Source organism: Spea bombifrons, chromosome 10 (assembly GCF_027358695.1).
Source record: "Spea bombifrons isolate aSpeBom1 chromosome 10, aSpeBom1.2.pri, whole genome shotgun sequence".
Lineage (NCBI taxonomy): Eukaryota > Metazoa > Chordata > Amphibia > Anura > Pelobatidae > Spea > Spea bombifrons.
The window spans coordinates 33,496,857-33,547,381 of NC_071096.1; the positions used below are offsets into that span (position 1 = coordinate 33,496,857).

The 50,525-nt window shown below is 43.9% G+C and overlaps 3 long non-coding RNA genes across 3 annotated transcripts; 1 reads left to right on the forward strand and 2 right to left on the reverse strand.

Moving 5' to 3' along the window:
* Positions 1-20,454: 20,454 nt before the first annotated feature.
* On the reverse strand, positions 20,455-21,743 carry LOC128467527 (uncharacterized). The gene is made up of 3 exons (XR_008345734.1): positions 21,719-21,743; positions 21,023-21,185; positions 20,455-20,591 (listed from the first exon to the last, which is right to left on the reverse strand). It is a non-coding gene; the product is annotated as an uncharacterized LOC128467527 (long non-coding RNA).
* Positions 20,590-22,694, forward strand: LOC128467526 (uncharacterized). The gene is made up of 4 exons (XR_008345733.1): positions 20,590-20,826; positions 21,511-21,683; positions 21,980-22,138; positions 22,529-22,694. It is a non-coding gene; the product is annotated as an uncharacterized LOC128467526 (long non-coding RNA).
* On the reverse strand, positions 22,102-23,756 carry LOC128467528 (uncharacterized). The gene is made up of 4 exons (XR_008345735.1): positions 23,670-23,756; positions 23,366-23,565; positions 22,511-22,638; positions 22,102-22,213 (listed from the first exon to the last, which is right to left on the reverse strand). It is a non-coding gene; the product is annotated as an uncharacterized LOC128467528 (long non-coding RNA).
* Positions 23,757-50,525: the final 26,769 nt, after the last annotated feature.

Genomic DNA, 50,525 nt, shown 5'->3' on the forward strand with positions numbered 1-50,525 from the left:
CCTCATACAGCAGACACATATTCTCTCCCACTCATACACGTCTTCTCTCACCCTCATACACCAGACACGTCTTCTCTCTACCTCATACAGCAGACATGCCTTCTCCCTCTCTTATACAATAGGCACGTAATGTCGCACCCTCATACACCAGACGTGTCTTCTCACTCCCTCATACACCAGACATGTCTTCTCTCTCTCTCATCCAGCAGACACATCTGCTTGCTACCTCCTACGCCAGCTTTGTCTTCTCCCTTTCTTATACAACAGACATGTCATCTTGCTCCCTCATACACCAGACATGTCTTCTCGCTCCCTCATAAACCAGACACGTCTTCTCGCTCCCTCATACAACAGACACGTCTGCTCTCTCCCTCATACACCAGACATGTCTTCTCTCTCCTTTATACACCAGACACTTCAGATCACTCCCTCATACACCAGACACGTCTTCTCTCTCCCTCATATACCAGACACGTCTTCTCTCTCCTTCATTCACCAGACACGTCTTCTCTCTCCCTCTTATACCAGACACGTCTTTTCTCTCCCTCTTATACCAGACACGTCTTTTCTCTCCCTCATACACCAGACACGTCTTGTCATTCCCTCATACACCAGTTACATCCTCTTCTCTCCCTCATCCACCAGACTTGTCTTCTCTCTCCCTCATACACAAGACACGTCTTCTCACTCATACACCAGACATGTCTTCTCTCACCCTCATTCACGAGACACGTCATCTCGCTCCCTCATACACGAGACACGTCATCTCGCTCCCTCATACACGAGACACGTCATCTCGCTCCCTCATACACGAGACAAGTCATTTCGCTCCCTCATACACGAGACACGTCATTTCGCTCCCTCATACACGAGACACGTCATCTCGCTCCCTCATACACGAGACACGTCATCTCTCTCCCTCATACACGAGACACGTCTTCTCTCTTCCTCATACACTAGACACGTCTTCCCTCTCCCTCATACAGCAGACACATATTCTCTCCCCCTCAAACACCAGACACATCTTCTCTCCCCCTCATACACGTCTTCTCTCACCCTCATACACCAGACACGTCTTCTCTCTACCTCATACAGCAGACATGCCTTCTCCCTCTCTTATACAATAGGCACGTAATGTCGCACCCTCATACACCAGGCACGTAATGTCACACCCTCCTACACCAGACGTGTCTTCTCAATCCCTCATACACCAGACATGTCTTCTCTCTCTTTCTCATCCACCAGACACATCTGCTTGCTACCTCATACGCCAGCTATGTCCTCTACCTTTCTTATACAACAGACATGTCTTCTCGCTCCCTCATAAACCAGACACGTCTTCTCTTTCGCTCATACACCAGATACTTCAGCTCACTCCTTCATACATCAGACATGTCTTCTTGCTCCATCATACATCAGACATGTCTGGTGTATGAGGGAGCAAGAAGACATGTCTGGTGTATGAGGGTGAGGTAAGACGTGTCTTTTGTATGATAAAGAGAGAAGATGTGTCTGGTGTATGAGAGAAGATGTGTCTGGTGTATGAGGGAACAAACAGACGTGTCTGGTGTATGAGGGAGAGAGACGACATGTCAGGTGTATGAGGGAGTGAGCAGACGTGTCTCTTCTATAAGAGAGGGAGAATACATGTCTGATATATGAGGGAGCAAGAAGACATGTCTGATATACGAGGGAGAGAGTTGAAGTGTCTGGTGTATGAGGGAGAGAGAAGACGTATCTGGTGTATGAGGGAGAGAGACGAAGTGTCTGTTGTATGAGGAAGAGAGAAGACGTGTCTGGTGTATGAGGGAGTGGGATGACGTGTTGTATAAGAGAGGGAGAAGGGATGTCTGGTGTATGAGGATGCGAGATTACGAGTCTATTGTATAAGGGAGGGAGAAGACATGTCTACTGTATGAGGGAGAGAGAAGATGTGTCTGGTCTATGAGGGGGAGAGAAGAATTGTCTGGTGTTTGAGGGGGACAGGAGACGTGTCTGGTGTATGAAGGACTGAGAAGCCATGTCTGGTGTATGAGGGAGAGGGAAGATGTGTCTGGTGTATGAGGGAGAGGGAAGATGTGTCTGGTGTATGAGGGAGCGAGAAGACATGTCTGGTGTATGAAGGAGCGAGAAGAAGTGTGTCTGGTGTATCAGGCAGAGAGAAGACATGTCTGGTGTATGAGGGAGAGAGAAGATGTGTATGAGGGAGAGAGAAGATGTGTCTGGTGTATGAGGGAGAGAGAAAACGTGTCTGGTGTATGAGGAAGAGAGAAGACGTGTCTGGTGTATGTGGGAGTTAGAAGGCGTGTCTGAGGAAGATAACATTGCATTGCCAGTTTGTTTTCTGTAGGTATTTTTGGTTGAACCAAAACAACGGGACAATCCTAATGTCCGAGAGACCTCCGCAGGGAACGTACGACCTCAATATTACGGTTTCTGACGGTGTGTGGCCAGATACCTTCTCTACTATCAAAATTTATGTACTAGAGATTGGAAGTGACGCCTTTCACAGCTCGGTGTCTCTGAGACTCACAAGTAAGTAATAAGTCGTGCGGAGGGGTCTCAGGTAGATTCTTGTTGGACTCCGCTGGGACATTTGATGGGAAGACTGCCTGGTTTGACCATCATAGAGTTTGCACTAGATAAAGAAGTGATGTACAGGTCACCATAGCTACATATATATGTAACCATTTCCCTGGACTCCTGTACATTGTACCATAAAGACATTAAAATTATGTAGTATCCCTGCATAGGGATAGAAGGAAATGGTGGGACAGGAACTTGGCATTAAGTGACCCTTGTACTACTCAGTGCGTAACCCCAATTCCCTTCCCCGCTCCTATCTGGGTAAATACGTTACTATCTCTGCTTCTCAGTCACAACTTTTTAACCCGCATTTTAGGCATTACAGCAGAGGAATTCATAGAGAAGGATGAGTTTGGAGTCAGCAGACGTGACCAGCTCCAGGCCGGCCTGGCAGACATGGCAGCTGCCCATCCCAGCCATATCAACATCTTCAGTGTGGTGAATGCAGAGGATAACGCGACCGACGTGACATTTTCAGTATGTGGAGCCGCCTCCTGCCACAAACCCGAGATCTTACGGAGCTTATTGACAGCCCAGAGAGAGAAGGTATGGACAGAGTGTTTATGGCGTTATTACTGTGTAAGAATAACCTTGGCTGTCTCTTAAAATTAATGATATTACAAAACGCAGAATATTTATCAGTCTCGTGATATCTAGATGTATTCTGTTTGTCTTTCAGAGTTTTGTGGAAATAATTCTCTTGATTTTGAATCTCTGAGGGTACAGCCGGGGGTTTATTACTTTATAACAAAAGTAAACATCTAAGAGAGGTGCGCTTCAATCATCTTTATCTGCATTTGTTGTGGGAGGGAGCTGTTCCTGGGGTGCTTAAGGGCAACAGAACTGGGATGGTGTCTAGATAAGTTTTTGGTGCCGTCTTAACTGAGTTTTTTTGTATTCTTCTCAATGGCAGATCCGATCAGTGCTGAAGGAAAGGAATTCCCAAGTATCCATTGATTTCTGTTCACGGATGGGCTGTTTGCAGGATGACGGGTGCACAATCCATGGCGCAGTCAGCAGATCCCCGCCACTTGTGGATGGAGGTAGCGCATCTATAGTCTCAATTCCCCAAATCAGAAACGTGTCCGGTACAGAAACAATTTTACCAGAACTGTTATTCTCTGCCCCCAAAGCCCTTGCACGTCGACTCTCACCGGTTCTAGGTAGGCAAATTCTCTGTACCATGTTCCTGTGTGACTTATCCCTTACATCACCAACTTCACACAGCCTACCATTGAAGCTAAAATATTTCCATTTGTCTTTCTAGGTGCCACTGTTTGACTTCGTTCCTGGGGCCACGCTGCCAGCAGACTCAGAACATTTCACGTTAACTGCTATGCATGGATTCATCCTATTGGCCGCTGCTCGGGCAGCTATCTATCACTGGAGTTCGTAAGCGACAGCACAGATGGATTATGACACAGTGAAGCGGCAAGAGACAGTAAGAAGTTTATTGCAATTGGTGAGTATCAGGAAAGGGCGTAGTGAGGAGGAGCCGCATCAACTTAAGAGTAGAGGCAGAGCACTTTTTCTCCCTTATGATATTTATAGGTATTATATACCTCCTATGTTTCTTTTTGAGTTTCTTTAGAAGATAATCTTGAATGTTTCTTACTGTGCTTTAATTGATTCAAACTGAGAAGAAATAGAAAACTAAACCACTTTTATTGAATGTCTACACAGTACAATACAGAGTCGAGTCAAATCACAAGTACAATGCAAAGAGTAACAAGTAAATCACAAGTCATAGAGTAACAAATACAGTGCAATGAGTTACAAATCACAAAGCAAAGAATCACAAATACAATGCAAAGAGTAACAAGTACCATGCAATGAGTAACAAATCACAAAGCAGAGATACAAATCACAATGCAAAGAATCACAATTACAGTGCAATGAGTTACAGATCACAAGGCATAGAGTTACAAATACAATTATGAAGTCATGAGTAACATGAAGTGAAAGTAATAGTAAATCTACATTTACAATAATCACAGTTGAATTACATTCTTAGTCTGCTCCGGGTCCAGCCGCACTGCTGTTAATGTGGTTTTGTTTCCATTCCCAAAGAGATTACGAGGGGCCGGCTCCTTCTCATCTTCAGACAAGACCTGACCACGCTGAGGCTTGGCTTTCCAGAGCAGGTGAACGTTACAGACGGAGAATGGCATCGGATAGACCTGCGCATAAAAGATAAAGTAAGTTAATTATCACATCGTGAGCCAAACATGTAATTAATGCAGCCACAGGAAAGCTTAAATATTCTCCTTTCCTCACAGAAGTAGAATGAAGGAGAATCTTTGAGAGCAGACACAGAGCTACATTATACTCAACTAACTGACCCTCAGCTAACTCTACATGGAACATATAACCAAGACAAGTCACGCCAAATACACAACGATTCGCATCGCACGCAGTCACATTTACTTGAAATGTCAACATCGGGCAGTCAGGGAAGATGTATTACTGACTTCATTTACTTCAGTGCAGGGAGTCAGCCTGACTCTGGATCGCTGCCGCACGGCTTTGATAAATGAGAGAGGGGATCGGAGGAAAGCTACTTACAGAGGATCGAACGTGTTGTGAAGTCCACAGAATCATCATGCAGGACAGAAGGTATGGAGCACACGGATGGCTTGGGCTGGAGATCAGGGCTGACTTTACTGCAGTCACAGACGATAAACCGGGATTAATGCCTAGCGGCTGCTCCCCTGGGTTTGTAATCTGCATGGATTAAGAGAAAGGAAGTGTTGAAGAGTCATGACAATTTTTATGCAGGTTGAATATTATCTGCAGTAGTAAAGCCCCACACCACGTGTTACTGTGACCCGTGTCTGATATGCATGCCATTCTCTGCTGGTTTTGGGAGCTGGATACCGTTCTGCAGCTCGGAGGCGTTAAGCAGTCATCTACTCGTTCCCACAATCTCCTTCTGCACAAACCCTTTAAAGGCTGTCTCCGCAACGTCGTTCTTAAGCAGGTAATGACTTTCTAGTACGCAGAGTATCGCTTACCTCTTACTGCACACGGCTGCTCTATAGTGGACATGGGATCCGTGGATGCATCCGGTAAATCAGCTTCGGTACTTTGGGGGTCTGAGCAGAGGGATGTGGTATGACCAGGTGGGTTAGCAGGATAGTCCCAGCTGGTATCACATAGGACAGAGGTTGGTAATGATTCCTATAAGACAAATAAATTAGAATGTTCTTTGATTAGCAACGTGTATTAACATTCAGCAGCAGACGGGGGGCTCCTTCTGGTTGGACGCGGTAGAAATTGACAACTTGAATTCAACAAGCATCTCGACAAATGCGATGAAGAGCAATAAAACACAACTCGCAGATATGCAGCCAGAGTGTGTGAGGAGCCAGCTCAATAGACATTCTAAGGGTAACAAAGGTTAACTGAACCGTAAGAACGTAACAGGTAGGTCCGTATCAAAGCTTTCCGCCGAGTTATCTGAGCTACTTTGTGATGACCTGCAGAATGATATCTAATAATTTTCTTTATGGGGTGTGTTTCCTTTATAAACACAGGTGTATGATCTAGCAGCCCCACTGGAAGCTGTTAATAGCGCCCCAGGCTGCGCGAGGAAGGGTACAGCTTGCTCATCACCTGCACCCTGCGACTCTCCTTGCGCCAGTGACCCCTGGACCCCCAGCTGTGATTGCCCACCCACTCACCAGGACTGCGGAAAAGGTACAGTCTTGGCTTACAGCGATGCGCTCACGGGTTATAACTCTACAAGAACATTAAAAGGAGAGACAAACCTGAATTAATGGTTCCACCACCTCACTGATCAGAATGTCTCCCAATATACAAATGTGTTTTATATTAAGCCATTTAGATGAAGTACTATTTTTCATGCCAATATTTATGTTATATTAAAGACTCACCTGAACTGGGACATCTTTGTGAATGCCCAGAGTATAGTGTAGATTATTGGAAAATGGGGAGTCGCGGTGCAATCATCAAGGAATCCATTCGAATGTTTGTGCCCAAAGCTCTGCCAGAAAGGACTCTTCATACATCACATCTGAATGCTCTGCCACCGCCGGGTGCTCTGCTGGGCGATCATTTCTGTATCATAGTGAATAGGGTAATCTGCATTATATACTCATCCTTTTGCAGATGTCCACGAACACTTCTTCCATCCTGGAGGCCACATCCGGTACCTGCTCCCTCATTCTCTCCATCCGCAGCGGACACATTTTCAGGCAACGTTAAGAACACGCAACGCCGACAGCATCATCCTGCGTTTGTCTTCTAAGGACCAGAACGAATCCATCCACCTGCAGGTACCAAACACAGCATGAAGTCCATACCTTGACACGCGTCATGCTGCATGTTGGGTAGAGTCACGTCCACATCTGAAGCTCCCGATTCAGAGCAGCCGGTAGATGGGACAGCTTTAGGGTCATTGTATTTCAGCGTTCGCTGCGAGAGCCCAGAGTGCTCCACTGTTAGGTGGTCTGGGTCCGCAGCAATGGTGAGCAGCCTGTAGATCATAGCGGAGCTTCAGCACCCGATGGTTCAGCATGACCCCGGGATCTAACGGCACCATTTGTTTTGTCGAGGTGAGGCATGGGCTTCTAACGGTCTCCTACAATCTCAGAGAGTAGAACAAAGTTGGCTTGGAAAGGATGCAGAATGAGTTCACGCTTCGCTTTAATGGAGGAGGGGAGCACAGACAGCAGCTCACGGGACCTACAAAGAAATTAAAGTCGTTCCGAGATGCAAGACTCTGGGAAGTCTCAACCAATCGGGTTATCAAGGTAAAAATCAAAATTGTTAGATAGTAAGAGTTTACGCTTTCACAACAATGGGCTTTAACAAAACTGTAAAAGCATTCTAGTGAATGTAAGATTAGAAGCAGTCTGTAAATCCATGGGGTATAAAGACTCCCTGCCCATCATTACCTGGAATACACCATACGATGCTGAATTCCCATCATGCGCTGATCTCCAATTCCTTCTGTGTAATCAGGATGCATAAAGAACGAGAGACTGAACGGCTACCGATGCCCACGGAGTATACGACGGCCTCGCCGGTGTCCGTTATAAGCCGGGAAGGAGTGCCCGAAGGCTGCGTCTCCAACGTCTGTAGCAGCGGCCCCTGCAGCCGTGGCTTTGTCTGCGTTGATCTATGGATGAGCCACGAGTGCAGGTATCACCCAACGCGTGCTGGGGTCACAAGACTTCAGAAGAGATTAGAGCTTTGGGAAATTACCTTGTGCTTTCTAAGCATTCCCAGTTAAGCTGCACTCCATACACTGCATTCACTCCACTCGATTGTTAAACCACCACTCCCATGTGTCGAGGGATAATGAGAATCGTTGTCCTGTATGAAAGAGGAAGAAACATTTTGAAACTTTACATGATTTAGTTTTACTGGCTTAAAATGTATCTGATCTTCCACTGTTATGGTAGATTTAACCCCTTCTCTCCCTGTAACTCCACAGGTGCCCCCCAGGATACCTGCTTACAGAGAACAGCACAGAAGCTCACTGTCTACACGGTATGTGCCAGCCACCCCTGCAAACACGGCACGTGCATGCCATGCTCGCCAGCCGAGTCCACCTGCCTCTGCGCAGAGGGGTACGTCAGGAGCGGATGTCACGTCTACAGCCCCGGACTCTGGTTCAGCAATCCTTATATCATCTTGATTTGCCTCCTGACGATCATAGGTAAACTTTTACACATTGTCTCCCTCAGTAGCTCCCATGTAACCCGGGAGGGGGGGCTCAGCAGATCGGTCATTCATTAACCCATGGGCGTTGGTTTATACAGCGCTGGAATTCCTACCAAGGGTGGCTCCGGACAAGTTAAGATTGGTAGCAACCTTGTTATTCATGATGGATCAAGAAAGCATTAAAATATAAAAAATATTCAGTACCTTGCATGCTTCAAGAGGATAATTCTTGTGTCTCCATTCACAGCGCTGATTCCCGGAATTCTGTTGTTGTCTCGCTGCAAGACGAGGAAGACCATAAACCAAGGAGTTTCACGTATCTGGGCATAGCCAGGACCTTGAGGACATCAGAAAAAACATCTTCCATTACAACGAAGAAGGCGGCAGCAACGAAGACCACGTGAGTAAAGCATTTGTGGGATACAATGTTACATTTTTTATATGTAGTTTGTAGCAAGTTTAAGACTTTGGTCCACTCACCAACTAATACCAACCATGGACAATTGCAGGCCGATAACAGGTGGGAGCTGCTGCTGATCCTGGAATTCTGATACAATCCGTACTCCATACGCCTTAAGCCACTTCATACACAGCTGAAAAGTTAAAGGGATAAAGGCCTTGTGTAACAAGATGGAATGTTTTAATTACCTAATCACACTCAAAATACATTTATGGGGGGGGGATATGCAGGCAAGCACAGATTTGGTGCAGGACGGGTTAAATTGGCTGAATGCTCGTTTGGCAACTTGCTGAGACGAACGAACCAATCCGTTCGTTCGCACCCCTATCAAAGCTTTAACGACTCCATTTAACGAGCTCCACCCCGGACTGTGATTCGATTTCCTAACGAGGGCCCAATAAGGATACAGGATTTTTCATTTTAACATTACGGGGCTCGCTCGGCCCACCCACGTGACCCCCCCCTGTTCATGCCTTACCGCCGGCATGCATTCACCTGTGCCAAAGCCCCAGCTCCCTCTTCTGTTTTCACCCTTTAAAGTTTGAAATAAACTCAGTAAAACGATTATTTGGCTCTTTGTCCTCAATTTGTAGTAAAACATTGTTTGGGGCCAGCGATTAAAACAAACCATGGAATCAATTGGAGACCAGCTCAAAACTTCATGAGGCCATTTTTGCTGCACGTGGTAAGTTCCAGCCCCAATATTTGTTTTATATAGCGCCATCATATTTAGTAGCGCTGTACAATGGCTAGACAGGGTATAAGTAGTATGTAACATAATTTGACTTAAAACACAGGTGAGGAGGGCCCGCTTGTGTTCATAGGGGGCAAACCCTGCATTTTCAAAGTATATTTGACAAACACATTATTTCAAATAAAAAATACATATATAGAAAACCACTTCTAACAGGATTATGGCCCTTGAGAGCTCCTGTATACTGCGAAAGAGCATCTAAAAGCATGAAGTTAACCATTTAAGTGTAACCAAACTACTGAAAAACTTATGTAAAACAAAGAAATTACTTTCACGGTATTAACAAACACGCAAATAAACTTCTACAAAAAAACTATGCATACCCCGACCATGCGAGACACTCTGTGACTGAAAGAAACGATCTCTGCTTCTGGGGGGTAGATCTAGAGGGCTGCATTCATTTCAAAATCACAGAATTCACAAACCTTTGCCGGTCCTTCTCCAAGCTCAAGACCAGAGAATCAGCTCCACAGGACCAACACGCAGCACCAAGAAACACAAAGTTCTGGTTAGAAGACTGGAGAAACGCCCGGGTTAAATAGACTTTTGATTGATTGAGGAAATGAGGTGCAGGTGTGAGTCAGGAGCAGGCAGCCATCTTATGTCCATGGAGAGGTAAATAGTACAAAATATAGCAAAATACATGTAGATATAGCTTGTTTCATGGCAAAATAGCAAAAAGTCTAGTTGTCTTGTGGCGTAATGGTGATTCTATTCCTGGTAAATATATATTATTATAGCGGCTGCGCGTATATCTAAGTCTTCAGAGTAGGTGAATTTGAGTTTATCTATTATGGACGAATGCACTTGGGATGTAGAAATAGTGAGGCAAACTATAGCATTGGGAATGCCGTTCTGCCAGTGACAGCAGACGAGACGGATTTAGAGTAATAATTACTGATGACTTAAAGGTAAGCAGACAATGCAGTAAAGTGTTGGAAAAAGCAAGCAGGGTGCTGGGTTGTATAACAAGAGGCGTTGGTAGCAGGGAGAGTTTCTGCCTTATATTGTAAATTATAAATCATCCAAAATGTTATACAAGGAAACATGCTTCTCTACGTATATATTTTGTGCTGTTTCAATAGCATGAGCATCCTGCCATCGTGTACTATTCACCATACATCAATGGGCCCATCAGGAAATACTACTTTACCGAAAGGGTAGTGAATAAATGGAATCACCTTACAGCAGAAGTGGTAGATGTTAATACAGTGAAGACATTTAAGCAAGCATGGGATAGGCATAAGGCTAAGCTAGACATAGGATGAGGCAAGATACTAAAGAAAGGATTCAGAGGTTGGGCAGACTGGATGGGCCGAATGAGCTCGTCCCTAAAAAATACTTATACTCAAACTCACAAAACATAACATACACCGAGACAGATGCTCTAATGAGATTAGAACCTGTAACTTTCCGCACGGTGAGTAACGCAACTTACCTGCGCGCCACACTTGCAATGAATGGATCTGCTCGTCCGTAATACAAATACTCAAATTCGCCCAATCTGAAAACATAATTTTACGCACAGGGCTCAACGGGATTAGAACCAGGACCAACCTGCATGGGATGTAACAAACACTGCCGCTGCGCCACCCTTGCAACAGACAAAACAGCTCGTCTGTAATACAAATACTCAAATTCGCCCCCCCCCAAACCATAATTCTACACACTAAGCAGTTAGACGCACTAAGCAATAGGTAGTGCACCTTTTAGATTGTGTGCATTATGTTAGATGGTATAAGTATTGGTGCATCACACGCAGGCGTCATATGTTCATGGCGACGAAGAGCCTTCAATCATCTGATGGCGTAATGGTTAGGTTCCCTGCCTGCCATATGTTGCGGTCCTGGTTCGATTCCCTGTAGGTCTGTGGGGAGCATCCAGCCATGCGGTGGTTTGAAGGTTCGGTGTGTTGCGTACTCGATGCTGCGGTCCCAGTCTGGTTTCGCTTGAAGGTTTGGTGTGTTGCCTACGAGATGATGCGCTGATAGCTAGCTTCTGTGTGGCTCGGTACAGCTACTGACAATGTATCTGTGTGTACAGCGTTCTTACCCTGAAAAAAAAAACGTGCGCTCCCATATTATTATTATTTTTTTTAGCATTTATAGAAAAAAGCGTAAAAAGTGTTGTGTACTACCGACTGGCTCTAACCCCCAATCATCCTGACCCGCACATACCCACAGCACTTTCACACACCACCGAACATACTCATACGTCTTACACACCGCACCGAACATACCCATACGTCTTACACACCGCACCGACCATACCGCACCGCAACCACTCGCCAGGCCTCACGGGGATTAGAACTAGAAACCAAACCGCTTGGTAAGTAAGTACACTTGACACCTGCGCCACCCTTGTGGCAGACTGAATTTGCTCGTCCGTAATACTTATACTCAAATTCACAGAGTCTAAAAACATAACTTAACGTCTCTAGTCGCAGAACTTCCCGGGACTCGAACCCGGAACTCACGGCACAGTGCGTGACACACGCATCACACGCGCCACCTTCGAGATGGAGAAGAGCTGCTCATCCCTAATACAAATACACAAATTCACCCACTGGAAAAACATAATGTTACAAATATCTACCCTTACACGCAGGCCGCACAGGGATTAGAACCAGGAGCCTCACGCATGGTGAGCGATACACCTAACACACGTGCCACACACACGGCTGGATAGCCACCCTCGTCCCATCCACATATACTCAAATTTACCTACTCCAAAAAACATAAAATCATACGTTACACAGGAATCACAGAGATTAGAACAAGGGGCCAGGAACACGGTGACGAACACAGCTAAGACATGCGCCACCAGTACCATGGGGCAAAAGTGCCTTGTCTGTTATACAAATACTCAGATTCACCGACTCTGAAAACATAACATTAGTTTATATACAAGATACATGGAGAATAGAACCTGCATCCACTTGTATGGAGGGGGGGGGGTGGGTAACGCACCAAACACCTAGACCACCATCTCCACTGGGTCAGGAGGTTTGCCAGTTCCACAAATACTCTGATGTACCCGCTCTAAAAGATTAAGAATAAGATCATACAGCAGACCGGCGGGTGAGAACCAGCAGCCAACCACACGTTAGGCAATCCACTTAACCATCACGCCATTCCACCACACGAGATGGGCGCCCACCGGCTCCACATATACTAATATCTCCCGACTCTAAAAACATTAGAAATAAATCGGCCATGAAGCAAAGTGGGTTAGAATCACTATATAGTTACCTACGGGAGCGAAGCGGGTTTGAACCATAAACCAGTCGCACTGCAGGCGATACACCTAACCGTTACGCCACACCACGACAAGGCGTCGGCTGCCCACCTGTTCTACATTTACTCATACGGACCCCCTCTAAAAACATAAGAAGAACATGCAGACGCGCTACACACGTAGATCCAGCTTTCATGGAGATTAGAACCAAAATACTTTTATATGGTTAGTAATGCATACGATGTCTGCCTGCTCCACATATAATCATATGCACCAAGTATAAAATGATACAAATACACAGATCCACTATAACAATCAACACAACCGCACCACACATTCACAGGGACTAAAATTATCATTCACAACATGAATAACGCACCCAACCTTTACGCCACCGCATGAACGGGAGCTCGCCGGCTGCCTGATACACATACATGCACCAAATATAAAATAAGTCACACACGCACGCACTATAACACTCACTATAACACAGCCACACTATACACAGCGAGTTCACCTGTTGTATTACAGGTAATACACGCAGCCACTACACCACACCATGGCATGATAAACATATACTTAGATTCACACGCTCTAAAAACATTTTAAAAAAACACATTCACCAGACGTTTGTTTACTGAGATCACGGGGTTGGAGCCAACAAAGCGCTGCATGGTAGATAATGCACCAAACACCTAACCTACCACTGCGGCTGGTTATGACTTGACTGATTGTCCCCCAAATACTCTTATGTACCCCACTCTAAACACTTAAGAAAAAAAACATTCAAGCCAACATCAAGTTACTGACAGGAGTTAAGGGGGTTAGAACCAACAACAAGAGAAACAGTGGGTGACGCACCTAACCGTTACACCACGCTGCAGCATGCCTCCTGATCTTCCCCTGCCCCACATATACTCATATATACCCCTCTAAACACATTAAAAGAAAACACACGGACATGCTGCACACATCAACACGGGTTTCACGGAGGTTAGGTAGGTATAGCTGGGTAGGGTAGCACTACAACATTAAATAAATATAATAAAGTAAACAATAAATATAACTTTAAAATAAAATTAAATAATTCATTTGTTGATGCCAGACCAGCCCCCTTCCGGCGACCAATAGAGTCGCACACACGTACCTTCACGGGGCGAACGCATCTGCTGCTGCGGCTCCGATGTGTTCTTAACCCCGTATTAACCCCTGCTACGCAGCCGGGAGAAAACGAAGATGAAACAAGCACGAAGAATGTCCGCGAATATTCGCCCGTTCCTGTCTTCTTTTCGGGCGAATATTCGTGGACATTCTTCGTGCTCGTTTCATCTTCGTTTTCTCCCGGCTGCGTAGCAGGGGTTACGAAGATTCCCCCCCCCCGAAGACGAACACGAAGAGCTCCCTGGTGCCCAAGTCTAATCGTTATAGTGGATCTGTGTATTTGTATCATTTTATACTTGGTGCATATGATTATATGTGGAGCAGGCAGACATCGTATGCATTACTAACCATATAAAAGTATTTTGGTTCTAATCTCCATGAAAGCTGGATCTACGTGTGTAGCGCGTCTGCATGTTCTTCTTATGTTTTTAGAGGGGGTCCGTATGAGTAAATGTAGAACAGGTGGGCGGCCAACGCCCTGTCGTGGTGTGGCGTGACGGTTAGGTGTATCCCCTGCAGTGCGACTGGTTTATGGTTCAAACCCGCTTTGCTCCCGTAGGTAACTGTATAGTGCTTCTAACCCCCTTTGCTTCATGGCCGATTTATTTCTAATGTTTTTAGAGTCGGGAGATATTAGTATATGTGGAGCCGGTGGGTGCCCATCTCATGTGGTGGAATGGCGTGATGGTTAAGTGGATTGCCTAACGTGTGGTTGGCTGCTGGTTCTCACCCGCCGGTCTGCTGTATGATCTTATTCTTAATCTTTTAGAGCGGGTACATCAGAGTATTTGTGGAACTGGCAAACCTCCTGACCCAGTTGAGATGGTGGTCTAGGTGTTTGGTGCGTTACCCACCCCCCCCTCCATACAAGTGGATGCAGGTTCTATTCTCCATGTATCCTGTATATAAACTAATGTTATGTTTTCAGAGTCGGTGAATCTGAGTATTTGTATAACAGACAAGGCCCATTTGCCCCATGGTACTGGTGGCGCATGTCTTAGCTGTGTTCGTCACCGTGCTCCTGGCCCCTGGTTCTAATCTCTGTGATTCCTGTATAACGTATGATTTTATGTATTTTGGAGTAGGTAAATTTGAGTATATGTGGATGGGACGAGGGTTGCCATCCCGCCGTGTGTGTGGCACGTGTGTTAGGTGTATCGCTCACCATGCGTGAGGCTCCTGGTTCTAATCCCTGTGCGGCCTGCGTGTAAGGGTAGATATTTGTAACATTATGTTTTTCCAGTGGGTGAATTTGTGTATTTGTATTAGGGATGAGCAGCTCTTCTCCATCTCGAAGGTGGCGCGTGTGATGCGTGTGTCACACACTGTGCCGTGAGTTCTGGGTTCGAGTCCCAGGAAGCCCTGCGACTAGAGACATTAAGTTATGTTTTTAGACTCTGTGAATTTGAGTATAAGTATTACGGACGAGCAAATTCAGTCTGCCACAAGGGTGGCGCAGGTGTCAAGTGTACTTACTTACCAAGCGGTTTGGTTTCTAGTTCTAATCCCCGTGAGGCCTGGCGAGTGGTTGCGGTGCGGTGCGGTATGGTCGGTGCGGTGTGTAAGACGTATGAGTATGTTCGGTGCGGTGTGTAAGACGTATGAGTATGTTCGGTGGTGTGTGAAAGTGCTGTGCGTATGTGCGGGTCAGGATGATTGGGGGTTAGAGCCAGTCGGTAGTACACAACACCTTTTACGCTTTTTTCTATAAATGCTTAAAAAAAAATAATAATAATACGGGAGCACACGTTTTTTTTTCAGGGTAAGACCGCTGTACGCACAGATACATTGTCAGTAGCTGTACCGAGCCACACAGAAGCGAGCTATCAGCACATAGGCAACACACCAAACCTTCAAGCGAAACCAGACTGGGACCGCAGCATCGAGTACGCAACACACCGAACCTTCAAACCACCACATGGCTGGATGCTCCCCACGGAGCTACAGGGAATCGAACCGGGACCGCAACATATGGCAGGCAGGGAACCTAACCATTACACCATCGGACGATTGAAGACTTTTCGTCGCCATGAACATATGACGCCTGTGTGTGATGCACCAATACTTATACCATCTAACATAATGCACACAATCTAAAAGGTGCACTACCTATTGCTTAGTGTGTCTAACTGCTTAGTGTGTACAATTATGGTTTCGGGGGGGGGGGCGAATTTGAGTATTTGTATTACGGACGAGCAGCTTTGTCTGTTGCAAGGTTGGCGCAGCGGCAGTGTTTGTTACATCCCATGCAGGTTGGTCCTGGTTCTAATCCTGTTGAGCCCTGTGCGTAAAATTATGTTTTCTGATTGGGTGAATTTGAGTATTTGTATTACGGACGAGCAGATCCACTCATTGCAAGTGTGGCGCGCAGGTAAGTTGCGTTACTCGCCGTGCGCAAAGTTACAGGTTCTAATCTCATTAGAGCATCTGTCTCGGTGTATGTTATGTTTGAGTATAAGTATTTTTTAGGGACGAGCTCATTCGGCCCATCCAGTCTGCCCAACCTCTGAATCCTTTCTTTAGTATCTTGCCTCATCCTATATCTAGCTTAGCCTTATGCCTATCCCATGCTTGCTTGTCTTCACTGTATTAACATCTACCACTTCTGCTGTAAGGTGATTCCATTTATTCACTACCCTTTCGGTAAAGTAGTATTTCCTGATGGGCCCATTGACGTATGGTGAATAGTACACGATGGCAGGATGCTCATGCTATTGAAACAGCACAAAATATATACGTAGAGAAGCATGTTTCCTTGTATAACATTTTGGATGATTTATAATTTACAATACAAGGCAGAAACTCTTCCTGCTACCAACGCCTCTTGTTATACAACCCAGCACCCTGCTTGCTTTTTCCAACGCTTTACTGCATTGTCTGCTTACCTTTAAGTCATCAGTAATTATTACTCTAAATCCGTCTCGTCTGCTGTCACTGGCAGAACGGCATTCCCAATGCTATAGTTTGCCTCACTATTTCTACATCCCAAGTGCATTCGTCCATAATAGATAAACTCAAATTCACCTACTCTGAAGACTTAGATATACGCGCAGCCGCTATAATAATATATATTTACCAGGAATAGAATCACCATTACGCCACAAGACAACTAGACTTTTTGCTGTTTTGCCATGAAACAAGCTATAGCTACATGTATTTTGCTATATTTTGTACTATTTACCTCTCCATGGACATAAGATGGCTGCCTGCTCCTGACTCACACCTGTACCTCATTTCCTCAATCAAAAGTCTATTTAACCCGGGCGTTTCTCCAGTCTTCTAGCCAGAACTTTGTGTTTCTTGGTGCTGTGTGTTGGTCCTGTGGAGCTGATTCTCTGGTCTTGAGCTTGGAGAAGGACTGGCAAAGGTTTGTGAATTCTGTGATTTTGAAATGAATGCAGCCCTCTAGATCTACCCCCCAGAAGCAGAGATCGTTTCTTTCAGTCACAGTGTCTCGCATGGTCGGGGTATGCATAGTTTTTTTGTACAAATTTATTTGCGTGTTTGTTGCCTAATACTGTGAAAGTAATTTCTTTGTGTTACGTAAGTTTTTCAGTAGTTTGGTTACACTTAAATGGTTAACTTCATACTTTTAGATGCTCTTTCGCAGTATACAGGAGCTCTCAAGGGCCATAATTCTGTTAGAAGCTGTTTTCTATATACCGGTATATATTTTTTATTTGAAGTGTTTGTCAAATATACTTTGAAAATGCAGGGTTTGCCCCCTATTAACACAAGCGGGCCCTCCTCACCTGTGTTTTAAGTCAAATTATGTTACATACTACTTATACCCTGTCTAGCCATTGTACAGCGCTACTAAATATGATGGCGCTATATAAAACAAATATTGGGGCTGGAACTTACCACGTGCAGCAAAAATGGCCTCATGAAGTTTTGAGCTGGTCTCCAATTGTTTCCATGGTTTGTTTTAATTGCCGGCCCTTTACAATGTTTACTACAAATTGAGGACAAAGAGCCAAATAATCGTTTTACTGAGTTTATTTCAAACTTTAAAGGGTGAAAACAGAAGAGGGAGCTGGGGCTTTGGCACAGGTGAATGCATGCCGGCGGTAAGGCATGAACAGGGGGGGGTCACGTGGGTGGGCTGAGTGAGCCCCGTAATGTTAAAATGAAACAAATCCTGTATCCTTATTGGGCCCTCGTAAGGAAATAGAATCCCAGTCCCGGGTGGAGCTCGTTAAATGGAGTCGTTAAAGCTTTGATAGGGGTGCGGTGATTAGACGTTAATTGGAGTCACGCGGGGGTATAAAGGGTAACTAGAGAACTAATGCAAGTTTCTTGTCCTGGCTCTAGGTTTGCAGGTCTGTTTGCTGCTGTTCTGGACATCTTCAGACACGCCGTCCCAAGGTGAGCGAGGGGATACCACTGGTTAGACTGTAAGCTCTTTGGTCCGCTTTCTCTATTTCTGCAGCTTAAAAATGCAACTTGCTGAAACAAACGAGCATTCATCCAATTTAACCCGTCCTGCACCATATCTGTGCTTGCCTACTCCCCCCCATAAATGTATTTTGAGTGTGATTTGGGTAATTAAAACATTCCATCTCGTTACACAAGGCCTTTTATCCCTTTCACTTTTCAGCTGTGTATGTGAAGCGGCTTAAGGCGTATGGAGTACGGATTGTATCAGAATTCCAAGATCAGCAGCAGCTCCCACCTGTTATCGGCCTGCAATTGTCCATGGTTGGTATTAGTTGGTGAGTGGACCAAAGTCTTAAACTTGCTACAAACTACATATAAAAAGTAACATTGTATCCCACAAACTCTTTACTCACGTGGTCTTTGTTGCCACCGCCTTCTTCGTTGTAATGGAAGATGTTTTTTCTGGTGTCCTCAAGGTCCTGGCTATGCCCAGATACGTGAAACTCCTTGGTTTATGGTCTTCCTTGTCTTGCAGCGAGACAACAACAGAATTCTGGCGATCAGCGCTGCGAATGGAGACACAAGAATTATCCTCTTGAAGCATGCAAGGTACTGAATATTTTTTATATTTTAATGCTTTTTCTTGATCCATTTTAATAACAGGGTTGTTACCAATCTTAACTTGCCCGGATCCAGCGCTGTATAAACTAACGCCCTTGGGTTAATGAATGACCGATCCCCATAAAGGTGGTGCTGAGCCCCCCTCGGGTTACATGGGAGGTAATGAGGGAGACTGTGTTAAATGTACCTATGATCATCAGGAGGCAAATCAAGATGATATAAGGATTGCTGAACCAGAGTCCGGGGCTGAAGACGTGACATCCGCTCCCGACGTACCTCTCTGCGCAGAGGCAGGTGAATTGGACTGGTGAGCGTGTCACTTGCCTTGTTTGCAGGGGTGGCTGGCACATACCGTGTAGACAGTGAGCTTCTGTGCTGTTCTCTGTAAGCAGGTATCCTGTGGGGCACCTGTGGAGTTACAGTGAGAGAAGGGGTTAAATCTACAATAACTAAATTATGTAAAGTTTCAAAATGTTTCTTCCTCTTTCATACAGGACAAAGATTCTCATTATCCCTTGACACATGGGGGTGGCGGTCTAACAATCGAGTGGAGTGAATGCAGTGTATGGAGTGCAGCTTAATGAAGTTAAGACCCCCAAAGCTCTTTGTGACCCCCCCCCAGCACGCGTTGGGTGATACCTGCATTCTTGGTTCATCCGCAGATCAATGCAGACAAAGCCGCCTTTGGGGACTCCTTCCGGGCTTATAACGGACACAGGCGAGGCCGTCGTGTCTTCCATGGGCAGACTGCAGCCGTTCCGTCTCGCGTTTATGCATCCTGATTACACAGAAGGAATTGGCGATCAGCGCATGATTAAACGGTGAGAATTCAGCATGGAATGGTGGGCAGGGAGAGTCTTTATACCCCATGGATATACAGACGGCTTCTAATCTTACATTATGTAAAAGTGTTTCTAGTGAATGTGCGTTCTGTTTTTATAAAGCCATTGCTTCTAGCAGCCTGCAGAAAGCTCTTATCTCACCATCTGAATCTATTCTATATCTATTTTTTTTTTTTTTTTTTAACCTTGATAACCCGATTGGTTGATGCTTCCCAGAATTGTGCCTCTCGGATCGACTAATTTCTTTGTAGGTCCTGTGAGCTGCTGCCATCTCTCTGTGCTACCCTCCTCCGTTAAAGCGAAGTGTGAATTTATTCTGCATCCTTTCCAAACCAACGTCATTCCACTCCCCAGTGTCTATTTCATGGTCGGGCAGTGTGACCTTGTTGGGACCATCACTGAGATTCTAGGAGACTGTTAGAAGCCCATGCCTCACCTTGACAAACTGTGCCGTTAGATCCCCGGGTCATGCTGAACCATCGGGTGCCGAAGCTCTGCAATGATCTACAGGCTGCTCACCATTGCTGCGGACCCGGACCACCTAACAGTGGAGCACTCTGGGCTCTCGCAGCGAACGCTGAAATACAATGACCCTAAAGCTGTCCAATCTACAGGCTGCTCTGAATCGGGAGCTTCAGATGTGGACGCGACTCTACCCAACGTGCAGCATGACGCGTGTCAAGGTATGGACTTCATGCTGTGTTTGGTACCTGCAGGTGGATGGATTCGCTCCGGTCCTTAGAAGACAAACGCAGGATGCCGCTGTCGGCGTTGCCTGAAAATGTCTGCTGCGGATGGAGAGAATGAGGGAGCAGGTACCGGATGTGGCCTCTAGGATGGATGAAGTGTTTGTGGACATCTGCAAAAGGAAGAGTATATAATGCAGATTACCCTATTCACTATGATACAGAAATGATCGCCCAGCAGAGCACCAGGCGGTGGCAGAGCGTTCAGATGTGATGTATGAAGAGTCCTTTCTGGCAGAGCTTTGGGCACAAACATTCGAATGGATTCCTTGATGATTGCACCGCGACTCCCCATTTTCCAATAATCTACACTATACTCTGGGCATTGACAAAGATGTCCCAGTTCAGGTGAGTCTCTTTAATATAACATAAATATTTGCATGAAAATGTTTTAAAATGGTTTTTATAATAAAACACATTTGTATATTTGGATACATTGTGATATCAGTGAGGTGGTGGAACCATTCATTAAGGTTTGGGTCTCCTTTTAATGTTCTTGTAGAGTTATTACCCGTGAGCATATCGGTGTAAGCCAAGCCTGTACCTTTTCCGCAGTCCTGGTGAGCAGGTGGGCAATCACAGCTGGGGGTCCGGGGATAACTGACGCAAGGAGAGTCGCAGGGTGCGGGTGATGAGCAAGCTGTACCCTTCCTCGCACAGCCTGGGGAGCTATTAATGGCCTTCAGCAGGGTTGCTTGATCATACACCTGTGTTAAGGAAACACACACCCCATAAAGAAAATTAGATATCATTCTGCAGGATCAGCTCAGATAACTCAGTGGAAAGCTTGAATACGGACCCCGCTACCGGTTACGTTCTTACGGTTCAGTTACCCTTAGAATGTCTATTGAGCCGGATGTTGGCGCAGTCTGGCTGCATATCTGCAAGTTGTATTTTATTGCTCTGCTCGTTGAATTAAAATTGCCAAATTCTACCACGTCCCACCAGAAGAAGCCCCACCGGCTGCTACTGAATGCTGGTAATACATGTTACTAATCAAGGAACTTTCTAGTTTATTTTCATGTCTTACAGGAATCATTACCAACCTCTGTCCTATGTGATACCGGCTGGGACTATCCTGCTAACCCACCTGGTTATACCGCATCCCTCTGCTCAGAGACCCCCAAAGTACCGAAGCTGATCCAGTTTACCGGATGCAGCCGCAGCTCCCACGTCCACTACAGAGCGGCCGTCTGCACTAAGAGGTAAGCAATGCTCTGTGTGATAGAAAGTCTATTACCTGCTTATTAAGGACAACATGGCGGGGACAGCCTTTAAAGGGTTTGTGTGGAAGGAGATTGTGGGAACGAGTAGATGACTGCTTAACGCCTCTGAGCTGCAGAACGGTATCCGGCTCTCTAAACCTGCAGAGAATGGCATGCATATCAGACACGGGTCACAGTAACACATGGTGTGGGGCTTTACTACTGCAGATAATTTTTATGCATGTTTAATATTATGTCATAGCTCTTCAACACTTTCTTTCTCTTCATCCAAGCAGATTGCAAACCCAGTGGAGCAGCCGCTAGGCATTAATCCCGGTTTATTTTCTGTGACTTCAGTAAAGTCAGCCCTGATCTCCAGCCCAAGATGTCCGTGTGCTCCATACCTTCTGTCCTGCATGATGACTCTGTGGACTTCACAAGTCGTTCAATCCTCTGTAAGTAGCTTTCCTCCGATCCCCTCTCTCATTTATCAAAGCCGTGCGGCAGCGATCCAGAGTCAGGCTGACTCCCTGCACTGAAATAAATGAAGTCAGTGTCTCATCTTCCCTGACTGCCCGACGTTGACCTTTTCCTTTAAGTAAACCTGACTGCGTGCGACTTGAATCGTTGTGTATGTGGTGCGACTTGTCTTGGTCATATGGTCCATGTAGAGTTAGCTGAGGGTCAGTTAGTTGAGTATAATGCAGCTCTGTGTTTGCTCTTAAAGATTTGCCTTCATTCTATTTCTGTGAGTAAAGGAAATTATTTAAGCTTTCCTGTGGCTGCATTAATTACAGGTCTGTCTCACGATGTGATAATTAACTTACTTTATCTTTTATGCGCAGGTCTATCCGATGCCATTCTCCGTCTGTAACATTCACCTGCTCTGGAAAGCCGAGCCTCAGCGTGGTCAGGTCTTGTCTGAAGATGAGAAGGAGCCGGCCGCTCGTAATCTCTTTAGGAATGGAAACAAAACCACATTAACAGCAGTGCGGCTGGACCCGGAGCAGACTGTAATTCAACTGTGATTGTCAATGAAGATTTACTATTACTTTCACTTCATGTTACTCATGGCTTCATAATTGTACTTGTAACTCTATGCCTTGTAATTTGTAACTCATTGCACTGTAATTGTGATTCTTTGCTTTGTGATTTGTAACTCTATGCTTTGTGATTTGTAACTCACTGCATTGTACTTGTTACTCTGAGACTTGTGCTTTACTTGTGCTTTACTTGTGCTTTACTTGTGCTTTACTTGTGCTTTACTTGTGCTTTACTTGTGCTTTACTTGTGCTTTACTTGTGCTTTACTTGTGCTTTACTTGTGCTTTACTTGTGCTTTACTTGTGCTTTACTTGTGCTTTACTTGTGCTTTACTTGTGCTTTACTTGTGCTTTACTTGTTACTCTTTGCATTGTACTTGTGATTTGACTCTGTATTGTACTGTGTAGACATTCAATAAAAGTAGTTTAGTTCTCTATTTCTTCTCAGTTTGAATCAATTAAAGCACAGAAAGAAACATACAACATCATTGCCCTTCTAAAGAAGCTCAAAAGGAAATACAGGGGTATATAATAACTATATAATCATACATAACTACATAATATAAGGAAAAGAAAGTGCTCTGCCTCTGCTCTCTAGTTGATGCTGCTCCTCCTTCCTACACCCTTTCCTGATACTCACCAACTGCGATGAAGTTCTTACTGTCTCTTGACGCTCCGCTGTGTAGTAATAATCTGTCTGTGCTGTAGCTCACGAACTCCAGCGATAGATGGCAGTCCGAGCAGTGGCCGATAGGATGAATCCATGCATAGCCGTTACCGTGAAATGTTCTCTGAGTCTGCTGGGAGCGTGGCCCACGGAACGAAGTCAAACAGTGGCACCTAGAAAGACAAATGGAAATATTTTAGTTTCAAAGGTAGGCTGTCTGAAGTTGGTGATGTAAGGGATAAGTCACACAGGAACATGGTCCAGAGAATCTGCCTACCTGTAACCGGTGAGAGTCGACGTGCAAGTCCCACCATTCAAGCAAGGGTTTTGGGGCAGAGAATAACAGTTGTGGTAAAATTGTTTCTGTACCGGACCTCTGCAGGACACGTTTCCGACATGGGGAATTGAGACTAAAGATGCGCTACCTCCATCCACGAGAGGCGGGGATCTGCTGACTGCGCTATGGATTGTGCACCTGCCATCCTGCAAACAGCCCATCCATGAACAGAAATCAATGGATACTTGGGAATTCCTTTCCTTCAGCACTGATCGGATCTGTCATTGAGAAGAATACAAAAAACTCAGTTAAGACGACACCAAAAACTTATCTAGACACCATCACAGTTCTGTTGCCATTAGGCACCCCAGGACCAGCTCCCTCCCACAACAAATGCAGATAAAGATGATTAAAACGCATCGCTCTTAGATCTTTACTTTTGTTATAAAGTAATAAACCCCCGGCTGTACCCTCAGAGATTCAAAATCAAGGGAATTATTTCCACAAAACTATGAAAGACAAACAGAATACATCTATTATTCTGCGCTTTGTAATATCATTAATTTTAAGAGACAGCCGACGTTATTCTTACTCAGCAATAACGCCATAAACACTCTGTCCATACCTTCTCTCTCTGGGCTGTCAATGAGTTCCGTAAGATCTCGGGTTTGTGGCAGGAGGCAGCTCCGCATACTGAAAATGTCACGTCGGTCGTGTTATCCTCTTCCTTCACCACACTGAAGATGTGGATATGGCTGGGATGGGCAGCTGCCATGTCTGCCAGGACGGCCTGGAGCTGGTCACGTCTGCTGACTCCAAACTCAGCCTTCTCTATGAATTCCTCTGCTGTAATGCCTAAAATGCGGGTTAAAAAGTTGTGACTGAGAAGCAGAGATAGTAACGTATTTACCCAGATAGGAGCTTAATGCCAAGAGCATTCCTGTCCCAAGGGCCACCATTTCCTTCTATCCCTATGCAGGGATACTACATCATTTTAATGTCTTTATGGTACAATGCACAGGAGTCCAGGGAAATGGTTACATATATATGTAGCTCTGGTGATCTGTACATCACTTCTTTATCTAGTGCAAACTCTATGATGGTCAAACCAGGCAGTCTTCCCATCAAATGTCCCAGCGGAGTCCTACAAGAATCTACCTGAGACCCCTCCGCACGACTTATTACTTACTTGTGAGTCTCAGAGACACCGAGCGGCGGAAGGCGTCACTTCCAATCTCTTGTACATAAATTTTGATAGTAGAGAAGGTATCTGACCACACACTGTCAGAAACTGTAATAATTGAGGTCGTACGTTCCCTGCGGAGGTCTCTCGGACATTAGGATTGTCCCGTTGTTTTGGCTCAACCAAAAATACCTACAGAAAACAAACTGTCAATGCAATGTTATCTTCCTCAGACACGCCTTCTAACTCCCACATACACCAGACACGTCTTCTCTCTCCCTCATACAGCAGACACGTCTTCTCTCTCCCTCATACACCAGACACGTCTTCTCTCTCCCTCATAAACCAGACACTTCTTCTCTCTTCCTTATACACCAGACACGTCTGTGACGGGACCGACCTGTACCCCGACTGGGTACTCCCGCCAAACGTTGCTTCCTCCTGCCGGGACACCAACAAGTAACCCCTTCAGCACCAGGCAGAACCAGCGTTGTAGATAGAAGGAGGGACGTCGCTGCACCGAAGCCGCATTGGCACTGTGGCTATCCGAAGCTTAGCTACACAGCGTGGCTACAGCCCACCCCAAACATCAGGCAACACTCATGTTGAGGTGAAAGCAGGACTCATTTATTAAAACCAAAAGACAGAGCTATATATACACAAGTAAGAAAAGGGGCAAGACAAATATCACATGATCTAATTACCATGGCAGGAAGGAAGTAATTAGATCAAATCCTGCAACACAATATCCGGGGGAAGGACAGGATGACACGAGACATAAATAATGACATTAACTGGGGACGTAGACGTGGAATGACGATAGACATATAATTGGCTTAAGACAGACAATGGCCGGGACACAGAGATAACAGGAGCTCACAGGATTAACAGCTACCTGTTATGTAATTGATAATTAGGTATGCAGCAGTGACACCTAGTCATACCTACAGGGGGTCTTAAGACAAGGGCTAACACACAATAACAGGGGAAACACTTCACACCTATACAATCAACAATGCTAAGACAATCAGCCTTCTTCCTACCACAGGATGTCCAGCAGACGTTACAGTTCTGAGACTCTAAAACATGGGGTACATCAGCAGAAACTGAACCCCTGTATCCACACACAGAAGTCTCTACAAGGCCCGGGCACATAGTCGATAGGGAGGAGGCTGGCTCTCAGGCCTCTCCAGGGGTTCTGTCACAATGTCTTCTCTCTCCCTCATACACCAGACACTTCAACTCTCTCCCCTCATACACCAGAAACATCTCCTCACTCCCTCATACAACAGACATTTTATCTCTCTGCCTCATAAACCAGACACTTCTTCTCTCCCCCTAATACACCAGACATGTCTTCTCACTCCCTCATTAACCAGACACGTCTTCTCTCTCCATTACAAACGAGAAACGTTTGCTCGCTCACTCATCCACGTCTTCTCTCTCCCTCATTAACCAGACATGTCTTCTCCTTCTCTTATAATACAGACATATTATCCTGCTCCCTCATGCACCAGACATGTCTTCTCTCTCCCTCATACACCAGTCATGTATTCTCTCTCCCTTATACACCAGACACTTCAACTCTCTCCCTCATACAACAGACATGTGTTCTCCCTCTCTTATACAATAGGCACGCCATCCCGCTCCCTCATACACCAGACACGTTTTCTCTCTCCCTCATACACCAGACACATCTGTTCTGTCCCTCATACACCTGACATGTATTCTCCCTTTATACACCAGACACTTCAGATCACTCAATCATACACGTTCTCTCTCTCCCTCATACACCTGTCACGTCTTCTCTCTCTCTCATACACCAGACACGGCTTATCAGTTCCTCATACACCAGAGACGTCTTCCATCTCACTCATTAACCAGCCACGTCTTCTCTCTACATTACAAAAGAGACACGTTTGCTCGCTCACTCATACACCAGACATCTTCTCTCTCCCTCGTTAACCAGACATGTCTTCTCCTTCTCTTATAATACAGACGTATGATCCCGCTCCCTCATACACCAGACACGTCTTCTCTTTCCCTCATACACCAGTCACGTCTTCTCTTTCCCTCATACACCAGTCACGTCTTCTCTCCCCCTCAAACACCAGACACGTCCTCACTCTCCCTCATACACCAGACATGTCTTCTCTCTCCCTCATACACCAGACATGTCTTCTCACTACCTCATACACCAAACATATCTACTCCCTCTCTTATACAACAGACAAGTCACCTTGATCCCTCATACACCAGACACGTCTTCTCTCACCCTCATACACTAGACACGTCTTCTCTCACCCTCATACACCAGACACGTCTTCTCTCCCGTATACACCAGATACTTCAACTCTCTCCCTCATACAACAGACATGTCTTCTCCCTCTCTTATACAATAGACATGCCATCCTGCTCCCTCATGCACCAGATACATCTTCTCGCTCCCTTATTAACCAGACACATCTTCTCTCTCCCTCATTAACCAGCCTAGTCTTCTCTCTCCATTACAAACGAGAAATGTCTGCTCGCACACTCATACACGTCTTCTCGCTCACTCATACATGTCTTCTCTCTCCCTCATTAACCAGACATGTCTTCTCCTTCTCTTATAATACAGACATATCATCCTGCTCCCTCATACAGCAGACATGTCTTCTCCCTCTCTTATACAATAGACACGCCATCCTGCTCCCTCATGCACCAAATACATCTTCTCACTTCACTCAGACACCAGACATCTCTTCATCCTCTCTTACACAACAAACACTTCATCCCGCTCCCTCATACACCAGATATGTCTTCTCCGTCTCTTATGCAACAAACACGTCACGTCACTCCCTCATTCACGTCTGATCGCTTCCTCATATACCAGACATGTCTCCTTATTCTCTGATACACCAGACACGTCTTCTCTCTCCCTCATACGCCAGACATGGCATCTCAGTCCCTCCTACACCAGACACGTCTTCTGTCTCCCTCATTAACCAGACACGTCTTCTCTCTCCCTTATTAACCAGACACATCTTCTCTCTCCATTACAAACGAGAAACGTCTGCTCGCTCACTCATACACGTCTTCTCTCTCCATCAGACATGTCTTCATTCTCTCTTACACACCAGACACGTCTTCTCTCTCCCTCATTAACCAGACATGTCTTCTCCTTCTCTTATAATACTGACATATTATCCTGCTCCCTCATGCACCAGACATGTCTTCTCTCTCCCTCATACACCAGTCACGTCTTCTCTCTCCCTTATCCACCAGACATGTCTTCTCTCTCCCTTATACACCAGACACTTCAACTCTCTCCCTCATACAGCAGACATGTGTTCTCCCTCTCTTATACAATAGGCCCGCCATCCTGCTCCCTCATACACCAGACACGTCGTCTCTCTCCCTCATACACCAGACACATCTGTTCTCTCCCTCATACACGTGACATGTATTCTCCCTCTCTCATACACCAGACATGTCTTCTCTCTCCTTTATAAACCAGACACTTCAGATCACTCAATCATACACGTCTTCTCTCTCCCTCATACAACTGTCACGTCTTCTCTCCCCCTCAAACACCAAACACATTTTTTCCCCCCTTAAACAACAGGCACGTCTTCTCTCTCTCATACACCAGACACGGCTTATCAGTTCCTCATACACCAGACACGTCTTCTGTCTCCCTCATTAACCAGCCATGTCTTCCATTTTCTCTGCTCGCTCACTCATACACCAGACACGTCTTCTCTCTCCCTCATTAACCAGACATGTCTTCTCCTTCTCTTATAATACAGACATATCATTCTGCTCCCTCATACACCAGACATGTCTTCTCTCTCCCTCATACACCAGACACTTCTTCTCTCTCCCTCATACACCAGTCACGGCTTCTCAGTCCCTCATACACCAGACACGGCTTCTCAGTCCCTCATACACCAGACACGTCTTCTGTCTCCCTCATTTACCAGCCACGTCTTCTCTCTCCATTACAAATGAGACACGTCTGCTCGCTCACTCATACACCAGACACATCTTCTCTCTCCCGTGTTAACCAGACATGTCTTCTCCTTCTCTTATAATACAGACATATAATCCCGCTCCCTCGTACGCCAGACACGTCTTCTCTCTTCCTCATACACCAGTCACGTCTTCACTCTCCCTCATACACCAGACATGTCTTCTCTCTGCCTCATACACCAGACATGTCTTCTCACTACCTCATACACCAAACATATCTACTCCCTCTCTTATACAACAGACAAGTCACCTTGATCCCTCATACACCAGACACGACTTCTCTCAGTCTCATACACTAGACACGTCTTCTCTCACCTTCATACACCAGACACATCTTCTCTCCCCTCATAAACCAGACACGTCTTCTCTCCCCCTCAAACACCAGACACGTCTTCTCTCCCCCTCATACACCAGACACGTCTTCTCTCATCTTCATACACCAGACATGTCTTCTTTCTCCCTCATACACCAGACATGTCTTCTCTCTCCCTCATACACCAGACACGGCTTCTCAGTCCCTCATACACCAGACATGTCTTCTCACTCCCTCATCCACCAGACACGGCTTCTCAGTCCCTCATACACCAGACACGTCATCTTGCTCCCTCTTACACCAGACACGTCTTTTCTCTCCCTCATACACTAGACACGTCTTCTCTCTCCCTAATACACCTGACACTTTAACGCTCTCCCTCATACACCAGATATGTCTTCTCCGTCTCTTATACAACAAACACGTCATGTCACTCCCTCATTCACATCTGATTGCTCCCTTATACACCAGACACGTCTTCTCTCTCTCCCTCATACAGCAGACATGTCTTCTCTCTCCCTCATACAGCAGACCTGTATTCTCCCTCTCTTATACAACAATTGTTGATATATATTTGAATGATCAAAGTCTGACATCTCAAACACTTTTCGTGACAGAGTATTCCAATTTAGCTCTGGATTGATGAATAAATAAGCAAGTGGTCAGCCACCGGCCGACATGGTCAACCTATAATCCATCGCGTGTCAATAATGAAGTGCATTTATGACCATGAAATGCGTGTGTTATTCGAGCCATGGAACTCACCTGGGTATTTGAGAGACGCCAGAATAGTGTTTTGTATCCCATTCATCTTCATCCAGCACAACGACCTTCCCAATGCTGATGGCCACCCGGCTGTTTTAAACAAGAAAAAAGGGTAAGACATTCAGTAAGTACGTCTGCATTAGCGCCCATCTGTATTTTTAATAATTTGTCCCACATTCTGCTGTCAGGAACTGTACAATATACGATCAGCATGCCCTGCCGGAGAATTAACTAGGACTAATTTCCAATACGTCCCTCCTGTTTAGCTCAGTTAAGCGCGGAATGAAAATAACTCTGGCAGCCGTTAACGTTGGCTAAAGATTATTCATTCACTGTTGCTGCTCACTTTCACTTGGCGACGTTTGCCAGGAGGGATTTTTGGATGTTAATTCATTCTACAGATTTATAGCGATCTAATAAATATCAGCTCTTATATTTTACGTGTCATTAGCCTACTTAAAAAATGTAAAAAAAAAATAGGAGTGGGCATGCGCGTCTCTGTCCTTGGCAAGGAGATTAATTATTTTTTCCTTTGTTCCGATCTCTTGTAGGCTTAATTTATTCATTAATTTTATGTACAAATCTAAAATTCATATTTATAAATCTTGTAGCAAAAACTGGCGTGTCTAGAATGACACACATTAAACAAACATTATTGCGTTTTCCCAAACAATAGGTTTGCATGGAGCAGCCAATGCTGGCCCGTTGTTGTTAACATCCAGAAGGTCTATAAAGACAGTTGCACTTCCTACCATGACCAGGTAACTGACCGAAGACATCAGACTCTACGTGAATAACAGAAACAAACTGTCCATTTATTTCGGAGTCGGAGTCAGAAGCTGTGACATGCGTAACAGTAGAGCCCATGGTTATATTTTCCAAGAAAAGGGGCACTTGCAAAACGGATGGAATGAAAACCGGAGCGTGGTCATTGCAGTCCTGTAACTCGATCAGGCAGTGGGAAACTGAAGAAAAATCACAGTCCCGGACCTCGATGGTAAGGTTAAATCTCCGTTCCTCAGGGATCTCATAATCCAGCTTCTTATTAAGTTTAATTATTGCATGTTTATCCTTTTGGTTGCTTTCAATAGTGAATGCGTGGCCTGGGTCTCCTCCAACAATTCTGAATGACAGTAAATCATTTTCTCCGTCATCTTCATCTACTGCCACCACCTGAAGGACGTTAGAGTTGATTTCACTTGTCTCACAGACGGTATCATGCCACGTATCCTGGGTGAACACCGGAGCGTGATCGTTGATATCTAGAACATGAATAGTTGCCGTATCGGTGGAACTCATTCCTCCGCCGTCTTCTACTTCTATAAGAAGAATGTAAGTATCTGTCTCTTCACGGTCTAGGTTCCCGAGGGCTGTAGAAATACCACCGGTGGTGGAGTCTATGCTGAAGATGCTTCAGTTAAGCAAATCCAGGGGATTATTAACGATGCAGTAAATCAGAATAGCATTGGAACCCTTGGTTTTCTCATCTTGATCAACTGCACTCATCTCCATGCCGGACGCGTTGGCAAGAGCGTTTTCCAGCACATCTCCACTGCAGGTGTTTCTCTCGCAGATGAAGGCACATGGTCATTCACATCATCTACATAAATGATCACATCAGTAAACCCTGTGAGGCCATCTCCTCCTTCATCTGTGGGAAGAACCACAGACCTCCAAAGAGCGTGTTTCTCGGGACCAGAGGCTTTTGGGCAAATATTCCTCCTGTCCTTTCATCTATGGTAAAAACATTATCGGCTCCGCTTCCATGCAGAGAATACTTCATGGTTCCTTGTTCTCAGTCATCTTGTTCTACAGCAGAAGCCTTGACATACGTCAAAGAGTAAACACAGTAGTATTGTTATTAGTGGCCACGAACATTGGATGAATACCCCGAATCCCCTTGTTATAATGAAGATGAGGTCAAACAAATTCTGGAAACATGTTCAAAGTACAAGAGAGGCCATTATGTGACCTTGGTACTCATTCTGAGAGAAAACCGGAGCCTCGTCATTTTTGTTCAACACATTGATCATGACCATGGTATAATGTTCCTACTTCCCATCCGGCGTCAGCACAGTGAGTTCATAGACAGCACTGGTTTCTGGGTCCACATCCAGGGCTCCCCCGTTATTCCCAGCTGTGATCCCATAGCGGATCTTCACATTCATTCCTGTTATATAAACAAACATCCTGAGAGATTGTTCCAAAACAAACAGCTTCCCTTTAAACGGAAACCACTTGTATGTCAAGTCAAATGAATGACCTGCATTATGATAATACGGTTATTAAAGTACTGATCAGCACAGGTATGAGATATTACTAGTTAAGGATATTTCCTTTTCTCACCAAATTTCCCTTACATGGACTTTATGTAGATTAGCAATTTCTTCTCGGTACAAAAATTCAGATTGTTACCATTCTCTTCACTCCTTTGAGAACTAGGGGTGGACACGCCTGGTCCAGGGGTACCAGTTGAACTATCCTTGGTCACATTCTGAGACCCAATTGAACTATCCTTGGTCACATTCCTAGACGCAGTTGACCTATCCTTGGTCACATTCCTAGACGCAGTTGAACTATCCGTGGTCACATTCCTAGACACAGCTGAACTATCCTTGGTCTCATTCCTAGAAGCAGTTGAACTATCCTTGGACACATTCCTAGACGCAGTTGAACTATCCTTGGTCACATTCCTAGACGCATCTGAACTATCCTTGGTCACATTCCTAGACCCAGCTGAACTATCCTTGGTCACATTCCTAGAAGCAGTTGAACTATCCTTGGTCACATTCCTAGACGCAGTTGAACTATCCTTGGTCACATTCCTAGACGCATCTGAACTATCCTTGGTCACATTCCTAGACCCAGCTGAACTATCCTTGGTCACATTCCTAGAAGCAGTTGAACTATCCTTGGTCACATTCCTAGAAGCAGTTGAACTATCCTTGGTCAGATTCCTAGACCCAGTTGAACTATCCTTGGTCACATTTCTAGACCCAGTTGAACTATCCTTGGTCTCATTCCTAGACCCAGTTGAACTATCCATGGTCCTACATGAATAACTCTTTGGGTGCAGAGCTCTATACCTCTCCTCTGCCACTCAGTCACACTTATTTCACCTTCGTCTGGATCAGTGGCAACAATGGATCCCACGTCCGGGTCTTCCTGCACGTCAACAAGGTAAGCTCGCTGAGCGAAGGCCAGCTGGTTATCATTAACATCACTGATGAAAACGCGCATGTACTCAGAGTCTGCAGAGATGAGAGGCAGGAGATTAAAATACTTCACAGAGGCACTTCTGGCAGCCGCAATTCCTTAAACTGTCCGCCCGCACGTTAAATGAAAACTAATATGCAGACAATCCGCAGACAGACCCTGCGGCTCGGAATCAATTTATACAGCCGCGTTATTCCAAAGCTCTTGAAGATGAGATGAATGTGGACCGTAGTCATGCTGGTGAGGCTGTGAGGACCCCCCGAAGCGTTGTCATCTGTGGCGGTCACATACAGAACATACTCGGCTCCATGATGCTTTGGAAGCAGGGTAGAACCCAGACGGATTATTCCTGTTAAATGGTTTGAGGATAAATCAGTCCCATTGTTACAAATCCTTAACCCAGGGTAAGTGATACCTCCTACTCAACTACTTAGGAACTTCAAGTTACAGTTACTGCGACGGATTCCTGATGAGGAACTCGATTTTATCTGAATTTTCTTAAGGTAGCAGAACATGCAAGAAATCGTCAGGTATCTGTAAAAAGCATCGGTGGTATTTTACAAAAGAAAGCTCCACGTACCTTTCTCGGAGTCAATAATAACGTTTCCTTCTCTATTTCCTTCCAAAATGTTGTAAGTCACATGATCTCCATCTGGATCAAAGGCATGAACCTAATTCTCGTGCTAAACAGTGCTCGTATAAAGTAAGTGAAAAAACTATAATAATGATAAGTAAATTACACTTCCCAAACGACCGCAGCAGCCCAAAGAACACTCTTCCTCAGGGTGTAGAGATATAGATAAACCAATATATGGGGCGCAGGTACATGTGGGAAGAAATATTACAATATAGTGCAGGGTGTATAACCAAATTTTAGTGTAAGCGAATATAGCCGGTAAAAATGCACTTACAGTTAGTAATTGCATAATGTGCATATAAAAGTGTGTGTAAAAAGTCCACCAAAGGTATGATTGTAGAGATGTCCAATGTGATCCTTCTGAAAAGTTTCGCCAAATCGGCTTCTATGAGATCGACCAAGAGCTGCAGTATAAATGAAACGGGTTAAACAGGATTGCATTAACTAACTGTAAGTGCATTTTTACCGGCTATATTCGCTTGCATCTAAGATATTGCACTATTTCAGTTTGTCTTTATAGATTCCACATGAAGATACATTAATTCTTGAATGAAGATACTTTTTCACCTTACTTTGAATCATCTATACAGTTTTGTGAGTGCAATCACAACATCACTTACACTAAAATTTGGTTATACACCCTGCACTATATTGTAATATTTTTTCCCACATGTACCTGCGCTCCATACATTGGTTTATCAAAGGCATGTACGGTAGCAACCAGGGTGTTGGGAGCAGCTTCCTCCGATAGAAACATTCTGTATCTGGAAAACAGTTCCCGGAGTCCATAATCAAGTCCCTCCGCAGAGAAACGCTGCCAAGAGAACCATTCAGTGCTACCTCCTACCCCGAGGCTCGTCCAACACCAAACCTATAGGTGTTCTGAGCCAAAAACTCATCCCAGCCTGACTGGCTCCGGCAAACCACTTATGGGAAGTTATAGAATAAAGTCTATCCAGTCGCCTTTCATTTATGGATCGTATTGGGACAAACTCTCGAGCCTTCGTTGGGAGAGACCTAATGAACCGCTTCAAAGATTACAATGTACTAGGTTATGGGAGTGAAGCCGATATGCTGGCTACAATATTTTTTACGCCATTAAAAAAGAGACCAAACCGTGACCTTCTCCCCGGCAGAGACGCACACATTTCCGTAACAGACGTTCTATGCCCCCGGTGCCGGCTTTAAAATGTATCACGCTCTCGTTTCCAAAGAATCACGGGAATTACAGACATGTCATCGATGATAATAGGTTGAAAAAGAAAGAAATAAGTTGCATGACTTTATGATAAATGAATTTTTGCAAGCGGAAGAAATATGAAATGAGAAAACCCTGATGAGTTAGCCTGCTTACCAACGGCCATTACGCAGAGACGTCTGCTCTGTCCGGATCACACGGCTGCTCATTGAAGGAGACTGGAGAGGAGATTATTTGTGAATCTCTCGTTTAACGCACCAAGCTGGAGGGACGCTGACAACAAATTATAGCCCAAGGCCCCCCGCCTTTGCCTCGGGTCTAACGAGCAAATTGATTTTAGCTTTCACAGTTTTAAAGCTATAAAGTGAGGAGGGGAAGAAAGGTGGGAGTTTGGAACACTTCACGGGAAGGTCTCGCAAGACCAAGGAGGCTTTAAAGAATAAAAGTAGGGCAACAATGTGTCGGTCACAGAATGTCTACGTTGGTGACGGGGGAGAAGAAGGGAGACAAGAAGGGATTCCAGCAATACACCGAGATACGTTAATGGACAAAACCAAAAGAAACTGCGTTACCCTAAGAAGAGTCTCGTGAGCTGCACCTACATGGTTTGAGAGAACTCCGGAGAGCTTCATCGTTCACGTTGGAGACACGGATGCGGACGGTGGCGGTCCCGGTTTTTGGGTCTTCTCTGTGGTCTATCGCCAGAACCACAAACTCGTAAAGATGGTTGGGCCTCTAATAATCCAACTCCCGGACGAGGCTCATCGTGCCCTCCTCGGAGATGCCAAAATTGCGGCTTAAAGTATAACAGGAAACCTCGCCATTCAAACCGGAGTCGCAGTCGGTGGCTGTCACTGGTTAGGGGAAAACATAACAACAATAAGCATGCGCGGCGCTCTGATACACCATATCATTACACATGAATACAGTTGGCAGCTGAAACAGCCCTATAGTAGGACAATCGTACGGTTTTGTTGGTTACGGCTGTAATTGAGTCTGCTGCTGATCGCTCGACAAGTCACTTTCTTTGTTCTCAAATACCACTGGGTGAAAATTATTTTAAAAATATACATTACATTCAACCCAATATATTTATACACACGCACATACACACACACACGCATACACACGCACACACATACTCACACACACTGTTAGGGATATTAATGAGACAAAATAGGCGAAACCAATATTCTATCACATACACAAAATGTTGACTCACATCCACAATATTAATATAAAGAGATACCCTATATTTTATCTCTGATCCTAAATCCTTTCAGATCACCGAAAATTATAATTCAAGTTATATATTATATCACCAGGATAGTCAATCAAAATCGGAAAAATTATCTTTTAAACATGTCAAAATAAATCAAGTTCAAAACACAGTGTATTATGGATTATGAAAAAGCACATGGTATCAACATTTTAGCTTCATCCAATTATATCACCTTATATAAACAGCATTTATTATCAAACCAATTAATTTCCACTCCACTCAGCAAAAAAAAAATAATAATCCGAGTGGTAACAAAAAACCCCCACTATATCTCTGTATTAGTCTAACTAATACGACGATTAAAAAATAATTGAATGTCTAAAGAGTACCAGCGAAATAGATGCAAATAATACCTTTCACATCATTGTCATTATCACGGGTTATAAGCTGCAGTCTCACAAACCATCATATACTATAATGTCATATACAATAACGTCATATACAATAACACCATATGCAATAATGTCATATACAATAACATCATATACTATATCGTCGTATCCAATAACGTCGTATCCAATAATGTCATAGCTAATAATGTCATATTCTATTTCCCAGAAGAAGGGAATTCTATATTGAAGTAGACAAAATTCACCTCTATTCAGCATAATAAAACCATTATATTTACCACCACTCTTTGCTGTGGTCCAACTGGTCCTTGTAGATATCAATCCAGTTCAGTGGGAAAATTAAGTGGAAAGAAGAACAACTTTTTTAACCCCTTAGTGACCTTTGACGGTTCGGGGCCGTCACGGAAAAACGGTCACTTAACGACCTTTGACGGTCCTGATCATCGATCACTTTCTTCGCTTAAACGGCGTTGCTGTAATGCCTCGATGTTTATTATTTTGAGCAAGTGCTAAAATTTGCGCTTTATCTCAAAAAGCTCGACATAGAATTAAAAGCATTTCAAATACCCAAGGGCTTGATGGGGTAAATTGGAGTGGCCGGGCGCAAAGATAGGGCATAGGCACAGCCTGACCAAAATGGAGGGAAAAGAGCACTTCCCAAATGTGGCATTTAAATCCCAAACAACCCGACAAACCCATGTGGGGTATCACTGGGGAGATGTTGCTGAACACACATTGGGGTCTTGTTTGATAATGACGGATACCAGGAGCTATGAATTAATTCCTGAAGTACAATTTGTGTGGGGAAAAAAAAAACACCACAAATTTTGGCAAAGGCAGGTGGTAGAATATCATGCACGAAAAGGGTTAAAATACCAGCATTTGAAATACCTTGGGGTGTCTAGTTTTCAAAAATATATGGTTTGATGGGGATTAATTGAGTTAACCGGCTTCAAAGATGTTCCAAAGAGGAGATGGAGGCAGAATGACCAGATTTGGAAAAAAAGGTTTGGAAATCATAAAACGCTACTTGTACTTATTGCCCAATAACTTCCAAAAAAACAGCAAAAAAAACATAAAAACATTGGGTATTTCTAAACTCAGGACAAATGGTAGAATCTATTTAGCAGTTTTTTCACTTCCTTTTGTAGGTGTTTTTCAAATAAAAGTCATAAAAGGTGTTTTTTTTCTTATTTCTTTTTTATAGTAAATAAAACGATATGATCGAAATAACGGTGTCTGAAGAAAGCCCATCTTGTCCTGAAAAAACAGTGGGTTTTACCCATTATAATTAGGACTTCTTAACATATTTGCACCGTTGTATTTTCTTTGTTTACCTCTAAGAGACGCTCTGGTCTAAGAAATAACTTTAAGAAAATTACACATAAGTTTGGAATTTATCCTTCGGGGTCACTCTTATCTCTAGATGTTACCTCCTAGGTAGTAAATCAGGTTTCGGGGGTCTCCCATATCTCTAGACGTTACCTCCTAGGTATTAAATCAGTTTTGGGGGGTCACCCATATCTCTAGACGTTACCTCCTAGGTAGTAAATCAGTTTCGGGGGTCTCCCATATCTCTAGACGTTACCTCCTAGGTATTAAATCAGTTTTGGGGGGTCACCCATATCTCTAGACGTTACCTCCTAGGTAGTAAATCAGTTTCGGGGGTCTCCCCTATCTCTAGATGTTACCTCCTAGGTAGCAAATCAGTTTCGGGGGTCACCCATATCTCTAGACGTTACCTCCTAGGTAGCAAATCAGTTTCGGGGGTCTCCCATATCTCTAGACGCTATCTCCTAGGTAGTAAATCAGTTTCGGGGGTCACCCATATCTCTAGATGTTACCTCCTAGGTAGCAAATCGGTTTCGGGGGTCACCCATATCTCTAGACGTTACCTCCTAGGTAGTAAATCGGTTTCGGGGGTCACCCATATCTCTAGACGTTACCTCCTAGGTAGTAAATCGGTTTCAGGGGTCACCCATATCTCTAGACGTTACCTCCTAGGTAGTAAATCGGTTTCGGGGGGTCACCTATATCTCTAGACGTTACCTCCTAGGAAGTAAATCCGTTTCGGGGGTCACCTGTCACGGATCTGGCTAGTCCGACCGACTACCTCCGCTGACTTGTGCTCCCTTAGCCTGGGACAACACACTTTCCCCGGTTCCCCAGTCACTAGCCGAGGCTCAGTGTAGGGTAAAACCAAACGAAGACTCATTTATTTCTCACACACAGAGCTGGATATATCCAGCAAAACACACATTTACATAAAACAAGATATTGGGACACAAACCGCCCCCTTAATCTGCCTCCCAGAGACAACAGGGGCAGTAACGAGATTAACAATACAATAAGGGGGAGACTGATTTATACAACATTAAACTTGACTCGGGCACTATATATGTTAACATACAGCGAAAAGACATGAAATAAAAACACAAGAGACATGAGGTCGTTGGAAAAAGTGTAAGGCCACAGTGATTTATTAACTGTGACAAGTGCAAGAAAATATATTAATACATTAATAAAACAAGAGATAGGTTATGCATTAATAACATGTAAAAACCATAACCAAACAACATCTTGTAGGGATATCCCGCCGAATTCCAAACGGAGACCGTTGGGTCGGAACACCCTACCCTTCGAAAGTTCCCCCAGGGACTGAACCCGTGGAGAAAAACCAATTGAACATGAACGTTGGCATAACAACCAATTGTAAATTCAGCATACCTATCTCAAAATTCTGGCGTACACTACATACAGTTACAACAGATTAAAATTGGGGGGGGGGGGGCAGGAAATTCTTTGGTTTGTCACTCTGATTAACAGATTCCTGATCAGTGGCGGGAAAACGGTCCCCTAAATAGCCACCAAAACCCCACCCATACGAGGATGTGGGACCCCATAGGATGTCCCTTAAATGACCCTTTAAAACCTGGCCAGCACGCTTCTAGTTAAATATAGGCCCAGTCATGCAGCCCTTCCTCTTAGTATCCAGGGCTTGTCTGAAACAATGGTGGTCACTCCCTGGTGACAGATCCTGGCTGTCTGCTGGAGATAATCCCCTCAGCCAGTGATGAGATGATACTGCTGGGAGTGGCCACAGAAGCCTTTACAAACCCTTTACATCACCCATATCTCTAGACGTTACCTCCTAGGTAGTAAATCAGTTTCGGGGGTCTCCCATATCTCTAGACGTTACCTCCTAGGTAGTAAATCATGTTTCGGGGATCTCCCATATCTCTAGACGTTACCTCCTAGGTAGTAAATCAGTTTCGGGGGTCTCCCATATCTCTAGACGTTACCTCCTAGGTAGTAAATCAGTTTCGGGGGTCTTCCATATCTCTAGACGTTACCTCCTAGGTAGTAAATCAGTTTCGGGGGTCTCCCATATCTCTAGACGCTATCTCCTAGGTAGTAAATCAGTTTCGGGGGTCACCCATATCTCTAGATGTTACCTCCTAGGTAGCAAATCGGTTTCGGGGGTCACCCATATCTCTAGACGTTACCTCCTAGGTAGTAAATCGGTTTCGGGGGTCACCCATATCTCTAGACGTTACCTCCTAGGTAGTAAATCGGTTTCAGGGGTCACCCATATCTCTAGACGTTACCTCCTAGGTAGTAAATCGGTTTCGGGGGTCACCCATATCTCTAGACGTTACCTCCTAGGAAGTAAATCCGTTTCGGGGGTCACCTGTCACGGATCTGGCTAGTCCGACCGACTACCTCCGCTGACTTGTGCTCCCTTAGCCTGGGACAACACACTTTCCCCGGTTCCCCAGTCACTAGCCGAGGCTCAGTGTAGGGTAAAACCAAACGAAGACTCATTTATTTCTCACACACAGAGCTGGATATATCAATTGATGCTGACAGAAAAAGTGAGAAAATGAAATCCTCATTATTTCTGAAGAAGCACTGGAAGTGTACAATAACTTTGTGTTTCCAGAAGGAGATAATCTAAAATTAATCCCAATAATGGATAAATTTGAAGAATATTGCATACCGAAAAGGAATGTCACATATGAAAGGCACAGATTTTTTACATGCATGCAGAAGCCAGGAGAAATGATTGATCAGTATGTAAATGAGCTGAGAAATCGCAGCAAAACATGTGAGTTTGGAGAATTAACAGATTCTTTAATAAAAGACAGAATTGTTTGTGGGATACCAGATAATGGACTGAGAGAAAGGCTACTAAGAGAGCAAGACCTGAATCTGGACAAGGCCTTAGCATTGTGTAGAGCAGCTGAAACAGTTAAATCACAGGCTAAAGAGTTAGTTACTGAAACATGCACTGTAGATCAACTGAGGAGTGAGCAAAAAAGTAAAATGGAGAATAAAAAGATGCAAAGCAGAAAAGGAAGCAGAGTGAATATAGATATGCAGCAAAAGCTTTGTAATAGATGTGGTACTGAACATGAACAGAGAAAATGTCCCGCATATGGACAGAACTGTAATAAATGTGGTAAATTAAATCATTTTGCACGCTGCTGCAAAAGTGCAGGAAAGCAAGTTCAAAAACACTGAATGAAAATGCTGTAGAGGAATTCTATGTAGACACACTGCTGCAGAATGAGAAACAAACAGAGGACTGGATCCTTACACTGCAAGTACAAAATATAAAGATGCCATTTAAATGAGATACAGGAGCTCAAATTAATGTCATATCAGAGTCTGTGTTTAATCTGATGAAGCCAAGACCAACACTACAGGAGACTAATATCAGAGTTACAGGATACTCTGGTGCAAATATACCCGTGAAAGGCAGATGTTTAGCAAAAGTGACATATAAAACTAAAGTGCACGCTCTATCTTTTATTGTTGTTCCAAAAAATGTTCAAGCAATATTAGGTTTATCATCAGTGAAAGACTGAATCTAGTGAAAAGAGTACTTGTGCTGGAAACTGGAAGTGATCCAGAATATGAAGGCTTATTGGAAGAATACAGTGATTTACTTAATGGGCTTGGTTGTCTGCCAGGTGAACACACCATCAGGATAGACAAAACGGTACCGCCAGTGGTACATCCCTGCAGAAAAGTGCCATTTGCACTTTAAGACCAACTCAAAGCAGAGCTTGATAGAATGGAAAGCATGGGAGTCATTGCAAAAATAGACGAACCAACTGAATGGGTAAATTCCCTAGTAATAGTAGATAAGAAAAATGGAAAATTACGTATTTGCCTGGATCCTCGCGATTTAAATAAAGCCATAAAAAGAGAACATTTTAAGTTACCTACTCGCGAAGAGATCATGTCGCAATTTGCGAATGCTAAATATTTCAGTAAATTAGATGCTTCCTCTGGATTTTGGCAATTGAAGTTGGATGAAGACAAAGTTGTGTACGTTCAACTCACCAAATGCCAGATACAGATTTCTGAGATTACCATTTGGTATTGCATCTGCCCCAGAAGTATATCACAAAACTATTCACATGCTATATGAGCACATTGAAGGTGTGGACACATCCATGGATGATATCATATGGGGAACTACTAAGGAAGAACATGATTCTCGTCTCAGGAAATTTCTAGAAGCTACTCGACAAGCCAACTTGAAGCTAAACAAAGAAAAATGCCAATTAGGACTAAAAGAGCTGAAGTTTGTTGGAGACATCATCAGTGATCAAGGTGTAAGGCCTGATCCCATGAAGATATCGGCAATAAAATACATGAAGAAACCGCGAAACGTAAAAGATGTGCAGAGGTTTCTAGGTATGGTAAACTACATGGGAGTTTATACCCAACCTGTCAGAGAAAATAGCACCGCTGAGATGGTTACTAGAAAAGAAGAATGCATGGAACTGGAATCATGAGCAAGAAACAGCGTGGCAACACTTAAAAGAAGTGCTTACGCATGAACCGGTGTTAAAGTTTTATGATCCTGCTAAAGCCATTAAAATATCGTCTGATGCATCACAAAATGGAATAGGAGCAGTTCTACAAGACCATGATAGTACCTGGCAACCAGTAGCATATGCTTCCCGCTCCATGTCTGGTGCTGAAACTAGATATGCTCAGATAGAGAAAGAACTTCTTAGTATCTTGTTTGCATGTAACAGATTTCATCAATTTATTTCAGGACAATTGGTAAATGTGGAAACTGATCACAAACCGTTGATAGCATTGTTCACAAAGTCTCTCAATGACTGTCCTCTAAGGATTCAAAGAATGATGATCAAACGTTATACCCTAAAGGTGACATACACACCAGGGAAAATGATGTATACGGCTGATGCATTGTCCAGAGCAGTGGATGAAAGAGCTGGTCAAGATGACAAAGTAGCTGAAGAAATTCAAGCTTACGTGGAGATGGTCACCTCAGCTATGCCTATTACAGATGCAAAGATGCAGATAATCCATCAAGAAACAGAGAAAGATTCTACTTTGGATAGAGTTAAACATGCTATTCAAATCGGATGGCCTAATGTCAAACAGAGTTGCATAGTTGGAGTCCAAGAATACTGGAACCGCAGAGCTGAACTGACCGTCGTAAATGGAATCATCTTTAAAGGCAGTAAGATTGTGATTCCTCATAGTCTCCGCAAGCTAATGCTGGAGAAAATCCATGAAGGCCATTTAGGCATTGAAAAATGCAGGAAACAAGCAAGAGAAGTAATGTTCTGGCCACGAATGAACCAAGACATTTCTGATATAGCGTCCTCCTGTGATACATGCTTAAAGTCCCACGTGTGCAATGCAAAAGAACCACTGCAGCCACATCCAGTTCCAGAAAGGCCATATCAAAAGGTTGGTGTTGACTTGTTTACATGTAACAACATAGATTTTGTCATTATCACTGATTACCATTCCTTGTATCCAGAAGTATGTGGATTGAGATCAACTTCGGCTGAGAATGTGATTTGATGCATAAAGTCAGTCTTTGCTAGACATGGAATTCCTCAAGAAGTGTTGGCCCACAATTTGCCAATGCCCGATTCACACAGTTTGCCAAAGAATGGGAATTTGTACATACTACATCAAGCCCATATTTTCCACAGTCCAGTGGACTAATTGAAAAATCTGTTGGAATTGTCAAAAAACTAATGCAGAAATATGAAGAGAGTGGCACCACCACCAGCAGAATTGGGAAAGGCGAATGAGTGGGTAATTGGCGACCCACTCACCTGTTCCACCCCAGAGCAAAGCATCCAAACATTGTCAGTCCTTGGCGTTTGGGAGCGGACTTCCAGAGCTCAGACACCAGGCCCTAGCGTAAGCTGGCTACTCCGGCGGAGGTAGCAGGCGTTGCCACACCGGAAACAGACGCAGCCAGGGGGGAGAAACTACCTTAAACATTTGAGAAAAAAAAATGTAACTTTCCAAGCTAAGAGCTGGGTAACCCAACTTGGGCAGATTGAATTTAAGAAAGGCAATCTGCTCCATCAGATGAGGTGCCATGCGTGAGCGCTGTATGTTTCCAGTCATAGAAAACACGCGCTCACTTTGAACAGTGGTTGGCGGACATGATAGAAGCTGCTGCGCAACCCATGAGAGTGCAGGCCACACACTCTTCTTTTCATCCCAGTATCTAAGAGGATCAACATTAGGTGCAGAAGGAACTTCACAGAGGTAAAGTTTGACCATTTCAGCAGCACTACTCTCCTTTCTGCTGCTAGCTCTGTCAGATGGTCCAACTATACTCTCAAGTGCCTCTTCCCAAAACGCAGCTGCTCCACTCAGCTGTGTTGTTGTGATGCTTGTGGCACTGCTGCTGATGCTGCTGCTAGGAGTAGCAGACCACATCATCTCTTCCTCCTCCTGCACCTCTCCATCCTCGGACAGCATTCCCATTTTACGCTGCCAGTCACGCACCTTGTTGACCAATTGCTCCCGGTAGCTACTGAGAACATTGAATTTCAAAGCTAGTTTTCCCTTAATTCTTGGATCGCAAAGGCACGCTAGCATCATTTCGGGACTCTCTTCCATGCGTTTGCAAAGGTGTACTTTTAGCAGATCCTTCAGCTTCCTGACTATGGCTGCTACGTCAGGATGTAGAGTGCCACCTTGAACGGCCTCACGGTTTTCAAGGAACACATCTATCTTGCTGCCTAGATGGGAGAACACTGGGATTACCTGGGCCAGACTGGCAGTGTTTGAGCTTAAATTTTCTGTGGCATCCCTGAATGGTCTGCCACTAGCTGGGCGACCACTGTCCAATCCTCCCTATTCAATGGAGATGTAATCCCAATATTGTGCTCTGAGGCAAGATTATGGATTGCCCTCTGCTGCTCCAAAATCCTCTCCAGCATGTCTAACGTGGAGTTCCACCGTGTACTGACATCCTGACGTAGGCAGTGTACGGGAAGACCTGACCTCTCTTGCTCTTCCTTCAAAAGTTGGCTAGCCTTTACACTATGGTGAAAGTGCCCAGCGATCTTTCTGCAGCGGGACAGAACTACTGCTGCCACATTAGTTCCTTGCTGCCTTCACTACAAGATGGATGATGTGGGCTGCACAGCGCACACCAACAATATGACCATCTTGCAGCGGGGGTTGTCCGGCCTCACCATTTTATTCATCTCACTCGTCCGCTGCGGGACGAATTGGCTGTTTGGGGGTCTTTTTTGGACACTTATAATGGTCGGTCATACTGGCAGGCGCCCGAGGTTTCAAATGCTCAGCTGCATCTTTACACGGATGCGGCGGGCTCGGCGGGTTTTGGGGCCATCCTATGCTCCCGATGGTGTGCGGAGCGTTGGCCGGCATCCTGGGGGGATGCGGGGCTCACTAGGAACCTGGCGTTCTTGGAACTTTTTCCCATCCTGGTAGCGGTGGAAGTATGGGGGGGATGTGCTTAGAGATCGCTGGGTGTTGTTTCACTGTGATAATTTGGGGGTTGTTCAGGCCATCAATTCCTTGACGGCTTCTTCTCCTCCTGTAGTTCGCCTCTTGCGTCGGCCGGTATTGTGGTGCTTGGGTCTGAATATGACCTGGGACGAGGCTGGGGTGTCCCCGTCGGCGGCGTCTGCTCGCCTGTCGGGTCCGAGTTTCCTATGCAAATTGATGGGGCTAGGGGATTTTACCAGATTTCCTGGTTTGTCAAGCAGTTAAGGGCTGGAGGGGGACTGTGTCGAGGGATACTAGGAGGCCGGTGTCGGCTGGGTTATTGGTCCGTTTATGTTCAGTGTTGGAGGCGGTGTGTATTTCGGATTTTGAGGTCTGGTTGTTTCGCGCTGCGTTTAGTTTGGCTTTTTTCGGGGCCCTGTGGATAGAGGAATTGGTCAGCCCTAGCAGGCATGTGCCTGGGGGAGTTCTGTTAGAAGACGTGGAGTTTCGGTATGCGGGCTTATGCTTTTGCATTCGGCGATCTAAGACTGATGTTTTGGGCAAAGGATCTTAGGTTCTTTTGGGTTCCATAGGGGGCTCCCCCATTTGCCAGGTAGCAGCGGTGCGGGAATTTTTGTCGGTTCGCCCGGAGTCTGGGGGTCCGATTTTGGTTCATCAGGGTCCTATCTTTCTCGTTTTCAGTTTGTGGGTGTTTTTCGTAAGGCACTCCTTCTGGATTGGGGCAGCCACAGAGGCTACCCGCGTGGGCAACATATCTTCATACATCACCAACACAGGAACAAATTAACCACGTCCTTGCTGGCCACTCACCACTGTACACTCCAACACAGATGCTCACCTCCCCCCTCGTCCAAATCAAACTGACAGCTACCTTCCGCTGTCCCAAAACCAATGCTAACCACCAGCCGTCCAATAAGCTCGGTGGGCACGTCCAATAAACACCAGAGGTCAGGGGAGGATTGAGCCTTCCTTCACACCATCATCCAACTCCACAAATAGAACAGGGAAGCCGTCGCCAAAAATATGCTGCTATCCCCAGTGTATCGTTGCTACAAAGTGACTTTTATTACTACGGGGACAATTTAATATAAATTTTACGCCATTAATACTAATCAGAGAAGGCGCAGAGCATACACAGTGAGGCTAATGAACGCGAGATAATCCGGCGGAGAAAAAACACCTTCCGGCGCAATTACCAAGAGGCACCACCTTCCGGCGCAATCACCAAGAAGCACCACATTCCGGCGCAATGAAGCAATTGCAAGAAGTGCCGCCTTTCAGCGCAATCACCAAGAAGCACCAAACGCAGACAGCAATGTCACAAATTCACCCAAACAAGAAAAGGACAACCCTAACTTTGCATCTACAGACATCCCAATTATGGAGGTTAAAACAGTGCGTGAAATTTAACATGCACGTCAAAGGCGTTCTGCTACCCAGAACATGAGGCTTGGAACGTAGAACGACTATTAGGCCTGTCTCTAACATCTGCAATTATTTCTTTGGCTGGCCTCATGGATATGATGTCATCAATGCAAAAACCATTTCCCATAAATAAGGATCCCTGCTGTTTGTGTATTCTGCGGCTAACGTCTAACGAGATAACAATCGGTAACGTCCTCTCCGATGACTCATAAGAGTATTAAACATGAGCCAGGATCGACCGGCCACATATGGATACACCAGCAATGTGGACCATAGAACGTTCACAACTCTTTGAATCCATCCCAGATTCCAGATCATGCGGAACACCACGTGGTACAGAAGAGAGGGACACTGGGTGCTGAGCTAACCAGGTGCCCATTCTATTCCCCTCTCCTTCAGATCGGGGAAAAAAGCCAAAGGGAATGCCACCCAACACCTGAACCTCCTTTCCGAGAGCTGACTGGCACTGATCAGCAACCAATCAGTTCTCAAACACTACCCAGTCCCAGGCTGAGCTCTCTCGCCCCCACGTGCTCTTTAGAGATCCAGGACTGCTCTGCATGGCTGTAGTTTTATTGTTGGCTAAATTACTCTTGTTACTGGATGACGTCCTTGTCTATAACCTACTGAGTGACAAACTCACCATCTGACATGAGCCACGAGGAAGGTAGGGCACCCACCGATCAAGTGAATGCACATCTTGGCCAGCTGATGCTTTTTATGTCACAAAACAAATCATTTTGCCGTCTACATAGTGTTTTTCTGTGTTGGTGCTTCCAAACGTTTGGAGCAGCTTCTAAATGTGTCCCATTTCTTCAATTTTCTGCGTAAGGCTTTCTCAGGGGTATTGATTGTCGCTGTCTGTCCGTGCTCTGTCCTGTATCGGCAATAAATCCTTTTCTAATTTAATTATTCTACGGCCCTTCAGCCACGCTTCTTGGAATTTGATCTTCAGCCCATGATTTGAAATGAGAGCAGAACGCATTATGGAAAACTCTGCGCTGCGGTGGTTCCCCGTAACTCATTCCAAGGACTTTCAGGTCATTTTCACTCCTAGCGTCGGAAATCAGTCTGACAGAGAACACAGCCACGGGGTACGCGCAGGCTCCACGGGCCATCGGGTATATGGACATTCCACGGCGCTTAGTACAAGCACAGGCAGCGGGTCCGCGAGCACCGTGGCAGCGGGTGGGTCCACGGGCGGGCAGCGGGTCTTTATAATATAAAGACACAGATATGCAGATATAAAGTTATAATATAAAGTTATAAAATAAAGACGCAGATATAAAGTTATAATATAAAGACGCAGATCTGCAGATATAAAGTTATAATATAAAGACGCAGATAGAAAGCTATAATATAAAATTATAATATAAAGATACAGATATAAAGTTATAATATAAAGATGCACATCTGCAGATATAAAGTTATAATATACAGTTATAACATAAAGACGCAGATATGCAGATATAAAGTAATAATATAAAGACGCAGATATGCAGATATAAAGTTATAATATAAAGACGCAGATCTGCAGATATAAAGTAATAATATAAAGACACAGATCTGCAGATATAAAGTTATAATATAAAGACGCAGATATGCAGATATAAAGTTATAATATAAAGATGCAGATCTGCAGATATAAACTAATAATATAAAGACGCAGATCTGCAGATATAAAGTTATAATATACAGTTATAATATAAAGGCGCAGATAAAGTTATAATATAAAGACGCAGATATGCAAATTTAAAGTTATAATATAAAGACGCAGATATAAAGTTATAGTATAAAGACGCAGATCTGCAGATATAAAGTTATAATATAAAGACGCAGATATGCAGATATAAAGTTATAATATAAAGACACAGATATGCAGATCTAAAGTTATAATATAAAGACACAGATATAAAGTTATAATATAAAGACGCAGATCTGCAGATATAAAGTTATAATATAAAGACGCAGATCTGCAGATATAAAGTAATAATATAAAGACACAGATCTGCAGATATAAAGTTATAATATAAAGACGCAGATCTGCAGATATAAAGTAATAATATAAAGACACAGATCTGCAGATATAAAGTTATATAAAGACGCAGATATAAAGCTATAATATAAAGTTATAATATAAAGATGCAGATCTGCAGATATAAACTAATAATATAAAGACGCAGATCTGCAGATATAAAGTTATAATATACAGTTATAATATAAAGACGCAGATATGCAAATTTAAAGTTATAATATAAAGACGCAGATATAAAGTTATAGTATAAAGACGCAGATCTGCAGATATAAAGTTATAATATAAAGACGCAGATATGCAGATATAAAGTTATAATATAAAGACACAGATATGCAGATATAAAGTTATAATATAAAGACGGAGATATAAAGCTATAATATAAAGTTATAATATAAAGATACAGATATAAAGTTATAATATAAAGATGAAGATCTGCAGATATAAAGTAATAATATAAAGACACAGATCTGCAGATATAAAGTTATAATATACAGTTATAATATAAAGACACAGATATGCAGATATAAAGTTATAATATAAAGATACAGATCTGCAGATATAAAGTTATAATATAAAGACGCAGATCTGCAGATATAAAGTTATAATATACAGTTATAATATAAAGACGCAGATATGCAGATATAAAGTTATAATATAAAGACGCAGATCTGCAGATATAAAGTTATAATATAAAGATACAGATATGCAGATATAAAGTTATAATATAAAGACACAGATATGCAGATATAAAGTTATAATATAAAGATGCAGATATAAAGCTATAATATACAGTTATAATATAAAGACGCAGATATGCAGATATAAAGTTATAATATAAAGACGCAGATATGCAGATATAAAGTTATAATATAAAGACGCAGATCTGCAGATATAAAGTTATAATATAAAGATACAGATCTGTAGATATAAAGTTATAATATAAAGAAGCAGATATGCAGATATGAAGTTATAATATAAAGATACAGATATGCAGATATACAGTTATAATATAAAGACGCAGATCTGCAGATATAAAGTTATAATATACAGTTATAATATAAAGACGCAGATATGCAGATATAAAGTTATAATATAAAGACGCAGATCTGCAGATATAAAGTTATAATATAAAGATACAGATATGCAGATATAAAGTTATAATATAAAGATGCAGATATAAAGCTATAATATACAGTTATAATATAAAGACGCAGATATGCAGATATAAAGTTATAATATAAAGATGAAGATCTGCAGATATAAAGTTATAATATAAAGATGCAGATATAAAGCTATAATATACAGTTATAATATAAAGACGCAGATATGCAGATATAAAGTTATAATATAAAGACGCAGATATGCAGATATAAAGTTATAATATAAAGACGCAGATCTAAAGTTATAATATACAGTTATAATATAAAGACGCAGATATGCAGATATAAAGTTATAATATAAAGACGCAGATCTGCAGATATTAAGTTATAATATAAAGATACAGATCTGCAGATATAAAGTTATAATATAAAGAAGCAGATATGCACATATGAAGTTATAATATAAAGATGCATATCTACAGATATAAAGTTATAATATAAAGATGCAGATATGCAGATATAAAGTTATAATATAAAGATGCATATCTACAGAT